This window comes from Monodon monoceros, unplaced genomic scaffold (assembly GCF_005190385.1).
Source record: "Monodon monoceros isolate NGI ecotype Baffin Bay Population unplaced genomic scaffold, NGI_Narwhal_1 Super_Scaffold_18, whole genome shotgun sequence".
Taxonomy (NCBI): domain Eukaryota; kingdom Metazoa; phylum Chordata; class Mammalia; order Artiodactyla; family Monodontidae; genus Monodon; species Monodon monoceros.
Window position 1 is genome coordinate 154,993,453 of NW_021703774.1, and position 68,211 is coordinate 155,061,663.

The window sequence follows — 68,211 nt, forward strand, 5'->3', positions numbered from 1 at the left end:
CGTGGGTTCGTGCCCCGGTCCGGGAAGATCCCACATGCCGCGGAGCGGCTGGGCCCGTGAGCCATGGCTGCTGGGCCTGCGCGTCCGGAGCCTGTGCTCCGCAATGGGAGAGGCCACAACAGTGAGAGGTCTGTGTACCACAAAAAAAAAAAAAAGATTGCTCATGTACAGACATTTTAAAATGTTAGGTATAGTCGATTCATGCCAATAGTTAAGATTATTAAACCAAGTTGTCATGAGGTTGAGAAACCAACTATTTTTTCATTGATGTATAATTGACATAAAACATTATATTACTTTCAGGTGTACAACATAATGATTCAAAGTTTGTATATATTGCAAAATGATCACCATAATAAATGTAGTTAACATTCGTTGCCATAAAAAAAAAAAAAATTACACAATTGTGAGTCAAGTCTCATCTGCAGGCTCCGCCTCATGTACTTCCCAGGTCAGAGGTGAACTCATGAAGGCACTATGTGACCCTGAGCGGGTCCCTCTCCCTTCCTCGACCTCTGTTTCTCCATCTCTATAGAGAGGGGCTAGGGATCTAGTTAACTGACTGCCAAGTTAACGATGTTAATGATCGATGAACGATGTTAATGATCCAGGATTAGAGAATCCAGGATTCTCTAAGTCTAATGTTGGCCCCAGGGCTTGGCCTGCTCAGCACCTAACAAGGCCATTAGCTCTGGGTCTTTCTCTCTGGGGTGGCAGCAGGCAGCAGGAACAAAAAACAGAGATAAGGTCTCTTTTTTGTGTGTTTTTTTCTTTTTTTTTAAAGTGCAAAGAAAGGATGAATAGTTGGACCTCGAGTCTCTCCTTTGTTCATCTCAGCTACTGGTGTGCAGGAGTTAAACTACAACAGGCTCCTATAGAAACAGTGAAGTTAAACAGCCTCCCGTTAGCTCAGCTTTGAAAGGGAGAGGGGGAGAGGGCCCAACGTGGGGTGGGGGAAAAGAGAGAGAGAGAGAGAAGGAGAAGAAGATGGAGAGAGGAAATAAGGTCTCTTGACAGCACAGTCTCAGCTCAGGGACTCTAGGGATGGGCCTTCCCTCCTGCCAGAGAGGACATCCTGGGAGGCTGACTGCTCACACCTGGGCAGAATTCCTGGCTTCTTCCCCTCCTGCCTGAGTCTTGCCCTGTTCACTAGCCTCAAATGCTCCACCAGAATGTCCATCGCAAAGGACCATGTCACAGACTTAAATGCAGGTAGCCAGGAGTGGTGAGGTCGGGGGAGGGGTGGTGTGCTGGCCAAGGTGCTGAATTGTCATTGGCCACCAGGGCATGATGATTTCTCCTTACTCTGGGACACCTACAATTCTAGCCAGTGTCTCTGGGGAACAAGGGGTGATGGGAAGCAGAGCAGAAATCAGAAGTAGAGGGAGTGAGAGGGGGGAGGGGGAGGGGAGGGGGATGGAGAGGGAGGGGGGAGGGAGAGGGAAGGAGAGAGAAGTAGAGATGCATTCAGGAAGCACAGCCTCCAAAAAATAGCGGGGGGGCGGATACTTTTATTCTGAAATATGCTCATTTTCCTTTGTTTTTCTTTTCTGTCTGGATTAAATTATGTGGATTTTTGTTTACCCTAGATAGAGAAAAGAAGTCTTCCATCTTCTTTCAAAATTTTGACAGTTCTATCATATTTCTATTACAAAATGCCCCCCATTCACCCTAGGAATTCAGTGAACTAGGGGAAGAGTGGACACTTTGGACCAGAGGACCAGAGGCTTCCTACTCTGATGTCATGACAAGGGAGGGCCTTTCAAGAGGCTGGAGCCAGGGGAACAAAACCCAGGCCCTGGTGAGCTCCCCAAAACTGTGGGCCATGATGTGATCAAGTCTGAGTGCTGGAGGATTTGGGGCTCCTCCAGCCCAATCCAGAGGCCCAGAGAGAGTTGGTTTCTAGCTCAAGGTCATATAGCACATGGCAGAGCCAAGGCCAGAAGCCAGGTGTCCTGGCTCCCAGGCACTGAGGAGGGAGAATGGCCAGCTGAGAGGGCCTCCCACCCAGGAAAGAGAAAGGAGCACAGAGGGCCAGCTGGGAGGGGGCAGGGGCAGGGCTGAGGTGGGTGGTGCTCGGAGGAGAAAGGTCCCCATAACTAAAAGGTCAGCGGGGTGTACGGGTGCCCTCAGAGTGGTGGCTCTAGCTCCTCGGCGAGGAAGAGGAGCAAAGCAGAGTCAGGAAGCCCTCTCTGGGGTGGAGTTAGCCCAGCTGAGCGTGCTAGCCAGCATCACAGATTCCACGATGGCCGTCATTTCACAGGTAAGAAAACTGAGGCCCAAAAGGAAAGTCACCAGCCCGTGAGGAAGAGCCAGGCCCAGACCCAGGTCTGCAGACTCACAGCCAGCGGCTCTTTCCACACAACCTTTAATCTCCCCGTTGTGGATGCTGATGCCTCCTCCCACCCCCTGGGAACCTGGCATCAGAGCAGAAGGAGAAGGGGAGTGGCTTGTGTCCCTGCAGCTCCAGGCACCAACAGTGGGTACCTTTCTCCATCTTCCTCCCCGAAGAGAATGGAGAATTGGCCTGGGCCTCCATAGCCCCTCCTCCAGGGCAGAGTCAGTCGGTGCCTACCCACACCTGGTACCTCCCTTTCTGGCAGCAGAGCCAGAGCCAGAACTAGCCACAGCAGGGACAAAGCCACCTGGGCAGCTACTGGAGCCACGGGGAGTCGCAGGTAAGTGAGGACACTGACCCGAGGGCATCCCCTGATTCCATGGCACTACTGTCAGCCCTGCTACCCCAGGGGATCGGGGATTTGGAATTTTTTTTCCCCGGAAAAGGGGCTTTCCCTCACTCCCTGTAGGCTGAGCCCCTGGGCCTGCTTCCTCTGCCCACTGCACACCCCAGGCAAAGCCCCTCCATGACTAAGCTACCAGATCGACAAGCAAGGAATGGGGCCCTGGGGCCCAGAAGCGCTCCTCTGCCGCTGGGAAAAGCAGATAAGGGCCCCAGGAGGTCCCAGAAAAAGCAGAGACCAGCTGGAGGTGTGTGCGTCCCACAGATGCAGACTGAGGGTTGAGATCTGGGCAAACCTGCTAAATTGGGAGGGGGCCCTGACTTGGTGCCTGACTCACCAGTGACCCTGGACAGCTCCTGGCACTGCCACCTTATGGGTGCCCACTCCTCGTTGGTTCAACAAGAGAGATGGGTGGCCATGGGCTACGGGGCAGCCCCCGGTTCTAAGGTTCTAACTTGAGGCAGCCTCATGGAGTTTGTCCAGCAGTGCCCACCCCCTTCACCACCACCCCTTCTTCTTTAAGGGCCTCCCTCTGTCACACTTCTGGAATGCATTCCTCCATCCCTTTCGTTCCTCCAACAAAACTTACCCTCCTGTGTTCCTCGGGGTAACTGACTTATGGTTTGCAATGCCTCCCTCCCTGACCCATGCACATTTATAAGAGAAACCTCTTTTTTAAATATAAATAAATAAATTTATTTATTTATTTATGGCTGCATTGGGTCTGTTGCTGTGTGCGGGCTTTCTCTAGTTGCAGTGAGTGGGGGCTGCTCTTCGTTGCGGCACACGGGCTTTTCATTGTGGTCTTCTCTTGTTGTGGAGCATGGGCTGTAGGCGCGGGCTTCAGTAGTTGTGACACACAGGCTCAGTAGTTGTGGCTCACGGGCTTATTTGCTCCGCGGCATGTGGGATCTTCCTGGACCAGGGCTCCAGCCCGTGTCCCCTGCATTGGCAGGTGGATTCTTAACCACTGCGCCTCCAGGGAAGTCCCAGAAACCTCTCTTAAAGAGTAGCTAGTGGTGGGATTTCAGGCACCACACCAAGCAGGTGGGAGAAAGATAATAGTAGGGATAGGAAGGCAGAGGAGAACTCTTACGACTCCACGTGGGCAGCACCACAGCAGCTGTTAATGTGTGGGCACAGACCCAGCAAGAAATGACCGTGGCTCCCATGCACCGAACTGATCCAAGTCCTACTCTTGGCCAAGCTTTCAGCCCTCATTCCCCCTCACCAATACCCAGCAGGCTAATGGTGACATAACAACTGCCTTTCTGTTTTGGGGGTCTCACGGTGGAGGAGAAAAAAATGGTGCATATAATGTTAGAATCAGAGCACTCAGAATGTTAGGATCCCAAATGGAAAATGTTAAGCAGATTCTGGTCCTTAACACCTCCGCTTTAGTAATACCCATCCGCCTCCTAGAATGCCCTTGCCCTCCTTTCCCTTCCTGTTGAAATCTTACTCATCCTTCACGTCCCATTCAAGGTGAAGCTGCCCTGATTGTTCAGATCCGGCAGAACTCAATGCTCTGGACCCTTGTAGCACTTTGGGTCTTCCACTACCACTAGACCATGAGCATCCCGAAGCAGGGATCATGTTCCCCGGGGACATGGGTGCAGAGAGTGTCACAGAAAATATTTGCTGGCTGGAACTTGTTAGGGCCCAAGCTGGAATCATCACTCCATCTCCAAGTTGGGAGAGAGCTTAGAGACTAGGGATGGCTCCTCCCTAAAGATGCCCAGGGTGAGCACACTGACCACCCCCAGCCAGATTGTGAACAGAAAGAACCAGGAAGAGCCGGCAAAGACTAGGGACACTGTTTGATTGTTTGTCTTTTTCTTTTTTCACTTATAAAATAACTTCTGCTTATTGCAAAAAATTCAAATAGATGTAAGACCATAAAACAGAAAATCCCCTCATCCCACTCCCAGGAGTCAACAGCTGTTTACGGTTTGGTGCAGGTCCTTCCAGGCATTCTTCCTCATGCATAAACAAAAATAGAATTTTCTTTTACAAAAATATGTTCACTCTTTATTTCCTATGAGTTCTGTAAATTCCTACAAATAGAATTTGTTGGTCAAATGGCTTGCTCATTTGAAACGTGTTGCTTTCCTAAGTAACTTTTTTTCTTATAACGTTCATTGTAGAAAATTTGGAAAATACAGTCAAGACACACAGAGTAAATATTACCCATCAACCACTGTTCAGAGATAAGCACTCTGAACAGCTAGCGTTTGGGTGATAAGGTCTGCAGTTTTTATTTTCCATGTGAGTATTATTTACCAAAATCAAGCACACTCTCCTATTGTTCCATAGCCTATTTTTTTCTCCACTTATTTTTTTTCCATGCTGTTAAATAGTCTTCTACAGCATCAGTTTAATACAGTCAGGTTGTTTGACCTTGAGGGCCCACCTAGAAGCCTGCTCTTTCTAAGCCCCATTCTGAGTAGGGAGCCTGCTACAACAGTGGGCCAGAACCTGTTGCTCCAGGGTGTAACCTTGGCCTGCCCCTACTTTCAGGAAGGGAAGGCCCAGGAAGGCCTTGAGCACCTGCTGCTTCCACCCCTCCTGAGCGAAGGCCCCAACACCTCACTGATGGGCTCAGAGCCCCCCTGTAACTTCTCCACTGCTGCCCACCGGTGCAGTAAGTAGATACCTGCCTTGCCCTTTCCTCGGCTGCTTTCCTGGACCCTTGGATCCTCCAATCCTGGGGGGTAGGGGACTTGGGTGATCCTGACCTTGAGGTGGAGAAGGGCCTCTGGAATCAAGTGGGGGGTGAGGGGAGGAGTGCCACTTGCCGTTGCACTTCAGCCAGCTCTTCAGCCAGCTTTCCCGCATACTGACCAGATTGGGGGAGGAACAGGGGCAGATGGAGGTGGGGGGAGGATGGGGGAAGGAGCTGAGCCACTTGAAAGTTTTCCAAAGCAAATACCCAATTTCCCAACCCAAGCCCATGCTCTGCCCCAGGAATTTACCAGCCAAATAGTGTGGAATTAAGTGTGATCTTGGACAAGACTCCTCCACCCTGGGCTAAGTTTAGGGGTGGGTCTCAGTCTCCTCACCAACATACCACAAGGTTCCTAAGGCACATTCCCAGCTCTAAAATTCTGTAACCCAATTCGAACCCACGTTTCCAAATGCTCTCTTTTCTCTTCAAGCCCCTGAACACCCTTATGATTTGTTAAATCTAATTGTACGCCAGGCCTTGAAGGCTCATTAACAGAATGCATATTATTAGCTGTCATCTCGTTTAATCCTTACAACAAGCCTGAGAGGAGGTACCATTTTATTCCCATTTTACAGATGAGAACACTAAGTCCAGAGAGTTAAGATGATTTTCCAATTAAGTGGTAAAGCTCAGATTTGAACCCAGGGCTGTGTGACTCCCAAACCCATACTCGTTATTATCCTCCCATACCCATACCACTGTGATGTGTGCAGGGATCATTCTTCCCTAGCTACAGTTGAGGAAACTGAGGCCAGAGAGGGGAGGTGAATTCCTCAAGGTCACACAGCATGTTCATGGCAGAGCTAGGTGAATCCAGGCTTTGTGCCTCCCAGCCCACCCTCACCTCCTACATAGCACTGACCAGTTTTCACAGAGGAAAGCTGGTGAACCAGAAACAGTCCTTGGACTGGAGCCAAATGCCCAGAACTGATTGGGGGTGGGGCAGTCAGGTGGGGAAGGCCGTGTTTGTTCAGCCCAGCCTGGGTCCACCCTCCCCCAGCTCCTTCCAGGGAAGTGTTGACTTTGGGCATGTCCCCAAGGAGAAAAGGTAGCATTACCTGTGGGTGGGGGAGGGCTGGGCCAGAGGAGCCCCATCCCCGCTCTCCTCCTAGAGAGTCCCACTGTCCTCTCCACTCCCTCACTCTCCCATTCAATTACTTACCTAACAAATCCCTACTGAGTGCCTACGGTGTGCTAGCACTGAGATGAGCAAGGACAGGTGCATCTCAGGTCTCCAGCAAAGAGCCAACAGTGACCAGACAGTCACAGCACAGGTGCGGAGGGCTGGGCTAGAACAATAGGGGAGGTGCAGGAACTCAGAGAAGAGGGACCTGCTGCAGGAGGTTCCACAGAAGCTGAAACCTGCAGCATGAGTAACAGCTGGGGAAAGTGTTCCAGGAAGAGGGAACAGCATGTGCTAGGGATAGGAGTCCGGAAATGAGGTCATGTGGTTAAGGGTTGAATATGAAGCAAAGGGGCAGCCCCTGCATCTCACCTTCTCCATCTGGTAAATGGGAATAGCATCTTGCCAACCTGTATAAGTCAAGGTATATGAAGCACCTGGTGTTATTAGCATCACTTCTCTCCCTTTTAGTCCACAAACACGTACCAAGCAACAAGTGCCAAACACTGGGGAAAAGTATTTTTGGCTACTTGTCTAAGGTCACTCAATCTTTGCCTCCAAGCCTGTTCTTGCTCTGTACCATGCCTCCTCCAGACCTGGGAGCCCAGTATTGTGTGGGTCACAGCTACTGAGGGCAGGGGCACAGCCTGCCCCTGGGGAGCAGTCTACTACCGCTGCCCTGATGCCTCCATCCCTTCCGCCAGACGTGGGTGGCTTGCAGGCTGCAGTGATCATCATCCCAACCCTGCTCTCCTCGTCCACTCTGCTGGTCATAAGCTGCATCTTATGGAAGACCTGCCGTCGGTGGTCTCGACAGCACCACCCCAGCCTGCCATCCACATGAGGGGCCCAGGTAAGTCACTCAAGGACCATAAGGACAGAGAGGTTCTATTTCAGCTTTATTCTTTGTCTTCCTTAAGAAGAGAAACTCTCCTTACTCTCTTGAGGCAACAAGGGATGATGTGCTGAGCTTGATGAAGCCTCACAGAGGCCACAACCACGTGTGGGGCCTCATAGTCTCCTGTACCCTTGTCCAGGTTCTGCTGGAAATTACTCATCAACCTCTCAGGTCAAGGAACTGTGGCCTTCATTAACTATGAGACCAAGGCTACCCTTGGCCACACACTGCCCTCCTAGTTCCCTGCGATGCCCCCTGCCTCGTGGGGCCTCCACAGGGAACCTGACCAAGGAGCAGGAAGTCCTCCTCCAGGGACTGGATGAGAGCACTCCTGGTTTCACCCAGTTGGGGTGTGGCTTATCATATCATCCGAGGCTTGCAGTCCTTAGAACTTTCCACTTCTCATATTTTTAAACACTCCCATCACCAGTGCTTTCCTGAGGTCATGGTGTTTCAGCTTATTACATGGTTCTTAGGGGGAACACAGCCCTAAGGCCCCTGACAGGCAAGGCTTGGATGGCATGGAAATTGCCTGATCCCTGGACCCCTGCCCGGCCTGGAGCCTCCTCTCTCCCTGTCTACCGCCTGAGCCCTGGGATTCAGAGGAGCAACAAAGTGAGGAAATGGGTTTCATGCAGCTAATACAAAAGCCCAGAATTCTCACCACTGCCCTAAGATCTCAGGATATCTGCTCTGTCTGCCAGCCACAGGTTCACGGCTTCTTCCATTCATCCAGTGACACTCAGGTGTGTACCATGTGCCGGGCATGCCAGGTGCTGGGTTTATAACAACAAATGAGACCCAGACTAATAATCTAGTGGCCGTAACAGAACAATGACAACAGAGTATGAGAAGCGCTTGGATGGGGTACAGGAGTCTGGGGGAGCATAAAGAAGAGACCACTAACTAGCCAGGGGAGGAGGGTTAAGGAAAGTTTCCAAGAAGTGGCATCTAAACTGACAACTGAAGGATGACTAGGTGCTTGCTGGAAGGAAGGTGGGAAAGGACAGTACCGGCAGAGGGAACAGGAAGTACAAGGTAAGGTGCTGGCAAACTATGGACCACTTTCTAGCTTTATAAATAAAGTTTTATTGAGATATAGTCATATCTATTCACTTACGTATTGTCTCTGACTGCTTTCGCTCTACACAGCAGAGTGGAATAGTTGTCAAAGAGACGCTATGGCTCACAAAGCATAAAGCATTTACTATCTGGCCCTTGACAGAAAAAGCTTGCTGACTCCTACAGGCTAGAGTGCTTATACCGCCTTTTAGGAACATAGTAGCTGGAGGGTTGAGGGTGGGAACTGTGCAGTAGTCAGCTCACAATGAGTCCTTCTTTCCTCAGCCACAGTGTATTGATCCAGGAGTAGACACACCGATTTAAACTGATCTAATCAGATTCTCTCTTCCTAGGAATTTGAAATGTGGAATGTGAGACCCAGAAATGGAGCTGAGTTACATCAAGGTCTGTGAACCTCTGCTGCTGAGGCCCTTAGAGCTGCCCTGCTCCTTTCCAGACCCATTCATCAACAATCCCTTTGATTCTGAAGCCCCTTGCAATCAATTCCCCAAACTTTTAATTTTCATTCCTTTCAAAGTCAGTTTCTGTTCAGTTTAATGAAAAAGCTTTAACTAAAATTAACATAGTGCAGAGAGATGAAACTGGTGGGGTATACAGTCAGCATGGTCCACTATATGTAAAATATGAGCCACGTATGTACTTTTACATTTTCTAGTAGCTACATTTTGAAAAGTAAAAAGAAATTAGTGAAATTAATTTTAATAATATTTTATTTCACCCAATATAGGCAAATATTATCATTTCAGTATATAGTCAATATTTTTAAATTGCTAATGAGATGTTTTACATTCTTCTCTTTGAACTATGTCTTTGAAATCTGGGGTGTATTTTACATTTATGGCACATCTCAAATCAGACTAGCCACATTCTGAGTACTCCATAGCCACATGAGGCTGGTGGCTAACATAATGGACAGCACAGATTAGAACCTTCAAGGCAGCAAAGGACCTGCTAAGAAGTCCTGGCTTCATTCTGAAAGCAGTGGGCATCCCCTGAAGAGATTCAAGCCAGGAAGTAACATGATAAGATATAGATAGATAGATAGATAGATAGATAGATAGATAGATAGATAGATATAGATAGATAGATATAGATAGATAGATAGATAGATAGATAGATAATTTTAGGAAGATCACTCTAACTTCCACTTAAAGAATGGACTGGACAGGAATTGAGGCTAGAGTTAGGGAGATCGGCTAGGAGGAGTAGAAGAGAGAGGAGAGGTAAAGATTATGATGGTAGACTTTGGCAGCAGCTGCAGGAATATTAAGATACAGTGGAACTCAAGAGAGGCTTAGGAGGCAGGAGCAACATGTCTCATCATCATTGCTGCCCCTGCACACTAAATCTACTTCCCACCTGCACATCTTTGGGTATCTCCTCCCCATCACTCCATCCGACATATCTTCCTCCTTTCCTCTCTGGTGACCAAAGAGGCAAATCCTCCCCAATCTTTAAGGCATAGTCCAGGGTAGTTATGCATACACAGTGGTCCACAGTAGGAGATCAATTCACAAATGTTTCTTTCCTCCCTCAATGAAGTCTTCTCTGAATGCTCCTGCCCACACCTCACCTCCAATCCTGAAGTATGAAAGGCAGGAATATTGGCCCAATCTAGGGTAAGCTGGAGGTCCTGTCCTGAGAAGTTTCTGGCAACTCTAAGAGGAGTTTTCAGCTTCATGGGTGAAGGTGGAAAGTTATATTTAACCAGAGTTGTGGTTTTGCTAAGAGAGTACACATACAACAAATGAAAAAGAGGCAAGGAAGTAGAGGGTGAATGCAAGGGAGTGATGATAAAGATTAACCATGGAATTTCAGCTGGCATGGGAAACTCTAAGTGCTATTCACAAATATTCCAGTTCTCCAACCCCACCGCTTGCTTCTGGACTTTGGGTAGAAATGCACTTTCCGGTCCACTTGAGGCTAGGTATGGCCATGTGACTGGTTCTGGCCAATCAGATTACAGATTCTAGATGGAGCAGTTAATTGCCAACATGACCCTCCAGAGTTCTCTTTTCCTTCTCCCATAGTGACCAACATTATTTGAGATGGTGGCTTTTCCATCACCCTGGGTTTCTGACTATGAAAAGCAGAGCCTTCTATTGACCCACGATGTTCAAGTTGTGTGAGAAAGAAATAAATCTTTCTTCGTTGTATTAAAGCTAAAAATGTAAGCCTTAAATATAAGCCTGAAATATTGGGAGTATTTGTTACTGCAGCAGTACCTAGCCTATCCTGACTGATATAACTGGAGGAGAGGACATTAACAGGGAGAGAGATAATGCAAAATGTAGGATTAATAGATTTCACTTCCTGGCATGGAAGGATTGATGGGGTCAGAACAGGAGGGAGAATAATTGGAAAGACATGGGGTATTGTTTAGAGCATTAGATTCATGATAAGGTCTAGGGTATGACCATGGAGTGAGTGCCTGAGGTACAGAGAGGACAAGATCTCTGAAGTAAGAAACTGAGAGAACAATGTTGGAAGGATCATCTCTGTGTATATTGAAATCGTCAAAGATTAAGACAGAAGCAATGTTGGAGAGAGCAAGAACCAGAAGCCAAAAATCTTGTTTCTCTTCCTGCAATGAAGATAGGAATGCCATGAAGGCAGAGACTTTTGTGCTCACTTTTACATCCCCAGTGCCTGGGATAGTGCCTGGTACAGAGAAGGCACTTAATACATATTTGCTGAATGAATGACCGGATGAAGGGGAGAGTAGTATACCATACACTTTGACAAGAAAACCTAATTCAGGGAAGAGAGTTCCCTCCAGTTCTTACTCCCTTGATTCTAATTTTCTGCAGTACTTTTTCCCCAGACCACAGTGACTGTTCTCTTTGTCCAACCTAGAGTCTGCTTGTTGATCTATCTTGTTGTTGCCAGAAATCTCAAGGAGCTACTTTTTAAACTCATCCCCAGTGGCCTGCATGCTGGCAACTCTAGCTAACACCACCCCCCGTGTTACCAAACACTGGTGTTGCTCTCTCCTCCACCTCCTCCATCATTCCCACATCCAGCTCCATTGCCAAATGTCTTTCCTTTGTTTCCAGACCTATCTCAAATCCGTTCCCTGCTCTTTACCCCCACAGCTGCTGCCCCAATCCAGATTCTCATCATCTCTTCCCTGACCTAGAACAAGTGTCCCCTCCTAATCCCCCCCGATTTCTCTTTGCTTCTAATCCCTCTCTATTAGCTAGTTAACTATTGCTGCATTAAAATTACCTTAAATTTTTGTTAAAAATTAAAACCACAAATATTTATTACCTCAAAGTTTCTGTGGGTCAGGAATCTGGGCATGGCTTAGGGGTGCCTCTGGCTCAGGGTCTCTCACATGGCTGCCACCAAGTGCTGGCCAGGGCTACAGTCATGCCAACGCTCACCTGGAGGAGGATCTACCTCCAAGCTCACTTATGTGGCTATTAGAAGTCCTCAAGTCCTTACTAGTGGACAGAAACATCAGTTCCTGGACACCTAAACCTCTCCATAGGGAAGCTTGCAACACGGCAGATGTCTTCCCTAAGAGCACGTGAGCAAGAAAGAGAAGGTGCCAAAGACAGAAGTTACAGTCTTTTTGTAATCTAATCTCAGAAATGGTAACCCATCACTTCTAACATATTCTATTCATTAGAATGGAATCAATAAGCCCAGTCCATACTCAAGGAGAGAGAATCATATCAGTATGTGAACACTATGGTTTGGGATCACTGGGGACATCTTAGAGCCTGCCTACCACAACCTCATCACTGCCTCCTAGTGAGCCACCTAAAGTGCAAAGCTGATCTCTTCTCTCCCTTTCTCAGAAACTTCTGTTAACTTGCTGATACTAGGACATAACCCTTCATAATATTCCTCAATCACTATTTCATTCTCATCTTCCATCCTGTACTCCAGTTCCTAAGAAAGAGCTCTGAATTATCGCACTTCTATCCCTTTACACCCCACTTCCCTGGTTTGGAATGCTTCCCTCCACCTCCCCAGACTTTTCTACCTGGCCAACTCCTACTCACCCATCAAGGTTTCTGCTTCCATCCATTGCTTCTGCCAAGTCCATCCTAACTTCTAGCAGGCAGTTACGTCTATCCCTAATCAGACTTCCCTTGGCACCCTGTGCTTTCCACTAACACACCACTTAGCACACCAAATTATAATTATCTCCACTTGGATCTCAAAGTCGACATGTTCAGAAGTTCGTTTCTGCTGATTTTTATATCAATGAAATTTAGCAGGAGATGGATCTTGCAGCCTCACCATCTTCAATGGAGATGTATAGAACTAGTTATAGAATCTCACCATCTTAACTGGCATTATTAAATGCCCAGAGAGCAGTCATTTTGTAATAGTGTCCTACTAAATAAATACATGTGCTGCTCTAAAGGCAATTCTGGTCCACACAGGCTTCCATAGGAAGAGGGCTGGGTGAGTATGACTGGGAGGTTCTTCCAGAGTAGGCAGAGATGCTTCCCAACCTGCCTCCACTAGTTACTATCTATTCTAGACAAGTTACATCATATCTAAGCCTCAGTTTCCTAATTTATAAATGGAAATAACCTAAGTGGTTCCTATGGTGACCACAGATCAGCAGCTATTCTGAGCACTTTAAATATGTTAATTTATTTAATCCTTAGAATTAGGATATGCGGTAGGTGTATTACTCCATTTTACAGATGGCAGAAACTGTGGCACAGAAAACACAGGTAATAACTGGCAGAGCCAGGATTCCAACACAGGCACTGAGGAGTCGGAGTCTGTGTCATAATATCCACTTCACAGGTTAGTGCGGATTAAACGAAAAAGTGCGAATCAAGGTCGAGGGCAGGGCATGGCACACAGTGAGTTCTCTTTATTATTTTAAAACGTGAAACACCTTGGCCTGCAAGAATTCTTTCAAAGCCCATGATTTTCTGCGTGAATTCATCGGGTGTCTCCTGTAGGGAATGAAATGGATGAGTGGGGAGGACACCGGGGACGAGCCTCCCAAGATCAATACAGCTCCCTGGCCCCGTTACTCAGGGATGCTCCTACTTTGTAAGGGGAAGCGGAAGTAGCTGGTGGGCAAAAGCCCAGTTCCGGTGTTACTGCGGGCCTTTCTAGCCGGGCAGGGGCCTGGTAGCCCCCTTGCCTGCCTCCTGCGTGCCAACAGGACCCCTTGCTCGTGGGGGCCCGCCCTCGGCGAAGGTTTGATTTTCCACTGGTGGAGGCTGCGGAGGGCGTCTGTGCGTCCTTCAGCCAACGGACTCAGCTGTCTCTTCTCGCTGTTCGGTAAAGTCCTCCTCCGCTCAAGCAGAGGGCGCCAGAAGACGGGCCTCTAAGCCTGGGAGGCTCTCTGACACGGAAGTGACGTCACGCCGCCGGAAATCCGCGTCCGCCGGGACTCCGGGGTGTGACGGGTAGTTGAAGCGGCTGAAAGCTGAGCGTGTAAGGTTACGTTAGGAGGTGTTGAAGGGCATCGTTTCCACGCTGGTTAGGCTCGGAGGCTCAGATGAGAAAAGTGAGCTCCTGGAGACAGAGGCTTGTTCATATTCACCCAGCGAGAACCTCTCCCGAGACCAGCGCGCTTCACACACGACTCCTTTTAGCGGAGGAACGGCCTTGGGGTGGTTTGCTCCGCCTGAGGAGTCCCTGAGGCAAGTGTCACAGGAATACCCGCATTGCACAGATGGGGTAAACGAACCCAGAGAGAGACAGGGACTTACAGGGTAGGGTTGCCGGATTTAGCAGCTAAAATTCAGGACGCCCAGTTAAAGTTGAAGTTCAGGGGAACAACAGTGCTTTAGTATAAGGATACGCCTAATAGTCATGGGTCATACGTTTACTGAAAAAGTAGCCGTCGTTTTCTGAATTCAGATTTAACTGGGCGTCCCATATTTTGTATGGCAGTCCTACCTCACGGTCACCCAGCTGAGTGGAAGAGCAGAAAGAGCTTTTGAGACATCCTGTATGCCTCCCCACTTAAGGCTCACTAGTGTGTGGACCCGCGCCCCTCCTGGGTGCAACCCTGGAAGTCTGCAGCGACCCCAGCTCGTTCCAGTTAGTGGCCTGCCCTTCGCAGGATCTAGGCTGCTGTTCAGGAGCTGAGGAGTAGGGGTCAGATACCCCTGCCTTGAGGTTCAGGGGTAACCCCCCCCCCGCCACCATCCTCCAAGACTAGTTTATTCGAAGACACTAAGCACTTACTCTGTGCTAAGCACAAACCCAGGCTCCAGATGACACTGGCAAGTAGGAGAAATATTCCCTGTCTTTGTGGAATTAACAGATTTGCGGGGAGAGGAGTAGAAAGATTACAATACATTGCGATCAACAGTTCTTTAATATGGGTAAATGCAGCACGCTGTGAAAGCACAGAGGTGCAATATCCAGGCAGAGCGTAAGAGAAAAGGGAGATACGCAAGCTGAGACTTGAAAGGTTCATTCAACTTATTTGTTGCATATTTGTTTGTGGGCAGTGCTTTAGGCACTAGGAACACGGCAGTAAACAAACATATCTCTGCCCTTAAGAGCCTAAGTAAAATGCATGTCAGATGATGAGCTGTGGGGTGCAGGAGTAAAAGGTGAGGCTACGGAGGGGATCATGGGATACTAGGTTGGGAGTATCACAGTTGTAAAGAGCGTGGTCAGGAGGGCCTCACTGAGAAGGTAACGTGAGCAAAGATCTGAAGGTGTGAGGGAGAAAGATCATGGAGCTATTTGGGGTTATAAGGAAATGTGCCTGGTGTGTTAGAGGAACACAAAGAGAGGAATGATGTACTGCCTCCAGTATGATAGCTTTCTCAGGGATTTTCAGTGACAACTTTGACAGTGTGTTTCTTGCCTTAAATACTGCCTTTAGAATCTAATTTCTGTAAAATGTGACTCCACATAATTAGCTGGGGGGCCACTTTAAATAGGGTGTACAGAAAAGGCCTTTCTGAGAAGGTGACATTTAACGTGAGCCCTTTAAGATAGGGATGAGTCAGCCCTGGAGAAGCTGGAAGAAGAGCTATTTAGGCAGAGGGAACAGCAAGGGCAAAGGTCTGGAAGCAGGAAAGAACTCAGTAGACGTGAGGAACTGAAAAGAGGCCAGTAGGCCGGTGCATGGTGAGAAGAGTGGCAGGAGATGAGGTTGGAAAGTGGGCGGAGATCTCAGGCAATTTAACTTTCATTGGCCTCACAGTGGGAATCCACCGGAGGATTTTCAGCAGAGGATTGACAAGATCGGATTCATGTTTCAAAAAGATCCCTCTGTTAGGAGCTTATATCAGATAATTTTGTAGGTTAAGTTTACACGGGCTTAGCTACTCATGCCCTAGGTGCCAGGAAGAGGGTTTAAAATGGAGCAAAGGGTCGACTGGGAACTCACATCCTGTTGCCTTCCGTATGGTCCCTTTACAGCTGGAATGAGTGGGGGTGGGGGCCGGGGGACACCCGGGGACACCCAGAGAGCCACCATCTCCCTCCTGAGCAGGGGTGGACAGAGATGACAACTTGTGTCCCTTGGACCCCCATCAGGCTCCCTGGCTGGACCCGCCTTAAAAAGGCTGGGGGGTGAAGGAGGGTGAAGTGCATGCTACCACCAGCCCACTAGGTCTTCCTCGGCCCCTTTTGAATACGCTTTCAATTATCCTCTCAAAGGCCCTGTCATGCTTCTGTTCCAGAAGCATATAGGGCTGCCTGCTGCCTGCAGAATTAAGTTCAGACTCCTTGCTCTGTTGTTCGATTTGTAGGACTGAGCCCTTAACCTGTGGGATCTGATTCTCTTAGGTAGGTAGTGTCAGAATTGAGTGGAGTTGTAGGACGCCCGGCTGGTGTCTGAGAATTGCTTGGTGGTTTGGGAAAAAAAAACACACACATTGTACTAGGCTTACCCAGTGAGAAGCTCAAGTGAAGATATAAAAACAATCGCAATGAAATGTCTAGACCAGGCAAGTCCACAGAGATGGAAAATAGATTCGTGGGTGCCAGGGCTGGGGGAGGGGAGAATGGGGAGTGACTGCTAGTGGATATGGGGTTTCTTATTGAGGTAATTAACATGTTCTAGAATTAGGTAGTGGTGATGGTTGCACAAACTCTGTGAATATACTAAAAACCACCGAATTCTACACTTTGAAAGGGTGAATTTTAAGGCATGTGAATTATATCTCAATTTTTTTTAATTGCAGAAGAAAAATCTTTAGGGTCACCAGTAGCAGCTGGGGGAACTCTAAGATCTGAACTCGTTTGCTAAGCGGCTCACACACCCCAGTTGCATAGCTTGAGACCCTAGCAATGTGAAGTCCTGAAGAGAACTGCCAGTGTCTGAGGAGACATGAGCATCAGAGCCGTTGGCACTGGATGTGGCAGTAGTCTGTGGCCAACCATGTTCTAACAATTACTGCCTGAATAAGCAAAACCAACCAGCACATATTTGCATTACTCTGATTGCTTTGCTGACCTGCAAGGAGAGGAAGGGTACGGGGTCTCCTCAGAACCTCCCAGGGACCCACCTCTTTGCTCTTTATCTTTGGTATGAATTTCCAAAAGCGGTGTCAAATATTCAGTTTTCCCCACTTTGGGCCGGGACTTAAGCGGGCTGTTGGGTTCACACAGAAGTCCCTCACCAGCCATGAGCTGCAGCCCCGGTGCCGCACAGAGACAGCCGTGACCCCGACCCCAGACCCTGACAGCTCCCCCTTCCTCACGAAGCCAGGCATGGAAGCTTGTGAAGACGAGAGAGATGAGTTAGAGAAGCTGGGTGCCAGTGGGAGGTGCCCACACTGCAGCGGGTCAGGACCGAAGCAGAGGGCATGGGGTTATCATAGTAGGGTGGGGAAGTCTCGGCCCTGGCCTCACCCAGGCTGCTTCGTGGACTGAACCGCTGGGTTCCACTGGCGTATTAAACAACCTAAATATTTATTCGCTTCATATTTACAAAGGTGGGAAGCACACCAGGGGAGACCCCCAAGAACACCCCCATACCTGGCTGACCAGGCCCCTGGCGCTGCAGAGGAGGCAGACACAACTGGGAGGGACAGGATTTATGTTGCATACTTGAACTACAGGGAGCGTAAGACTGGTCCTATTTACAGGGCAGAAACACTGCAGGGGGAGCGTGGGGCCGGCAGAGCGAGCGCCGGAGTCCTGGCCAGAGGGTGCTCCTAATCGCCACCTTCCCCTCCGCTCCCAGAGGCGTCTCTGCGGCCCCGCTGGGGTTCTCCGGGGGCGGGGGGACAGGCCCCGCTCACATGATGCTCGCCGGGGTGAAGACAGGGCCCATGCACAAGGTGTCTGTGATCTCCCAGCCACAGGACAGAGGCCTGCACGTGCCCTCGGCGTCCTCGTCCTGTTCTGCGGGCAGCAGCTGCCCTCGCAGGGCTTCCCTGCAAGTGAGAGGGGGTCCCTGGAGGCAGCCAGCACGGGGCCCGCAGGCCAGGCACTGCTGGCTGCTGCACTGGAAGACCTGGCGCCACTGGGGCCGCAGAACCCAGGGGCAGGGGAAGGCCTGCTGCCCCTTCTTCCTCCGCTGCTCCCTTCTCCCCCATAGTCTACCCCCACAAGGGAGAGGAACCCACGTTCATTGATATGCCCACTATTGGGCCAGGCACTTTGCTTACAGTATCTAGTATCCTCCCAAAACCCTGTAAGGGTGACATTATCGACCCCATTTTACTCTGAGGAAATTGAGACTCAGAAGTTACCTGCCCAAGGTCACATCTTCTACCCTAGAAGGTGGTATAACTAGGACTCAACCCAATGCTCACTTCAGTGCCCACATTCTTCATATCCCAAGCTTAGTACTTTAAAAGAACCATCTGCCTCCCCTCAAAAACTCTACAGGCTGCTTCTCTTACATCCCCACGTTAGTAAACGGCTACTGCGCTGGCCACACGTTGTCTTCTTCCCACACCCAGTAGATCCCTGCTGAGCCTAGTCCCTGAGCATCCTCAAAGGTACCTGCTTCTCTCCATTCCCGCTGAGACCGCCATCTCTAGCCGGGAAAGTGCAGTCTCCCTGATCTGTCTTGCCCCCTCTGGACAATTCTGACCCAGGTTCATCTTCCCAAAACGCAAACCCCTGCTCTTGAGTCGCCAGCAGTTTCCCTCCACTCTCAGGCCCCACAAGATCTGGCCCCTGCCAGCCTCTTCCATCACACACAACAGTGCTGCCTGGTTGCCAGCCACAGCAGCCATCTTTTGGGCTCACGTCTCATCGTAGGCCTGTGCACATCCGGCCTCTGCCTGCATCATCAACTGTTCGCTGAGTCCCACAGCCCAGTGTACTCCTTCATAGCAACAAGGGTTCAATGCCCGCTTCCCTGACATTCCTCCAACTATAGCAGGGCAGGGGATATGGCTGAGTTACTCACTGCCTAGTGGCCCCAAGAGCAGGCTGGTACATGGTAAACACTTGGTGAGGAGGGGTGGACGCTGGGTAGGAGGACAGGGAAAGAGCACTGGGTTCAGTGTCAAGAGGCCTGGGGGTAGGGGCAGCAGGACAGCCTGTCCTTTACTTCTGCCAAGTTCTGCTTCCCCACAAAACCCTTCCTCTTCCACCTACATCTTCCCTTCCCTCCCTTCATACTTCCAGCCTATTCTAGTCCCCCACCTGCAGGAAGGCCTCCCTCTTTGCCGATATGTGCAATTCAGCAGCAAATCAGTAGTCAGTATCTTTGCAGAGTCCAGTCAGGCCGTTCCCTTCCAGGTGGGAGGTCCTCTGGGCCAAGCACTCTCTGTCTGAGCCTCTGTCCTTATCTTTCAAAATGGGTTTTGAAAGATAAGTTTCTTAGAACCCCTCACTGGCTCCCTCCTGCCTTCAAGATCAAGTCCAACCTGGGCCTCCAAAGTCCTTCTTGATCTATTCTTCCCCACAGTCCACTCCACCAGCCAGAGCTACTAAAAATTCTTTGGATGGACTAGACTCTGAAGCCCCTACCCCTCCTGGCCCAGACCACCCTCCTGTCAGCTTGCCTGGCCCTCCTTACCCATCAGGCCTCCTGAGAAGCAGCCCTGACCACCCTCCCCAGCCCGCTGGCCCTCCCTCCCTAGTGACCTTGGCACTCTCTATGCCAGGGTCTGTGTGTGCAGGTCCGCGCCTTGGCTCACCACGTTCTCAGATGCTCTTTTACCCACCAGGACCCAGCACAGAGCCAGACTCTAAAGTAGGACATTTTGATGAGGCCCCTTTAATACGGGGAATTTTTTGACATGGCCATTTCAATACATCAGAATTTTGTGTTCCTAAGTAATGAGTGCATCTGACTCCCTGCAGCCTCATCCAACTGTGTTTGCTGGTGACGGTGCCAGGATGGGATAAGGAAGTCTGTGTGATTATTGTTTTTTTACTTTTGTTTTTTAGGCCTTGTCAAAACAGACCCCTGATGTCAAAATGGTGGCATCAGCCTATCCTGTGCCCCTGCAGGGAGTAGAAACAACAGGTTTGTTGACTGGATAAATGACGTGCAACTTTGATACTGAGCCCCGTCAGGCCTGGCATTTGGTAGCACTGTTCCGGTGGGGGTGGGCGGGGGTGGGGGGTGCAGGGAAGAGGCTCAGGAACCCAGCATGTCCCTGGGGACGCAGGGTGCACTCATTCCTGAGGGGGATTATAAAAGCCCCTCCCAACTGCCCCAGCCCCCAAAGAGGGGGCCTCTTCATCACTGACCAGCTGTGTGACCTCAAGCAAGTGACCTCTGTTTGTGTGGGTAAAAGGAAATCGTCAAAAGGTGCCTAATGTAGGACCTGACAGAAAGTTTCAACGGGTTAGGGTTAGGGTTAGAGTTAGTTTTCTTTCCATCTGGCCTCACTGGATCCCACTGCTGGCCTGCCGTGGGCGAGCTCAGTGAGCAGGCGAGTCTTTGTCTTTCCCGGGTCACAAAGCAGCCACCCAAGTGATCAGCTCTATCTACATCTGCCCTTGTCTTCTCTTAATCCACCCAGTAGTTAGAGCGGTCTTTCAGGCTTCGAACCAGTCCCTGCTTGCTGCTGCTTAAAGCTCTCAACTTCCTTCAAGTCCCTTCCCAGATCCAACCCTGCTCCTTCTCCAGCCCCGACCAACCTCGTGTAGTTTCCTGAAGTTATGCTTGCTCCCTGTTCCTTCTGCCTGGAACCCACTTCCCGCCCCTCCTGCCACCTAACTCCCACTCGTCCACCAGGCTTTGGCTTCATCCTTCCTTCCTCAGGGAGGGAGATCTGGGCCTTGGGTTGGGGGCGGGGCTCTAAGCCTCCAGAGCCTGCCCCCCTCCCTCCAGCACTGCATTATCAGGAGTGTCTGTCTGCTTCTGTGTCTCTCACGGGACTCTGAGCTCCTCAAGGGAAGCTCAGTCTCATTCATGGCCACAGCCAAGCACAGGCCTCACTTGGAATCAGCAGCCAAGAGCTACTTGTCACATTGGGTTACACAGGAGCAGGGACCAAGACCTGGGGTTCCCCTTATTGCTTCTGCCCAGGCTGCTCCCTTCTCCCCCCACTCCATTTCCCAGCAGAGCCCCCTTACCAGGCCACCCGGGACATGGCATAGGTGATGCGGCAGGTCTGGGCACCCCCGAGGAGGGAACCCATGCCCACGGTGTAGGCGCCCATGTTCTCAAAGACCAGCCAGTCCCCTACATGTAGTTGCGGCAGCCACAGGCCCTCAGCTATGCAGTCACAGCCATCGATCACTGGGCCCCATAGGCTGCTGCTGTACAGGGGCTGCTCCGTGGATGGTTTCTGCAGGAGAGAAGGATGACAACGGTCAGCTTTCCTGGGCATACGTGCACAGCCTGAGCACCCCCTCCCTCCGAAGCCTGCATGGCTCCCAGAGCCAATAGAATAAAGACTTGATGGGCCTCTAAGCCTGCAGTTAAGGCCCTCCCACTTCTCTGCATTCATTGCTTCCTACACTCTAAAGCCATAGTGCCTGGTCTTACATCCAGACTCCAATACTTGCTAGTTGTGTGACCTTGGGCAAGATACTTTATCCCTCTGTGCCTCAGTTTGCTCATTTGTAAAATGGGAATAATAACAGTATCTACCTCACAGGGCTACTGAAAGGATAAATGAGTATAGGTAGAGCATGTAGAACAGTGTCTGGCACGTGGCAAGGGCCCAGTAAGTTAGCACTATCTTTATTATTGTTGGTGTTGCTGTCAGTTCCCGGCTTGGGCCTTCACTGGTGTGTCTGCCACTTTCCAGACCCTGGGTGGGTCCCCCCCTCTGCAGCCCTACCCCCTCCCTCAAATCAGAGATTGTCCTCTGGACCCAGCCCTGGGGCTCCTTCTTCTATGCAGGCCTCCACGATCCCCTCCTTCCATGCTAGGCCTGGTAACAGGAGCTAGAAGCACACCAGTGAGTTAGACCCTCCCTCCCTCCCTCCCTCGGGCTCTCAGTCTGGTGAGGAAGACAGGCCTCCCACAGACAGTCACAGGGTGACCTGCCAGAGGTCACAGAGGACCTCACAGGGTAGATAGAATTACGCCCATTTCAGGGAAACTAAGGTTCTGAGAGGTTAAGTGACTTACCCAAAGACACAACTAACAATGACATAAAATTTTTATTTTTTTTTAAGTGACTTCCAAATCCAGGAAAGAAATCTGTAACATAGGCCATTTGCGGACAACCAAGATATCATTGCAGTTTGTCACAGTGTAGGGATCCTGCCAGGCAGGTCCTAGAGGAGGAGTCATGACTGAAAGAGGGACAGGAGCGAATCCTGGCTGAATCGTGCCCTTGAAAGCCCCTCGTTCCAGTTAGTCCAGCTGCTCTGGGCTCCCCAGGTAAACCCTGCTTCCCTTCCCCTAGCCCCAGCCATCCCCATGCTATTCCCTGAGGCTCCAAACCTACCAATTCCTAATCTTCCTTTAGATCTCAGCTTCCTCATGGAAGCTTTCCTAAGGCTCCCCAAGCTTTGTCATCATAGCACGTACTATGATTTATGATTAGATATTTATGAAATGTATCACCTAGGCCTGTCTTCCCTGTCAGACTATAAATTCTATGAGTCCAGAGATCATGACAGTCTTGTTTACCCCCATCTCCTCCAAGCCTAGCAGTCTGGCATACAGTAGGTGCTTTTGTCAATAATATTTCTTAAGTGAATGAATGAATAAATGAATAGGGAATACATGAGTGATGAGAAAGAGGAAGAGCCAAAAAGAAAGAAAAAGAAGGTACGAATGGAAGCCATCAAAGAGCCTAGAAGGAGGCAGCGGAGGAAACCAATGCAGGATGAAGGAAAGGTGTTTCAGTACCTCAGCCAGGAGCAGGAATGAGTCAGACTGAGAAGAGTCATGGGTGCCATAAGCAGAAATAATAGTCATAGTTGACAAAAGGGTAATGCATAAGCCACTGTCTCATTAATAAAGAAAAACACGCACGTTATTAAAATCAAACATGAGAACTATCCTATACTCATTAATTCATTCAATAGGTACTTATTAAGCACCTACTATATGCCAGGCTCTGATCTAGGAGCTGCAGACGCATCAGTGAACACACACACAAAAAAACAAAGTTCCTGTGCTCATGAAGCTCACATTCTAGGAAAGCGAGATAAACCAATACATCCTTGTTCATATAACTTAACAAGCTTGTTCACAAGCTTCTTGTTAATGAGTAAAATTCATCTTAGTTGCTCTGAATTATTTCCCTTAGCTCCAGTTCTTAAAAAACAATAAGCTAGGGACTTCCCTGATGGTGCAGTGGTTAAGAATCCACCTGCCAATGCAGGGGACACGGGTTCGAGCCCTGGTCCGGGAAGATCCCACATGCCGCAGAGCAACTAAGCCCGCAAGCCCAACTACTGAGCCCGCATGCCACAACTACTGAAGCCCGCGCACCTAGAGCCTGTGCTCCGCAACAAGAGAAGCCACCGCAATGAGAAGCCCACGCACCACAACAAAGAGTAGCCCCTGCTCGACCACGCACAGCAACGAAGACCAAACGCAGCCAAATAATAATTTTAAAAAAACTTAAAACAAAAAAACAAAAAAAACAATAAGCTTTAAAGAACTGTGAGAGGAAATGCTATATAATTGTATCCATGAGGATCCTTAAGAAAATAGGTTCCAAAGATTCTTCCACAATAAGATAAAAAGGAACCCTTGAGTTATAATCAGAGTTCTCTCACTTCTTAGTAGTGGTATAAATTAAAAATGGGTGGAAAAGAAAGATTTTAAAACTTCACAGGAAATAATGCAATTATCATTGAAAACCTTTTTAAAAAAAGGAATATGCAAAATAAATGTTCCAAAAGCATGTGGGGACAGGCTTGTAAGTCTCAGCTCTGTTTATGAGTCGGAAAACTGAATGGAAATGGACAGGCACCTGTAAAAATATAAGATGCCCAGTCTGCTACTAGGGCCCCCTCTGAGAGAGAGGGCAGGGGGTTCCTACTTTACAAAGCATGCCCACCACTACTTCACACCTCATCTGGGAGGCAGTTGCAATTACCATGTTACAGATGAGAAAACTCAGAAGAAATGACCTGCTTCAGGTTCTGGAGGGGGTTAGCAGCAGAACTTCAGGTGGTCCCAGACAAGGTGCCTCCTAGCTGCACCTGAATGGCTGCTTTCCTCAAAGAGACCCAGTAGGTGAGCAGATCCACAGATGAAACAAGGTGAAACATTTAGAATGGCACATGGCTTTGATGGAATCCCTAAATAGTTCCCCAACTTTTAAACAATAAATCAATTAACTCCTATACTGCATAAAGTATACAGAAATATTTTCAAAGGGAAAAAATGGCATGAGCAAGGGCTGCACACAAAAAGGAAAAAGAGGAAACAGAATAAAAGCCTATGATCAAAATCTCACTCGTGAACATATAGGCAAAATCCAAAATGAATCCCTAGCTAATCAAATCCACACTCATATTCAAAGAATCACTTTCAATGATCAGATAATTTGTCTCTAAATGGAAGGCAGGGATGATATGAGCAAGGCAATCACTGGCTTCATCATAATATGGAAAATATAGACCTACAATTCAAATTAAATTTTCCCAATACATGTCAACATGGCATTCAATAGCCTATAGCATCTCTTCTTGATTAAAACTACAGACAAAACTAAACCCCACAACAAAGAGAAACTATTTAAAATAAGGAGCCAACTCTAACTTAATGGAGATACACTAGAATGGCTTCATTTCAGAACTAGAAGCAACCTTAGTAATTAAAGTTAAGCCCCCTCATTTTCCAGATGAAGAAACGAGAGAAACAGGGCCCAGAGAGGTTAAGTAATTTGCCTAATGTTACTCAGCTACTATATGGCAGAGCCAGGACTCAGACCCACATCTTCTGACTCCAAGTCTGAAGCTTTCTGTCATGAGAAATGCTGGCAATAGCTAGCAGGGAAAAAATAAACAATATAGAGAAAGTGAAGAAATAAAATATCACATTGCAGATAACACTTGCCCACCTGGCAAACAAAGGGGAGAGAGGTAGTTACTAGAAGAGCTCAGTGAGTTTCAGCATGCAAGCCAGTGTCTCAGCTCAAACACACAGGGGACCATCTTCACTCACGACAGTAAAGAAAGCATTACTAAACTCAGGGATGTACTTGGGCCACAATAATACTTATTCAAAGAAAATAATAAAACCTTAAAGGGAGAAATAAAATACAAGAGCTCTACCCTCTCCTAGCTAGAAAAGCTGAGTAAAGCAAAAAAGAATTCTCTCCAGTTTAATAGATTAAATATGCTATGACTAATTAAAACTCCCAGGATATCTTTCTAAACATTAGAAACAATATGACAAAAAATAAACATGAGCCTATCACAGAATATTAATAAGTAGCAGTGACAGACTCAATTTTTTGTTAAATGTTTAATTCATACAAAAGGACATTTGTATCATGTGTAAAATAAAAAGAATAATGATAAAATGAATATCTGTGTACCCACTGCCCAGCTAAAGAAATAGAACATTTCCGCTATCTTTGAAATCCCCATCCCAATGACATGTCCCTTCCCAAACTCCAGAGGTAACCATTATCCAGAATTTTGTTTTCATTATTCTTTTGCTTTACTTTTTTCCATGAGTATACCTAACCCTAAACAATTTAGAATTTGATTTTGCACTTTTTAAAATGTATATGATTGGAAATATAGGGTATGTAATCTCTGCAACTTGCTTTTTTATTTATTTGAAACTTACATTCCCAAGATTCATCCAACTGATGCATGTAGATATAATTCACAATAAGCTGCATAGAATTCATTGTATGGAATACACTGTAATTTATTTGATTACTACCCAGCATCAAGACAACATTAAGGTTGTTTCCAATGTTTTGTATTATAGAAATTGCCCCTGTGAACATTCTGACATCTCTTCAAATACACATGCCCAGAGTTTCTATGCAATATATACCTAGGAACTTGCTGGGAGAGTGTACACATGTCTAACTTTACCTAAATAATGCCAACTTGTTTCCCAAAGTAGAAATACCAACTCCACCCAGCAGTATCTAAGAGATCCAACTCTCTATATGCCACCAACACTTGATATTGTCATGCTTTAAATTTTTTTCTAATCTAGTTGGTAGAAGATGTATCTTGTTTTCCTTTTACTTTGCATTTTCTTGATTACCAATGAGGTTGAGCACCTTTGCATTTTCTATTTGGCTTTCCTCTTCTGTGAACTGCCTGTTAAAGTCTTTTGCCCCTATTTCTATTGCTTTCTGCTTCACTTTTTTCCCCTTATTTTCGTAAGATTCTTATTTGTCTGTTTCCTTTTTAAGAATCCTTCATATATTCTCTCTACTAATCCCTTATCAATTATATATGTGTTTCAGTATTTTTCTCCCACTTTATGATTGCCTCCTTCCTTTCACTAACAGATGAGCAGAAGCTCTTCATTTTAATGTAGACAAACATCAGTCTTCCTTTTTGGTTTTAAAGATATTCTTCACTATTTTTTCCTATTTCAAGGCCAAACAGATACTCTCCTATATTGGTCTCTGGAATTTATATATATGTATGGTGTAAGATAGGGATCCAGTTTCATTTTTTGCATATGGACAATCAGGTGGTCTAGCATCATATGTTAAACAATTCCCAACGATATGCTTTGCAAGTGCTGTCAAATCAAGTTTCCAGATATATGTGGATATTTTTTGTGCTCTCAACTATGTTTTGCTGGTCTATGTTTTTATGCCACTCTCCAAACCAAACTATTTTAATAAACTTCTATTATTTTAGTGGTTACTCTAGACATTTACATTTTAACATGCATACCTAACATAAAGTCTAAAATTAATCGATATCTTTACCTTCTGCTCAAACAATTCAAAATCTTAGAAGACCAGCTTGGTCACTCTACCTCCCAACTTACATTCTATTGCTATCCAGTGCTTTAGTCTATCTTGTTTGTGACAGAGACTGCTAGTTGCCTACCCCCAGCAATTCCAATCTTCAATGTTTGCTGGGCACATGTCCACCTAGAATAAAGACTATATTTCTCAACTTCCCTTGCAGGTAGTTATGGCCATAAGATAAAAGCATAAGTACTTTCAGGAAATTTCCTTGAAAGACAACTGGCAGAGGGACTTCTCTTATTTCCTATAATGGCTGGAGCTTCAAATTGCACCTACCAAGATGGGGGCAACACCTAGAAACTGGTACAACTGAAAGCCATATGGTTCCATGTGAATATGAAACCACTATACCAGCTCTGAATTGCCTGCATCCAGACAGTTGCATAAGAGTAAAATAAACTTCAGTGTCTTGTTCTAGTCACATAATTGTTGGTGGTGGTGACGCTGGTGCCAGTCAGTGATCCTTTAAATATACCCACATATTTACCTACCTTTGCTCATCATTCCTTCCTGCAACTCAGACCATCCATCTGGATAATTTTCCTTATGTCTGAAATATATCCTTTAGAATCTCCTTTAGTGAAGATCTATCTCTCAGTATTTGCTTGTCAGAAAATGCCTTTGTTTCATACGCATTCTTGAAAAACAATTTTGCTGGATATAAAATTCTAGGTTGATAGATTGAAGCTGCTATTCCACTACCTTCTGCCTTCCATTGTCACAGGAGAAAAATAAGCTGTAAGTCTAATTAACATTCTTCTACAGGTATTCTTCTATCTGTCTCATTCCTCTCACTAGTTTTATGATCTTCTCCTTGTCTTTGGTATTCAGTTTCACTAATATGTTGTCTAGGTATGGATTTATTTTTAGGTAACATACTTGGAATTTGTTGGATTTCCCAAATCTAAGAATAAGTGTTCCTCTCTTACATTTTATTAACTCTCTGCCAGCTATTAGTTTTTTTAATTTTAATTTATTTTGCCTCTCAGCTCCAAATCCACCGTTCTTTGCCCTGGTTTGTGATGCTGGAGTAAGACATTTCTTCTTACTATCCATCTCTATGTTAGGCTTTGTCAATAGAAGTTGCTGGAAAGACACTGCAAGAACAGATCAGGAAGAAGGGACTTTCCTCCTTTTAGCCTGATGTTTTCTGTGTGGCCACCTCTGGTTCAGGGTATGAGGGTCTGGTTGCATTCACTTCAGTGGCCCCCACAGTTCAACTTTGGCCTGCACAGTCCAACAAGCTTCCCTCCACTCCGCAGCAGGCTGCTTCTGTGATGCAGTTGTGTTGGGAACCCTCTGAAAATTTCTTTGCCACTGGTAGGCTGCACATCCTTGTAATAGCCACAGTCTCTCTTTAAAGGTTTCAATCTCAGCCTTGGAGGGAGAAGCCCTCCTCTAAGTTTCTTCCTTTTTCACTCTACCTTACCAGGGGTAGTAACTGCTTTTATCCTTTTTAGTAATTAACCATCTTTAAAGTTAGCAATTCTTTATATTAAAATTCCCCTGTTCAAATTACTTGTCTTGTTTCTGTATCCTGATACAACCTCTTCCTGAAACTATGCTTAGACATTATGCCTTCTCATTCTATCTACCACTTCCTTTGCCTTTCTTATTTTCTTTCCTATCTCTGTCTCTTTGTGCTACATTTGCATAGTTTCTTCAGCTCTATCTTCCCATTCCCTAATTCTCTCTTCAACTGTCTCTAATATCTTTCTTACCCTGTGCATAAGTTCAATTTTCATATATTTCATTTCTAGAAGTTCTATTTAGTCCTTTTAAAAATCTGCTAGTTCATGTTTTTATATTTGCTTACTTTTGGGTCATATTTTCAATTTTTATTTCTTTAAACATTGTAAATATTTTTATTTCTAGCATCTGATAATTCCAGTACGTGTAGTAATTGCAGGTTTGAATCTGCTGTCTATTGCTTCTGCTGGTTCCCCCTCATGGTGACTTGTTTCTTTGTGTTTTGTGATTTTTTATTGTGATCTCATGTACCTTGGAACTTTATCTGTGAGAATTTTTAAAAGCCTAGGTTGAGAAGTCCTCTTCCAGAGAGAATTTGTGTTTGCTTCTGCAAGATAAAATGAATTCTAGGCTTGAGGTTTTTCAGACCACACAGTTAATATGAATTTGGGCAACAAACCCAAGAAAAGGCCAGCTTGTGGTTTCAAATTCTCATTTTTTTGCTCTCTTCCAACTACTAATAAGATCAAAACAGACAAGTTTTCTTGCTGTCCTCCTCTGTGGGAGTTTTTCCTAATATTCTCTTACACTAATGATTATGTACTTTTTCAGGGTTCCCAGCTTTATGTGAGGGATCCTATCATATTCTCTATCTTGACTAGTCCCTAGGAACACACACAACTATGAAAACTGAAGATCAGTGCTAAAAGGATTCGGTATACACCTCCCAGAGAGAAAGCCAGTTTCAGAGTTAGGTTTTCTCTCTGGATTAATTAATTCACTTAACACATATTTGAATAGTCACTGTTGTATGTGCTTGGGACACACTAGTGAATAAAATAGACAAAGATCCTTGTCCTCATGGAGTTTATAGTCTAGCAGGAGGGAGGAAAACAAAATAAAGAAGTTATATACTGTGTTACAAAGTAATTAAAAAACAACAGACCAGGTGGGGGGTACAGGTGTAATATTAAATAAGGTGTAAGGTGTCAGGGTAGGCCTCCTTTAGGGCAAGGACCTAAAGGAGGTGAGGAGTGAACCAGTGTGGTACCTAGAAAAGTGATCCAGGCAGAGGGGAAAGCTGGTGCAAAGATGCTGAGGCAGGAACATGCTGGGTGAGTTCAAGGAACTGCAAGGAGGCTGATATGATTAGAGTGGGGTGAGCAAGGCGAAGAGGGTGGGGGAGGTGGTCAGAGAGGAAACAGGGTCAGATCACAAAGGGCTGCGGGAGCTACTGTAAGGGCTCTGGCTTTAATATGGAGTGAGACAGGAGCCAAAGAAGGGTTTTAGGTAGAAAAGAGACATGATTTGACTTACATTTAAAAAGGATCCCTCAGGCTGGTGAGCTGACTGGCATTTACTCTAAGTGAAATGGAGATTCCTACTTTCACTTATTTTTTGACCTCTGAAGATTCCCTGCTATCTCTTAAGTCAGGACACAGTTCTCTTTGTTGTCAGTGGGGAGGCTGTTTGGGGTATCTAGTCTACCACATTGCTGGAAATAGAAGGCACCCTACCAGTTTTCTAAACATAGCACAAAGCTGTTGTCAAAAGAATGGGATAAAAACTAGAGATCATTGAAAAAATATGAAATTAATGTACAGTATGGCAAAGCAGAAATAAAAAAAGGGTTAGAAATCATTACTTAAGAATTGTTAAGGCAAGAACTAACCAGATCCAGACCTGACAAGTACTACTGCAATATATTCCATACGGATTCACACTTTTTAAACCATAAATAATTAGAATAAAATACAATGACAAGTAAGAAAGCCCAGTCTTTTCAAGGGGGGGTGTCTCTGTACGGAGTGGGGCAACTAGAGCTTGTACCCTGAATTTTGCTTCCCAAGATTCTCGTAAAACTCCCACGGTAGTTGCCCCCTCTGGGTACCTCCCCACGCCTAACTATACCTTGCATTTATGAAGTGCTAATACCCATTTACTGAATTGCATCTTTATACCCTAAATATATGTCACTTTAGACCACTCAGTGAACATTTAAAATGTTTATAAATAAAGAGTCCACCTAACATATCAGTAAAGAAAACCATGTCTCATAGTATATAATTTTTTTAAGTTAAAAACAATGTGCACTATGACACTTAAAAAAAAAAACAGGAATGAAAGTAAATTTTAACAATAGTTGTCTCTGAATGGTGGGATTAGTGGGTTATTTTATTTTACTGTTTGTGCTAAATTTTTCTCCAATAAATGTTCTATTTGTTATATATATACACCATATATATGGTAATCTATAAACTGCAGAGCAGTTAGAGACAAATTTCCTTACTATTAATTGCAGCACACTTAGTTAAGATATATGATAGTGTGTTGAAACTTCTATGAAAGAATAACAAAGAATCACAAGACTAAAATAATAAACCATCAGATTAAGAAAAAATATATGTATCAAATATTATATTAAATACATACACACATGCATATGCAGGCTCATCTTCATTTGCAAGAAAAAAAAAACTTTAAGACCTCCCAAATTAGGTGAACAGAGGATATAAAAATATATTGACGGGACTTCCCTGGTGGTGCAGTGGTTAAGAATCCGCCTGCCAATGCAGGGGACACGGGTTCAATCCCTGGTCTGGGAAGCTCCCACATGCCGCGGAGCAACTAAGTCCGTGTGCCACAACTACTGAGCCTGCGCTCTAGAGCCTGCAAGCCACAACTACTGAGCCCGTGTGCCACAACTACTGAAGCCTGTGCGCCTAGAGCCCACGCTCTGCAACAAGAGAAACCAACACAATGAGAAGCTTACACGCTGCAACCAAGAGTACTCCCCACTCGCCGCAACTAGAGAAAGCCCACGCAGCAAGGAAGACCCAACACAGCCAAAAGTAAATAGATATATAAACTTATTTATTTTTTAAAAAAAGGATCACTTAAAAAAAAAAAAGACATTGACATCAAAGGAAATAAAATAAACCAAAAAAAAAAAAAAGCTTTATCCTTGTCAAAGAAACAAGAATAAAAGAAATATTGAGGTATACCAGTTCAGATAAATTAGCCAACAAGAAAAAGGTCATGGACTTCCCTGGTGGCACAGTGCTTAAGAATCCGCCTGCCAATGCAGGGGACTCGGGTTCGATCCCTGGTCTGGGAAGATCTCACATGCCATGAAGCAACCAAGTCCGTGCACAACAACTACTGAGCCTGTGCTCTAGAGCCCACAAGCCACAGCTACCGAGCCCACGCGCCACAACTACTGAAGCCTGCGTGCCCTAGAGCCCACACGCTGCAACTACTGAGCCCAAGTGCTGCAACTACTGAAGCCTGCGCGCCTAGAGCCCGTGCTCCGCAACAAGAGAAGCTGCTGCAATGAGAAGCCCGGGCACCGCAACGAAGAGCAGCCTCCGCTCGCCGCAACTAGAGAAAGCCCGCACAGCAACAAAGACCCAACACAGCCAAAAAATTTTTTAATTTTTTAAATAAAAAGAAAAAATAGAAAAAAGAAAATGGTCACAGCACATAATGCTGGTGAGCTTATTGTGAAATGGTACAAATGGTAACAATAAATATTGGTCCAAGCTTTGAGGAAAACAATCTGACAATATGTATCAAGAGGCATAAAAATGCTCAAATCATTTTACCTGGTAGTCCTATTCCAGAGACGGGGGTGGGGGAGGGGGAAGCTGGGGCAAAGTGAGAGAAGCATGGACATATATACACTACCAAATGTTAAATGGATGGCTAGGGGGAAGCAGCCGCATAGCACAGGAAGATCAGCTCAGTGCTTTGCAACAATCTAGGGGGGGGGGAAGGGGGGGGGGGGGGGGGAAGCTCAAGGGTGAGGGGATATGGGGGATGTATGTATGCATATGGCTGATTCACTTTATTGTACAACAGAAACTAACACAGCATTGTGAAGCAATTATACTCCAATAAAGATGTATAAAAAAAGAAAAGAGTTTTTAAAAGGGAATATACTTTAAGCATGTGCATTGAGCCAGCATACAAAGAGACTAACAAAGAGCATTCTAGGCAGAGGGAGTACTCATAGAAACATGAATAAGAATAAACAAAAATTAGCAATGCCCAAATGCCCAACAATGGCGAGATTTTACAAGGAGGCGGTGATTTTATAGAGAGGCCATCATTTTATAGGAAAGTATCAATAGTTAAGAGCTTGTTCTTTGGCAGCACACAGGTAATCAAAGATGAATAAGACATGAACTCTGCCCCCAAGGGTCTACAGTTTATTCCTTTATCAACTGTGTGAGTTTTGAGTCAGTTGCTTCACCACCCTATGCCTCAGTTTTCTCACCTGTAAAATCAACTATATAAACCATTTATGAGAGGAGATCTGAATGCTAACTAGACGACAGGGGATACTATGGAACTGCTCATTTTTTAGTTTGGTGATGTTACTGTGTTCTTTTTTTAAGTCCTTATCTTTTAGTGACAACGACTAAAATATTTTTGAAAAAAGTTCAATAACATTTGTTCTGTAGTTTTTGTACTTTTCTCATGACACTGTTGTAGTTTGCTTACTACTTTCTCTCTCTCTCTCTCTCTCTCTCTCTCTCTCTCACACACACACACACACACACACACACGTGTTTCTACCCAGCAGGATTGTATTTCAAAGACACAGGCAATTATTCCTCACCTACTGTCTTCTGCAGGCCTCGGCACAATGCCTTGCCTGTGGAGGGTACTCAAATATTTGTTGAATTTTTAAAAAAGAAAAGAAAAGGAGCCATGCATATTCCAATGATGAGAAGAAAACCCTGAACCAAGGATTATGTTTAATATGAGTTTTTCTCCCTGAGGTCCAAAAACAAAGTGCTGGGCATGAAGAGCAGGGTATAAAGCTGCCATCCTGGCTAGTGAGGGGCACCTTCCTTGGGGAAGAAGTGCACATACCCCTGGCCAGGCTGGGTCCCTCTGACACACTCCCAGCACAACTGTAGCTAACTGACTGTGTGTGCTGTCACCTACACGGTGCCTGTCTCCACGGCCACACCGCGGGCCCCACCCTGGGTATGGTCACGTGGCAGGACTCCTAAGCGGTTGGCAGCCTGAAGAAGAAGCCTCAGCACCCACCAGAGGAGGAGCAGCACAGACTGCCGAGAGGGTCAGTGCCATCCTGGTGCCCAAGTCAGGAACACCAACTAGAGACTGGTCAGCCAGAGCTCCTGGAGCAGGCATGGGGCTGGGCTGGGACTACAGCCCTGCTCGCTCGTCTGAGGAGCTGATGAAGGGAATGGGGGAGTGGGCCAGGGACCGCCTGCAACAGAAAGAAGGGAGCGGAACCGGGACTGGGAGGGCGACTGGAAGGGAGAGTAACTGGGAAGCAGGTGCTGCCTGCTGTGTAGCCTGGGGCTTGGCTGGCCTAGGCCTGGTGCTTCCTCTGTGTGGTAGGATGTGGGAGACCACAGGAATGCAGGGAATGCTCGTGCATCACCGTAGAAAACTGAATTCCTGAGCACGTCGTCGGGAAGGCTTACTCAGACAAGGCAGCTATGGAATGAATATCCATCAAGTCTCGGGTCGGGTAGGGGCGCCTGGAGGAGAGAGGGGCTCCCTCTGCCAGCAGTAGAGGAGGGGCAGGAAGAGGTACAAAGAGGAGCTAACATCTGATTGCCTCTGGAAAAACTAGTCAGCATGGAAACGGAAAGAAAAACAAAAACACACATTGAAAGCTCACGATGGTCTAGGTACTAGTTAGGCACTTAAGTTTCCTTCCCAAAGCAAGACCACACAAAGGCCTGGAGATATGAAAATCTTACAAGTGTGTCTGATTTCCTTTCCCCTCTTAACAACACCCGCTAAAGCTGCCAGAGGCCCTGGGCTGGATTCTGCAGAGGCTAGAAGGAATGTTCTGTCTATTCCTACTCCCTTGTTAACATGGAAAACTCATTAAAGATGAATTTTTACTTCTAGGAATTTATCCCAGAGCAGTGATCAGAGATGGATGTCAAGATAGACCCACAAAGCTCAAAATCAGGAAACCAAATGGACAATCACTAGAGTTAGATTGGCTAAAATATTATGTAGTCATCAAGAGGCGTGTTGTCAAAGATTGGTTAATGGCATGCAAAGAGCTACACCCCATATTAAGTGGGAAAAAAATCAGGTTACAAATTGATATGATCCCAACTTTATGGGAAAAAAGTATAATACATTTTTTAAAAGATTGAAAAGAAATCTAATGTTCAAAGAGTCTCTGTGGTGGAATTATGGGTGATAACGTTCTTTCTTCTTATTGTCTGTTTTCCACAATGAATGTTTTAGTTTTTTAAAATTAAATAACAATACACACACACAGATGTTATTTAAATGCACCCACCCAACTGAAAACAGGCCCAGTGGGGTAGGCTCACCTTCTGCAGGATGGGGGTAGGGCAGGTGTTGTCAAACAGGACTGAGTTGAAGATTCCATACTCGCCCTCACCGAGTCGGTACAGGATGGTCTTGGGGGCAGAACCGTTTTCCTCTGCAGGGAGGGGAGGGGGCGGGGCAGCACAAGCAGCACATGAGGGGTTGGAACTGTGGCGGGCTCAGCAAGGGGACAAGCTACTGAAGCAAGAGGGCTGCCCCTTCCTCAGCTATGAGGTGGCCAGCCTCCTCCTGTGAAAGGACGTTCACTACTGTGTTGGAAACACCCTGCAGCTGAGCAACCCTGCCCAGGACACACTCCCTGACTGCATCTGAGCCCCTCAATGCCCCAGCAAAGGCAGAAGAGCAGCCCACCCAAACTCAAGACCCCAAGAGGTTAAGCCACCTGCTCAGAGGCACACGATGGGGCAGCGCATGAGCTGGAATGAGAAGCCAGGTCTCCCGGCTGGACTAGAAAGTATAATCCCCCAGATGTGTAAAGGAGGCCAGAATTCCATCCCTACACACACACACACAGAAGACCTTCCACCTGGAGCCCACCACCCCTCTCCAAGGAAGAGCACACTGACCTCAGGCTCTCGTGCCTGGGGGTCCCAAAGCAGAGAAAAAAGCCCCAAGATCAGAGTCAGACCTCTCACTCAAGAGGCTGCTGGGACGACTGATCTATCTGGAAGGTCAGGGAAGAGCGCTGATGTTGGCAGTGTGGACAGAGGAGCCTTGAGTCAGCCCAGCCTGGACTTGAATCCTGGCACTGCCCCTTATCAGCTGTGTGACCTTGGGTTAGTGACTCAACCTCTCCATGCCTACATTCTGTCGTCTATAAAGTGGGCTTAGACAAATATAAGTTGTCATTAATTACTTTCAATATGTTGTGAGAAGCAGTAGGGTGAGTAAGAGCCTGTACTTTGGAGGGAAGACAAACAAGGGGTGAAATGCAGGCTTTACCACTTACTAGCAATTAAGCAATTCACTTGTATTCTCTCTGGCTCTCAATTTCTTCATTTGTACAATAGGGTTAATAAAGCATCTATTCTCCCTAAGGTTGCTTTGATCTCAATCTTCATAAAATATAAACATGCATAGGAAAAAAAAAGATGCTAAAGAGTGTCTTGGGGTGAGAATACTTGATTGTAAACGTCCCTAAAGCAAGGACCCATTTTCCAGATTCCCCCACCCCTTAAAATCAGACCCAGCTCAGCCAGCCACTGTCCCTGGCTTTAGGGAAGAATGGGGCTCCGCTGCCCACCTGGCACCTACCCTCCCTGCCAGGCTGTTCCAGAAGAACCTCCTTCTTGGCGATGATGCTGACTGCCAAGGTGAAGGCCGAGGTCACATAGTAGCGCCCCAGCTTGGCAAGGATGTCCACACCACAGCCCTCCGGGAAGTACAGGTCCAAGGCTGAGCTGATCACGGAAGAAATCTGAGAGGATGGAGGACAATTACATGTTTGAAATGTGGGGTTTATGCTGAAGACTTGCTGCAGCTCCAAGTCTATTTCTTGAAAGCTTCTTTGATTTCAGGTTACCCCAGCTGGTAACCACGGACAGCTGGACAAGAAGGTAGGCAGAGACAGAGCTGGGTCAAGACCCTCACACTTGTGTAAATCACCCTTCAATGACCCTACAATGGGAAAAGACACTCTTAATCTAAGACTTGGTACTCAGATTCCAGAAGCCCTGACGTGGATTTTTCTTTCCTAAATAACCAGTATGCTAAATAACACATTTTTTTAATAGAAACTACAGAGAAGGAAAAAGAAGGTCAAAGTCACCTCTAATTCTATTACCCAGATTAACCTAATCAGTGTTAACTTTTTGGAGGAGCTCCTTTAATTCCTTTTTATACAAACCTAAAAACCCGATTTTTTAATTATAAACATGACAGGGCTATAAGTATATATGTTTTTATAAACTGTTTCACTCAATAAACTGAATGACCTCCCCATGTGTGTAAATGTTTTCACCATAAGAATATACCATAATTTAACCAATCCCTGAGTGCTATAGGCACCAAGGAAATCCACTGGACTTCTGTTATGAAGAATGCTGCAATGCTCATCTTTGAAGCTAATTCTTAGTGTCCATCACGTATTATTTTCTTAAATTCAGTTCCAAGATGTGAATATTCCAGGACCAGGCACTTACTAAGAAAAAGCGACCCCTAGTGGTTCAAGTTGGGATTGCAGGGACACGTTTTTCCTGATTTCACCCTCCAGATGGGAAGGAGACAGACGGACTAGGAGTGGACAGAAGGTTGGCTTTTCCTTCCCCTGCCCACTTGACTTCTCATCAGTCCGCCGGAGGGTGAATAGGGCACACCCAGACCCTCAGAAAGCCTTATGACTTATGCAAATATGGCCTGGTTAAGCCTCAAATAGGTGCATGGACGGAGTCAGGAAGAGCTGGGTGCGCAGCCAGCTCTTCCATGGACTCAGGAAGTGAAGTTAACGTCTGCGAGCCTCAGTTTGCTCAGCTGTAACACAGGGTTAATAATAAAATAATCCAGGTAAAGCACTAAGCACAGCACGTAGCACATGGGACCCACTCACAGTGAGCTTCCTGGGATCATTATAACCCTCCCTGCCCCCATCCCCCCCCCCACCAAGCCCAGTGTGACACTTGCAATCCCAGGGTTACCTCTTCGAATCTCACTTTGACCCCCTCCACTCCAGGGAAGCCGCCGCCAAGGTCCAGGATGTGCATCCTGTGGCCCAGCTCAGCACCCATTTCAAACACAAGCCGGGCGTCTGCGATGGACTGAGCGTAGGCCTGAGGGTCAGGACAGCCACTGCCAATGTGAAAACTGGGAAGGGAGGAAGAGCCTCGGCTTACACCCAGCCAGGAGCAACCTTGGCCGAGCACACTGGATGCTGTGCCCATTTTCCAGATGTAGTGACTGTGGGCATAAAAGGTTAAATGGGCTGCCAAGGGCCATGTGGCAAGTGAGGAGTGGACAGGAGACTAGATCCAAGGTCCCTTGGCACTTGGCGCCCCCCCACCATCCCTCCATGCTGCCCCTGGGGCTGAGCCTTCTGGGGTGAGGGCTAGGGCCCCAGATTCAGCCAGATCTGATGTACATCTCACTCAGCAGTCTGACATGCCGTGCTTCAGTTTCCCCACCTATAAAGAGGGGATAAGATCCCACAGTTATGGGATAGTGTCCATGAAGCATTTAGCAGAGTGCCTGGCCATCCTAAGTCAAAAAAAAAGGAAAGCTATATTGTTAGGTCATAGTTCTTGCTTCTTCCATATCCCCTACCAGAAAAGAGGCACAGCCAAGGTGTGCCAGGATGACCTTTGGCCTCAGGCTGGGAAAACTCCTGCAAAGCCAGGTCCCTCCTGGAACCTCCTGGGACAGGACCTTCTGCAGACTGTGGGGTTGGGGCAGTGGGACACTCCAAAACTTCTTTCCAAAGGGAGGAAGCTCTCAAATGGCAGAATTCTAGGCCCAGGGACAGGCCTTCCTTGGAGACCCTGAGGGAGGTCTCACACAGAGTTGATTAAGTCCTGGGAAAAGAGGCAGTGGGCAGTGGGCGTGGGTGGTGATGGCGGGGCTTCTGGGCACTCACCTCACACCCACCACCTCTACGTGGTTCCTCTTGGCATCTTCAAGCAGTTGTCTGCAGGATTTCAGCGACACTCCGAACTTGAGGCTCAGGCGGCTCCGGGAGTGGGAGTCATCGGTGGCAATGCACAGAATCATCCTGAGGAGAAACGCAGCACCTCTGCAGGGGGCGCCATGCCTCACCCCCCCACCCCGCCCCCGACCAAGCCTTCTCTAAGTCAAGAGGCATGAACCCTCATGGCTCAGAGCTACCCAACCCCACAAGCCCCTGGACCCCTTCCTCTCCCTGCACAGCCAGTCAGCCTCTGAGTCCTGTCCAATCCATTCCCTAAATGTCCCTGGGCCCTCCCCTGGGGCCCCCGCCCTGGTCCCAACCTCACCAGTTCTCCTCTGGGCAGCCCCACTTCTCCGAATCAGCCTTAACACCAGCCAGGCTTTTCCAACTTCTCTTGTATCGGGGGGACCATTTTTTAAACACAGTCTTATTGAGAACCCCGATATCCCCAATATGTAAAACAGACAAAATGGAAGCTGCTTTGGGTGAACTAGAGTGGCCCGCCACCTGGCTCCCCAGGGTGTCCAGTGACCAGGTGAGAGGCACAGCCTGAGCAAGATGTCCAGCCCTGACCCCTCCCAAAGCCCACGTGCATTGGGTTCCCTGCCCTGTGACAAGCATCATTCACTTCTCCTTCCCCCCTTGCACATGGTATGTTCCAGCCACACCAAATTTCTGCTTATCCCTCAAATGCCCCATGCTGCTTCTGGCCTCCATGCATTTGCTCACGCAGTTCACTCTGACACACTGTTTATGCCCTCCCCAGATGCTGGTCACCCCTCAAGGCCCTCCTTAAATGCCACCTCCTCTGTGAAACTTTAAATGCCACCTCCTCTGTGAAACCACCACCCCCTCTTGCTTCCTCTGCCATGACTTTGACCTCCGTAGTACCGTGGGCTTTGCTCTGCCTGGCCTGTAATCCATCATTTCTACCTCTGTCCTACTCAGGCTCTGCATCCTGGGTCCAGTCCAGGAGTACCTGCCCCAACCTCCTGTGACTCTGGCCGGGTCCAAGGCAGGGTCATCAGCCCCGGCCCCATTCCTCCCACTCCCTCTGCCCTCACACGCAGCCCAGCCTCCCGCATGAGTGCTTCTCAGCTTACTTGGCACTGGGGTGGCTTTTTACCACCTTTGCCAGCTCCATCTCGTTGTCAAAGCTCAGCAGCCGGACCCCATGCTTGGCAGCATACTTGATGTGTGCAATTTGCTTACAGGGGTTGCCGTAGATGATCTTACTGGCAGGGACACCAATATGCTGGACCAACTCCATCTCTGCCTGTGGGATCCCAAAGGTGGTGGTGAGGAAGCACCAGAGCCTGCTGGGCCCACGGAGGCCAAGGAAGCACAGATGAGGGGCAAAGTCATAGCTGTGCCTGGGGAGGTCCATAAAAAGTGGGCCTCACTTTTAGACAACAGGTATACAAAAATCAGTACGCACGCTGGTTCACCACTGACAGGGAGGGCTGCCATGTACAGGTGTGTGGGTGGTTTACTGCACAATCCTAGGGAGGGAGGGGTCCCGTTCAGAGAATACATGGTAGATTTCTATGTTTATTATGACTTCCTAACAGTAAAGCATCTTGCTCTAACAAAATCAGTATATTTATTTACAACAATTAAGTGTCTTAAGGAAGGGATACATTTTCTAATTCACACAAAGGCACTCTACAGATTCATGGTAGCCCTGAAGACAGGTTTCTGACACATTTTCCTGGCAGATTTAAATGTTTAGAGGCTATCACTTGATGTGTTAGAAAGTTCACCAGACCAATAATCTTTGTGACACAGGACATCCAACATCCAGACACCTGCTCTGTGCATGGCATGGTGCTGGGCGGCTCCAGCAAGGCCCTCTCCCCACAGGGCCTCCTCTTCCTCACCTCTTCAGAACGGTGCTCCACCTGATTGCTGCATTAATGATCCAGACAATGATGATGACGATGGTGAAAGCAACCGTGCTCACAGAGCACCTACCACAAGCAGGCACTGAATGAGCGGCTTTACATCAGGTGTTGGCAAACTTTTTCCATGAAGGGCCAGAGAGTAAATATTTTAGGCTTTGTGGGCCGTATAGTTTCTGTACAACTACTCAAATGTCTTTGTAGCACCAAAGCAGCCACAGGTAATGCATAAGTGAATGAGCATGGCTGTGGTCCAATAAAACTCTACAAGTCCCACCATCCATTGTTTGCCAACCCTTGCTTTACTTATTTATGTATGTATGTATGTATTTTTATTTATTTGGCCTCGCCGCGCACCTTGCGGGATCTTAGCTCCCTGACCAGGGATCAAACCTGTACCCCCTGCAGTGGAAGCACAGGGTCCTAGCCACTGGACCGCCAGGGAAGTCTCCAACCCTTGCTTTAGACTCGCTCTTTTATTTACTCCTTACAATACGCCACCAGATGGTATTAGCTCCATTCTATAGAGAAGGGAACATGCTCAGAGAGGCTATGGAGCAAGTAGGAGGCAGAACCAACTTTCAAATTCAAGCCTGACCCTCCATGATTAAGAAGGTGGCAGTTTGGAAGCACGGTAGGAGACACAGGGCCATCTTCAGCCATCCCAAGTTTGTAATAAGACTGTAATTTTAATGTAGCAACTTTTCAGCACGAGGTATTTATGTGCATTACCTCATGCCATGCCTATAACTATCCTATGAAATATTTATCGGCCACATTTTACAGAGGACAAATTGAGTTCAAAGAAACCCACTTGCCTTGGTGACACAGCCAGTGAGTAGCAGAGGGAGACACAAAGGTCCACCTCCAGAGCTGGAACTGCTGTCATCACAGCTTGCTTCCAAAGACCCCACGTCTGAGCAGTTATGAAAATGTGGTTTCGCTCCCTGCTTCACCCAAGAGGTGAGAGGAAGCAGCAATGGTAACACTTTGGGGACCTGTGGTTTAGCTTTGATTAAAATTATTTAAATAATAACCATTGTCATTCATTAAAGGATTACTGTATGCCAGCCATTGCATTAAATATTTTATAGACATTCTCATTTCATCGCCATATTAATCTTATGAGGCAGGAAAACAGAGGCTCAGAGAGGCCTTAAGTGACTTGTCCAAAGTCACACGGCTTACAAGTGGCACTGCTATAATTCTAAACCCAGGACCGTCCGACTTTAGCACACCAGCTCTTAACCACAGCACTTCAGTGGAGAAGACACCTTGATGTTGAATTGGCAAGTGTATCTCGAGCATCTACTGAGTTGCCAGGCTTTGAGACAGGTGCTAATGAAAACAAGTGGTGAGTAAAGCAGACAGGGTCTCTGACCCTGTGGAGGTTTCAGGCAGATGGGAAAGAAGGGGAGGAATGAATGAACACTGAATAATAATAGGATTACAGATGGATAAGAGCCATGGAGAAAAAGTACGGGATACTAGAGAATGTGGGATGGGGAAACCTGGATGTGAGGGGGTGACGGACAGTTTTCTGAAGGTCAGAAATTTAAGCTGAGGAGGAGGTGTGGAGAAAACGGAACCCTCCTACACTGTTGGTGGGAATGTAAATTGGTGCAGCCACTACGGAAAACAGTATGGAGGTTCCTTAACAAACTGGAAATAGAGTCACCATATGATCTAGCAATCTCACTCCTGGGCATATATCTGGAAAGGACAAAAGATCTAATTTGAAAAGATACATGTACCCCAATGTTCATAGCAGCACCATTACAATAGCCAAGACATGGAAGCAACCTAAGTGTCTATCAACAGATGAATGGATAAAGAAGATGTGGTGTATATATATATATATATATACAAACACACATACACACACACAATGGAATATTACTCAGCCATAAAAAATGAAATTCTTTCATTTGCAGCAATATGGATGGACGTAGAGATTATCATACTAAGTGAAATAAGTCAGAGAAAGACAAATACCATATGATATCACTTATATGTAGAATCTAAAATATGATACAAATGAGTTTATTTACAAAACAGAAACAGACTCACAGAAATAGAAAACAAACTTATGGCTTCCAAAGGGGAAGGAAGGGAGGGAGGAATAAACTGGGAGTATGGGATTGACAGATGCATACTTCTGCATATAAAACAGGTAAACAACAAGGATTTACTGTATAGCACAGGGAACTATATTCAGTATCTTTTAATAAACTATAATAGAAAAGAATTGAAAAAAGAATATATACATATATATGTATAACTGAACCACTTTGCTGTACACCTGAAACTAACACAGTACTGTAAATCAACTATACTTCAATTTAAAAAAAAAAAAAAAGAAATTTAAGCTGAGCCCCATAGGAGGCCTGGGCCAGGCTGAAAGGGAAGGAAAGAATGTTTCTGGTGGGAGAAGTGGCCTGTGCAGAGGTTCTGAGGCAAGAATGTACTCAGCCTGAGGGAGGAACAGAGAACGCTGGGGTGGCCTGGGCAGGGTGACCACGGTGGGGGACGATGAGCTTGCAGGGATGCAGGCAGAGCCAACAGGGAGACCAAGAAGGCTGATGTGATTTATATCTGACCCTGCCAGTGGTGGGAAACAGTTTGAGGGGTCTCAAGAGGGAAAAGGACATGATTAGATGGGCATTTTGAATGCAAGGTCTAAATGCATGTCACTCTGGCTACCGTGTGAAAATGGACCAAGGAAGGGCCTAGGAGAATTCTGGGAGACAGTCACAACCTCCCTGGGAAACAGGACAGGCTGCAGAGAAAGGGGGGTGGTGACATCTGTAGGCATGGCTGGCAAGCTTGGTGAGGGACTGCACGTGGGGATGTGGGGTTAGATGTCTGGGGGGGACTCCTCGCCCAGCAGACCCAGGGGCCCCTCTCGAGGGGAAGATCATGATTGCATTTGAACACACTGGGTTCCAGGCATCCTGTGGCAACAAGTCAGCAACTGGATACATAGGGTCTGGGCTGGAGATCAAAACAGGGGAGGTGGTGGCATATTAGGGGTATTTGAAGCCATGGGAGGAGATGAAATCCCCTACGAAGACAGAGAGTTTATAAGAGAAGGGAGCCTGAGCCAGAATCCAGAGGAACTCTCCCAGCTAGAGAGCAGGAAGAGCCGGTACAGGACCGAGAGGAGGAGAGAGCGTCCCCAGAAGAGGCAGAACAACGCAGAGGTTCTTATGCCATTCCTGTCAAAGCAAACCCTGTCTTGCAATTCACATCTGTGCAGAAGGAGACCTCTCCACTGTCAGAGGCACCCCAGGAGGGTGGAGCAGGCTCCCAGCAGCGTCCACTTTCACTGGATATGTTTCTCAAGGCTTTAAAACAAAGAGCACGTGTCGTTGAGCACAAGCGTAGCCCATTTTATTTCGCCTCACTCTCTTGTGCTTTGCAGATACTGCGATGTTTACAAATTGAAGGTTTGTGACAACCCTGCATCAAGTAAGTCTATTGGCACCATTTTTCCAGCAGTGTTTGCTCACTTCATGTCTCTGTGTCACATTTTGGTAATTCTTGTGATATTTCAGATGTTTTCAGTGTTACTGTATTTGTTTTGGTGATCTGTGATCAGTGATCTTTGATGTTACTATTGTCGTTGTTTTGGGGTGCCACGAACCACGCCCATATGCCCATACCGTGAACTTAATGGATAAATGTGTGTTCTGACTGCTCCACCCCTCAGCCATTCCCCATCTCCCTCCCGCTCTTTGGGCCTCCCTATTCCCTGACATACAACAACCCAACCATATCGAAATTAGGCCACTTAATAACCCTACAATGACCTCTAGGTATTCAAGTGAAAGGAAGAGTCTTCTCCTAAGAAACTGCCACCCCACACTTTAGCAACCACCGCCCTGAGCAGTCGGCAGCCATCAACATGGAGGCAAGACCCTCCACCAGCAAAATGATCACGACTCGCCGATGGCTCAGATGATGGTCAGCATTTTTTAGCAAGAAAATATTTTTTACTTAAGGTATGTACATTTTACTTCAAGTATTTTTTTAGACATAATGCTATTGCACACTTAATAGACTACAGTATAGTGTAAGCATAACTTTTATATGCGCCGGGAAACCAAAAAAATTGTGTGACTCACTTTATTGTGATCTTCACTTTACTGTAGTGGTCTGGAACCCAACCCACAATATCCTAGGCTAGGCCTGTGTTTTTAAAAAGAATGTGTTTCAGGGCTTCCCTGGTGGTGCAGTGGTTGAGAGTCCACCTGCCGATGCACGGGACATGGGTTCGTGCCCCGGTCCGGGAAGATCCCACATGCCACGGAGCGGCTGGGCCTGTGAGCCATGGCCACTGAGCCTGCACGTCCAGAGCCTGTGCTCCACCACGGGAGAGGCCACAACAGTGAGAGGCCCGCGTACCAAAAAAAAAAAAAAAAAAAAAGAATGTGTTTCAATGGATGCAACTAGAGATTATCATACCAAGTGAAGTAAGTCAGAAAGAGAAAGACAAATGCCATATGATAATCACTTACATGTGGAATCTAAAATATGACACAAATGAACCTATCTATGAAACAGAAATAGAATCAGGGACATAGAGAATAGACTGGTGGTTGCCAACGGGGAGGGGGGTGGGAGAGGGATGGATTGGGAGTTTGGGATTAGCAGATGGAAACTGGTATATATAGAATGGATAAACAAGGTCCTGCCGTATAGCACAGGAACTCTATTCAGTATCCTGTGATAAACCATAATGGAAAAGACTATGAGAAAGAATATATATATGTATAACTGAGCCACTTTGCTGTTCAACAGTAATTAACACAAAATTGTAATTCAACTATACTTCAATAAAAAATAAATTTAAAAAATAAATTTAGGGCTTCCCTGGTGGCGCAGTGGTTAAGAATCCGCCTGCCAATGCAGGGGACACGGGTTCAATCCCTGGTCTGGGAAGATCCCACATGCTGCAGAGCAACTAAGCCTGTGCACCACAACTACTGAGCCTGAGTGCCTAGAGCCCGTGCTCCACAACAAGAGAAGCCACCGCAATGAGAAGCCCGCACACCGCAAAGAAGAGTAGCCCCCGCTCTCCACAACTGGAGAAAGCCCGTACACAGCAACAAAGATCCAACGCAGCCAAAAATAAAATAAAGAAAAATTAAGAAAAAAAATTTTTTTAAATACTAAAAAATAAAGAATGTTTCAAATGGGGAGTCCCTACTCAATGGGTATAAAGTGTCAGTTCTGCAAGAGGAATCAGTTCTAGAGATCTGCTGTACAACATGTTGCCTACACTTAATAATTCCTTATTAAATACTTAAAAATTTGTGAGGGTAGATCTCACTTTAAGTGTTCCCACCACACACACACACACACACACACACACACACACACACTTTTTCATGGTGAGATCAAAAGCTAGGAGGACCAAGGAGTGTCCCCTACAAGGTCTAAAAGCATCAACATGGACAGATCTCCAAAATCTGCTGAGCTTAAAGCTACTGTAAGGGACTTCCCTGGTGGCGCAGTGGTTAAGAATCCACCTGCCAATACAAGGCACACGGGTTCGAGCCGTGGTCTGGGAAGATCCCACATGCTGTGGAGCAACTAAGCCCATGCAGTGCACCACAACTACTGAGCGTGTGCTCTAAAGCCCACGCGCCACAACTACTGAAGCCTGTGCTCCTAGAGCTCGTGCTCCGCAACAAGAGAAGCCACCCCAAGGAGAAGCCTGCGCACTGCAACAAAGAGTAGCCCCACTCGCCACAACTAGAGAAAGCCCGCGTGCAGCAATGAATACCAAACGCAGCCAATAAATAAATAAATAAATTTATTTATTTAAAAAAATAAAAATAAAGCTATGTGGCACAATACCTACCACATGAACATCTTATATTTTGTTACAAAATCACAAGATATTTTGTATGTTTCCTATGGATCATATTTGTAAGTATTTTTCAAATACCATGTAGCCACCAAACTCAAACTCAGAATGTTGATTATCTCTGGAGACATAAAGCTGACGTTCTACTTTTTTTTTGCAGATGAATCAACGTATTATTTCAATAATTCAAAATGAATGTTTAGAATAAAGTGCTCACTGGATCCTGGAGATTGCTGGGGACATTGGCAAGAGGAGATTCCTTGGAATGATGAGTGGAGGTGGGAAGCAGTGGCTTAAGGACTGGGTGCTAAGGGAAAGAGACAAGTGACTGCAGACAGGCAAGTGTAGACAACTCAGTTTGGCCACGAAGAGGGAGCGAGGGATTGGGCTGGGGGACGATGTGGTGTCCAGAGAAAGCATTTTAAGATGGGAGGATGCTGAGGGAGACAGCCAGAGAGGGCAAGGGATGGGGTAGGAGAGATGACATAAGGTCGTTGGGAAGGTGGGTGGGTGGACCAGAGCCCCGTGTAAGGCGTGGCTGGTGCTCTTGACCCTGGAGCCTGTCTGATGCATATCTGTACACTGAGCCCCAGCTCATGCCTGACCCTAGGTCAGTGGCCGCCAAAGCATGGTGCTGTACAGCGTGGCCACCAGCTCCAACCAACCAGAAGAGGGCAGCCTTGGCCTTCCAAGAAAAGCTGTACCAGCTCTCAGGAAATGCACCCAAGGGCCACATGATCCCACCTACCGGGTGGGGTCTCAGCTCTGCCATCCCCTCCCCAGGGATCTTGGCAAAGACAGAAGTGATAAAGTCAGAGACCCCTTGCCATACTCAAGCGGCCCCTTCCCAGGGCATCCCTCAAACCTCTGTGCCTCCTTTCCTTATACACTAACTGCTTCCTCATGGGGCTGTTGTCAAAATCACGGTGATAATAATTACCTCACAGGGTTGTTTCAAGAGTCAAATGAGTTCATGTACAGAAAACGCTTGGCAAAGCACATGACACAACAGGAGCCCTCAGCAAACGTCCGCCCCCCCCAACTTCAAGCCCTACACCCCACAACTCTGCCCTTTGGAGGCCAGTCCTGAGGCTTGAGGGCCAGCACAGGGCCCCACCTCTGGGTTTCCGGAAGCAGAGGACTCTAGTCAGTGAGGTTGGGTCCTATTCTTCACCCCTAGACCAAGAGTTATGGAAAAGGGTCCCCTTCCTCCTCGGTCAGAGCAGAGACCCGGCATGCTGCAGGGGGCAAGTCTTGGCTCTGCTACCAGCAAGCTGTGTGAAGCTGACCCCCAGTTCCTCAACTGCAAAATGGCAATCTCTTCTCCTAGGCACTCCATGGGGCTTTATGTGGGGCATGCATGAAACCAGGCGTGCAAAACAAGAGCTGATGCAAAGGGGCTTCACGGGTGACATGAGGGAGACTCACCTACCAATAAGGACACTAACATGCATCTCTGATAAAGGTGAACCTGCTCGTTCCAACCATCCACCATGGTGTGCACCTCTCTCCCACCTGGAATCCCTCCAGCCTCCTACCCAGATAAGCTCTCCTCCTGTCTCCTCCAGATCCCTTTCTAGAATCCTCCGCACAACACCCAGCTATATTGCTGACCAGGGTTTAAAAGGGATTCCCCCTCAAAACAATCATTACTAAACATTTTAAAATAACTGTAATAACAATATCACAAACCAATGCCCACAGGCTTGCTCCCACCTTTGCACTTGCTGGTCCCTCTGCCTGGAATGCTCTTCCCCTGGTTATCCACCTGGCTTGGATCCTTTGCTTCCTTCAGATCTGTGTTCAAATTTCAGTGACGCTTTCCCTGGCCAAACCATCTAAAAGTACAATCCTCTTTCTCGACATCCATGTCTCTTCCCTACTTCCCTTTCCCTCTTTAATTTTCTCCACGGCATTTACCATCTAAAATACCATAGACTTTCATTGTTTCACTTGTTTGTTCTTTAGAAAGCAAGCTCCACGAAGGGACTTTTTTTGTTTTGTTCACTTGCTAAATCCCCACCTAGAAAAGTACTTGACCCCCCAGTAGGTGCTCAATAAATGTTGCTGAATGAATAACTATGTCCAAAGCTGTACTCTGAGGAAACTTTATAGCTAAAAGACTTATCAAGTAAGAACAGAATGGAAATAGATAAGCCGTGCATTCAACTCAAGGACAACAGAGTCTGTTTTACTCAACACTGTATTGCCAGCCCTACCTAGAACAGTGTCTAGCACACTGCAAGAGTTCAATGAATAGAGAATGACAGTAATAAACAAATCTAAAGAGAGCAGGAGGGAATTAAGACAACAGCATTAATCAAATCAGAAAGGCAGCAGAACTGGCAACAACAAAATTCTATAAGGATTAGTTAAGAAAATGTACAGTCACACGTTATTAAAATTATAAAAGAAAAAAATAAAACCAATGATAAAACGGTGTTTTTGTTTTGTTTTAATTAGAAGAATATCACATATAGCTCTATGCCAAGAAGTTTGAAAATCTCCATTAAAAAGGTGACTCACCTACCCAGGGTCACACGTGGTTCCAATGTGGAACTTCAAGGCTGGCAAATTCCACCCTCATCCCTTACACCCCTTGCATGTGGTGGCCCTTCCCAGAGGGCAGGGGCCAATTACAGGTCACTCCTGCTTCCCCAGGCCCACCCACAGCAGCTGCAGCTGGGCCATGTGGGTGTTCAGTGGGCAGTGAGGGTCATTGTGCAGGAGGGGGGCAGGGGCTCACCTTGCTGGCACAGCTGAAGCCCAGTCCTAGCTCAGCCAGGACCTTCAGCACACCCGGGCTGTTGTTGCACTTGACAGCGTAAAAGGGTCGGACTCGCGGCAGGCACTTCAGAAAGCAGAAGTGCTTTCGCACTACAGCACCCAGGTCGGCCACAAAGAAGGCAGCGACCTCTTCCTGCACAACAAGAAGGGTGAATATGAGACCACACCCAGCTTCCTCCTAGTGCGTGCCATCCACGGTCCTCCCAAGTACCCTGCTCTAAAATTCTCTGGGGATCCCCAAGCCTACAGGACATTCGAGGCTCTGGGATCCAGCTCCAGTCCCTTCCCTCACTTCAGCTCAAACTCCAGCTCTATCCTAGATCATTTTCCACCTCCCAGCCTTTATTCCCACCATGTCCTCCATACAGAATATCCTTCCCCCACATGTATCTGGCAAGTTCCTAATCCACCTTCAAGTTCCAGCTGAAATGCCACCTTCCCCCAAACCAATAAGGCAACTCCGCCTTTAATGCTCCCACTGCATTTTGCACATGCTTCCAAAGTATCAAAACTCTGTGTATACAGACAACTGTTTTCTCCAGAAAAAAAGATAAATTCCTTGAAGACCCACAGCCACTGCCTTTCACATTTAGGTGTTCAATGAAGACTTGAAGTAGTCCCACTGCTACTGCAACCCATGCCTGAGGACAGCTGTTTACTGAAGGTTGAACACATATGAGGCCATTAATTAAACCTTTTCTGGGACTCAGTTTCCCTTTTATGCAACACTTTTTTACTGATGCCCACCTGGTGTCTGACCAAGCATACCTATGCAAGTATGCTAAGTATGCTTGGGCCTGCAAAAGAACCCCTTAAGCAATTACAAGCCCATTCAATCAATGCTAAGCAGGAGTTTCTACAAAATGCAGAGGGGGCCATGGAGAAGGAAAGTACAAAATCTGCCTGGGGCAATCAGGAAAAGGTGACACGGATGAGTAATAAGTAATGAGCAGAAATAGGTAAGAGGCAAGAGAGGCTGGGAGAAGGGAAGAGGGAACAGCCTGGGCAAAGGAGTGATAATGGAGCACATGGAATCCTCGGGAAATATGAGCAGAGTAGTTCAGCTCTGATGGAGCATAATACATACCGTGGGAAAAGCCAGGAATGGGGCTATGAAGGCAGAGGGGTTCTGACCTGGACCCTGTAGGGAGTGGGAAACTGCCAAAGAATTCTGATTTTGAGCAGGGCTGTGATAGAGTTGGAAGGGGTGGGATGAGGCAGGGAAAAGGTTAGGCGAGTTTTAGAGAGATGAGGCCTAAACTACACAGTGAGGTCCCAGAAGAACGTACTGAAGGGTAATTCAAGGAGGCTGCATTCACAGAGTTTGGGGGTGCCCAGGTGTGGGAGGGGCAGTGAGGACTCCCAGGTTTCTGACCTAGAGGCCTGCGTAGATGATGGTAGTGTTGTTCATGAAGGCAGGGAGCACAGGAGGGGCAGGTTTGGGGGCAAGGACCAGGAATTTGGAGAAAAAATGAGACGTCTCTCACAAACAGAAAGGAATGAATACCAAATAAGTGAAAGAATCAGATGTGGGCCCTAGGAGGCAGCTGAGCCTGCTGGGAGAACAGAAGACCCATCCCCACTCCCAGGCCCTCACCGTGGTGGCCTGTGAGGCCCCCAGAGTGAGCTGCTCCAGCAGGTCTCGGGTGCTGAAGCCCTCCTCCACCATCACGAAGTCCGCTTCACTGAGGCAGCCAGCCATGCCGAGGAGGAGCCGATGGGCTGGATGGAGCTGCCGCTGCCTCCGGCGCCTTAGAAAGTATGCAACACACTTCTGGAGGAGAGTGAGGGGGCCGCTGAGGGGCTGGCGTCAGCTGCACCCCTCACCTCCCCAGGCCAGGGAGGTGCCCCCAGCACAAGCCTGGGGAGCTTAGGTTCACTGGGAGGAGTGAAGGAGGAGGACGATCAGGAATCCTGGACTGAGACAAGGCATTATCTGCCTAGATGTCACTGCCTCTCCGAGCCTCAGTTTCCCCATCTGTAAAATGGATGCATTGTTTTGGAGATCCTTTCCAGTTCTGAAATTAGGGTTTGGGTTTAAAGGGAAAGAATGAGAGAGAAAGAGCAGGAAAGCCGAGTGGGGAAGTTTCCAGGTGACCCCCCCATCCTGACCACGCCCACCTAAAGTGGCTGCAGGTGGTCCCACCAAGGAGTCTCAGCCTGAGAGCTGAGGTTCGAGTCCGCTCTCTGCTGCGTGACCCTGGGCAGGCCCCGTCCCCTCTCGGAGCCTCAGTTTAACCGTTTGTAAAGAGGGGCCGGGATGGTCCTGACGTGCTAGGACGGTAAGCGTGCGTGGGGGCTCCACGTGGTGGGTGATGGCCGAGGGCTCCCGGGCAAGAACTGAAGGCTGAGGTTCTGTCCGGGTGAGCCCTCCTGAGTGCAGGGCCGAGGTCCCGCCCCCCCCAAACCCCCTTACCAAGCCCCGTGCTCCTTCGCGGGGCCAGAGTCAGGCACGCTGCTAGGGGGGGTCGCCGGTGACCTCGAAACTTGTGCAGCACCCCGAGGAGGAGTGGCAGCTGCGGACCCGAGGCCCCTGCTGAGAGGAGACAAGAGGGTCCAGGGAGCAGGTCAGCACTGGAGCCAAGAACGCCCGCTCCCGAGGCTCCCCAAGCCTCTCCCCCGCACTCGCCTTAAAACGCATTTACACGGCTTCGACCCATAGGTCCCCCCAGCGAGTGAAACGGCACCTCCGCGCCTCTGCTCGCCAGCTTCCCCCGGCTTCGGCCCGGCAGCCTACGGCCCTCCCGCCCGGTAGTCACCGACGCCACGCCACGCCTTTTGCCCGGCGCTCACTTATATAAGCCCCTCCAGACCCCGCCCCTGGCGCTCAGGCCCCTCCTCCGCTCGGCCCCCCTCCGTAGCCCTGGCAACTGGGTGCCACCATCCCATTGGTCGATTCCGACACAAAGCATTCAACCCTGCTAGCCGGCTCCGCAAACGTGATCCTCAGTCCTACCGAGACCCCTCCGCCGCTACCCTACGCTGGGAAATCTCAACTGCAGGCCTGCTAGCTCAGAACCCCGAGCGTCTACGCGGTGGGACGCTTAGCTCCTGGCTATTAGATCTTGGAGAGTGGGCAGGAAGCCAGGAGGTTTTTTATTTGCTCTGGGAAGGCTTTTCTGTGACTACCTCAGCTCGACGGTGCCTCTCCTCTCTGATCTGGTGAATTGCCCACTCATCCCGGGAAGCCCAGGTCAAATGTCATCTCCTTGTTTTACTTTTCTAATAAAATCATTTTTATTTAATTGCCTCTTCCAGCATCCTCCAACTCAAAACCCAGATGAAATGTCTTCAAAGATCCTTCTTGTGACTTTCCCAGCTCAGGGCAATCCCTCCCTTCATCCCATCTTCTGGATCAGGCAAACTCTTACCTCTCAAATAAAATGTCTCCCTCTCCAAGAAGCGTTCTCTGACTTCCTCAACTCAAAGCGTTTCTTCTCTTTTATACCTATTGAACTCCTGCTCCTGCACATTCATCAAAGTCCAGTATGTCATCTCCCCTGTTGAGCTTCCCATGACTTCCCTAGCCAGAGGAACAATGGAACTCACAGCACTTACATCTGTGTGGACTCCTCACTCTTTTGGCTTTTGTTACCCGTAGCGTGAGATTCCTGTTGTTGCTTTACACTTCTTGTTTGGTTACACTTCCCAGCTAGTCTGTGAGCTCCCAAGGGCAGCAACTGAGTGCCTGGCTCCTCAGAACACCCAGGGCCTGGCAAAAACAAGAGTGCTGGGACTTCTCTGGTGGCGCAGTGGTTAAGAATCCGCCTGCCAATGCAGGGGACACGGGTTTGAGCCCTGGTCCCGGAAGATCCCATACCGCTGAGCAACTAAGCCCGCATGCCACAACTACTCAGTCTGCATGCCACAACTACTGAAGGCCACGTGCCTAGAGCCCATCCTCTGCAACAAGAGAAGCCACCCAATGAGAAGCCCGTGCACCACAACGAAGAGTAGCCCCTGCTCGCCGCAACTAGAGAAAGACCTCACGCAGCAACGAAGACCCAACGCAGCCAAAAATAAATAAATAAATAAATAAATTTATTTTTTTTAAAAAAGAGTGCTGAGGAAGATTCAATATCTATGCTACTCAAAAGCTAATACAAAAGTTCATCTGAAACAGTAATTGTACAAGAACAGCCAAGACATTCTTGAAAAAGAAGAGGACGTCTTCTACAATTCATCAAGATATTTTATAAAGCTATGGTCTTTAAAACAGCATGGTGCTGGTGCAGGAAAAGACAGTGCTAGAACAGAACAGAGTTTAGAACAGTCTTGTGCATATTGGAGAATTTGGTCACAATGAAGGCAGCATTTCAAATCAGTGGGGCCAAAGAGCTTTTGGCCTTACATATGTGCTCATGTCCCCTGTCAGGCTGTAGGCTTCTTGAAAGCCAGAGGCACTTCTTGTTCTGCATCAGTATCTCCCTAGGGCACCCTGCACAACCTAATCAAAGCATCTTCGGCACACAGATGGTATAGAGCAGTGACCATGGAGTCTGCAAGAGCCATTTTCTGCTCCCCACCCAGCCTGGCCACATAACTGCTGGAAGTCCTTGGTTGGATCATCCTGCTGAGAACAGGGTCACATCTGCCTGGCCTGATTTCCACCTCTGAACTGAGAGGGCTCAGACTGAATGATTTCTCTGGGCTCTTCTGCCTTGAACACTCTTGCTTTCTATGCTAGGAACAGACTTTCAGTAGGCAGTCGCCTTCACAGGAGGGGTCATTTGAGATCCATTCTTTGAGAGATCTGTAGTCATTTGCACCATAGTGTGAATTAATGACTGAAGTCCTCCTAAGAATAAGCATCTACTGAATGGGAGGGGGTAGATAAGGATGGCCATGGCAGAAACCTCAAAGGGAGCCCTCAAGAAAAGATGACAGTAAGAGGATGGGAGAGGCACCCAAACAAACTGGCTATACTTTTCTTTAAGTCATTCTTTGAGCTGCCTTTATTTGGATGCCATGGTCTAAGTCTGCCTCACTAGCTCTTTTCATTACCTGGTACATAGTAGGCACATAATAGGCACATTCAGTATGCTAACTGAATGAATCGTTAAAGGTAAAAAGAAACAAACCATAATCCAATCTGTCCATTTGTAATTTGTCAAGGGTTGGTAGTCAGAGCAGAAAAACCTGTCTCCTGGACTGGATACAAATAAGCTGTGGATTTATCTTTTTCCCTACTGGGTATGTGATGTCACTGAAACTCCATGACAACCCTATGTCATAGGGCTATAATTATCCCCATTTTACAGATAAGGAATCTGAGATTCAGAGAAGTTCAGTACCTTACCCAGGGTCACACAGCAAGTAAGGGTGGAGCTCAGATTTAAACTCATCTGGCCTGACCCTTAACCTTCATGCTTAACTGCCAACCAGTAGCTGAGCATTCAGGCCCCAGCTCAAAAAAAGTCATCCTGTTGGCATCCAGCCCAAAGTCTGGTGGCCCCTCTCCTGCTGGTCTCTCATGCCACCGTTATCAATGGATGCCATGCAGAGCCCTCAAAAACATGTTGCTGAAGCAGGACAAAGAGCCTTTTATCTTTGACCAGGATCATATCTGTCAATTTCAACCTATTCTTTTTTTTTTTTGCGTTACGCGGGCCTCTCACTGTTGTGGCCTCTCCCGTTGCGGAGCACAGGCTCCGGACACACAGACTCAGTGGCCATGGCTCATGGGCCCAGCCGCTCCACGGCATGTGGGATCTTCCCGGACCGGGGCACGAACCGTGTCCCCTGCATGGGCAGGCAGACTCTCAACCACTGTGCCACCAGGGAAGCCCCAACCTATTCTTAAATTAATCATAAGTGTAGTCACAAACACTGCAATAACAAAAATGCCTTACGTGTGCATAGAACTGGAGAGTTTGTAAAATACTTTCCTGTTCATCATTTATTTGGGCTTCACAGTACTTTGTAAGATTGGATATCTGTTAAATTTAGGTTTGGCTGAGGAAAACAGAAAAGTCAAAAGTAATAGAGCCATAAACAAACAGGTTTACTCTGCTATGTATGTAGTATAACACTGGAGGGAGGCTGTCCAAATCTGGTATGGCAGCTCCACAAGGTCATCAGGAACCAGGGTGCCTCCTCTCTTTCAACTCTGCCATCCTCACTGACTGGCTTCTAGCCTCATAGTCCAAAATGGCTGCAAGAGCTCCAGCCACATTCCTAGGGCTAATATTTAACCAGTACACACAAGTGTGACCAGAAAAATTGTTCACGGCCAGTGTCCTTTCTGATTGATCAGTGCCCATCTTCATACTGATTGCTAAATATTTTAAACACCAACCCTGCACATTCCAGGGAAGAGAAAGCAGCCACCCCCAAATTCCACACGTGTTAATTTCCCAGGGCTGCCATAACAAAGTACCAAACACTGGGTGGCTTAAAATAATATATTGTCTCACAGTGCTGGAGGCTAGAATTCCAAAATCAAGGTGTTGGCAGTGCCATGCTCTCTCTGATAATTCTAGGGGAGAATCCTTCCTTGCCCCTTCTAGCTTCTGGTGTCCACTGGCAATCCTTGACATTCCTTGGCTTGTAGATGTATCATTCCGGTCACATGGCCATCTTCTTCTCCCTGTGTCTTCACATCACCTTCTATGTATACATGTCGGTCTCTGTGACCAAATTACCCCTTTTAATAAGGACTTCAGTCGTATTGGATTAGGGCCCACCCGAATGACCTCATTCTAACTAGATTACTTGCATAAAGACCTTCTTTCCAAATAGAGTCATATTCTGTGATACTGGGGGTTAGAACTTCAACTCATCTTTTGGGGGGACACAAGTCACACCATACCAGCACCCAATACTTCCTTTCATATCATTGGCCAAAACATAGATACATGGCGCCACCTAGCTGCAAAGGAGACAGGAAGATGTCTTTAGTCTGGTACATTGTTGCTTCCTCCCACCCCCAATAAAGTCAAAATGGTAAAGAAGAAAGTAAAGAAACCAGTTCAGAAGGATTATGGGATTTACTCCATAGGGAGAGGTGACAGAGAAGTAAACAAACATTTTTTGACCACCCACTGTATGACAGGCATCATGCTGAATGCATGATTGCAATTAATCTTTAGACAACCCTGCAAGATAGGCATTATTAGTCCCATTTTACAGATGAGAAAATTGTGATTAAATCCTTTGTCTGGTGAGTAACAGAGCTGGGACTTAACTTAACTAACGTCTGACTGACATTATGCTTGTGAGATGGGTCCCAGGAAGAGGGCATGACTCCAGAACAAAGAATGCTGAGATTGATCTCAGAGAGGCAGCAGTGAGTGGTGGCATGAAGCAAGATCTTAATTCCCTGCCCAGGAATTGAACCTGGGTAGCCTGGATGAAAACCAGGAATCCTAGCCACCACACCTCATGGCTCTTGCACCCAGTGAAAAATGCATTTCTCACGGAGGCAAAAACTGTAAAAACAGGTATAAAGTTTATCATTAGACACATAGCGCAACAACAAGTGGGAGAGCACAGTTTGTTTAGTTAGGACAGAAGCAAGGCAGAGATGCACACGCAGAGAGCAAGGGTGTGGGCGTCCTCCCTAATGAGGAGGAGTGCAGTAAAGAGGCGGTGAAGTCTTTTATATAGGGCAGATCTTCCGGGTCTTTGTTTACCTTTGGCCAATTATCTGGTTTCGTTTTCCACACCTGACCTGCCTTAGGACCCTCTCCAACAAGTGTGCGCAGCTTTTTTCCAAGATGGATTACAGCCCAGAGGCCTATGGGATGGCCTTAGCGTCACATGTTATGGGGTGGTGCCCCCTCCTTTTTGACCCCCAAGGAGCCTTTCTGCGTATGTGCAATGTTTCCCTTGGCCCAAGGGTGGGAAATGTATGACCTGTTGATCTTTTAACAGGGTTTAGTCCCACTCTGTCCCTGCCATAAAAATGTCCAACGTCTGGTTATTTACCCTATTTCTGTGGCTGGTTTTTATATCGAGGTGCAGATCTTGAAGTATAGACACGAGTCCGGTCATAAATATGTAGTCCTGGAGCCCGTTTGTCTCTTGCTTCAGGAAATGTAAACAGGGGGCTGGTAATGAATGTCTAGCCTGGAGCCCATCTTCTTCTCATCCCACGTAGTGTGAACAGGAGGCCAGTTGTAAACGTCTAGCCTGGAGCCCATCTACCTCCTTCCTCAAGATCAAGCCAAGTGCAAACAGCAGGAAGACCTGAGAGAGGCTGGAATTCAGAGTCAGACACAAGATGGATTGGCAGAAAAGGCACCAACCCCAAGTCAGCACTGCAAACTCCCTGAAGGCATCAGTGAGATGGAGACCCTGAAGTAACCAGAAACCAGAAGCTGAAAACAGCATTAGGCACTGTTAGGTCAGACCTGTCTTCACATTAAGATGGAAACTAAGCACTAACAGCAGCCACCATTTACTGAGCATCTACTGTGCTCCAGGCACTGTATTGTGTGCTTAATAATAACAATAGCAGCTAACATTGCCAGAGTATTTACTATTCTGCAGCCTTGATTTATATAACCTTTAACCTCACAACAACCCTATGAGGTTCGTGCTATTGGTATTACAGAGCAGGAAGCAAGGTAGAGAGAATAACAAACCTGCTCAAGGTTACACAGCTAGTGAGTGGCACCATTACGCTACATACATTTCCTCCATCCTCACAGCAAGCCTGCAAGGTGGGAATTATTACTCTCGTCTCACAGTGGAAGAACCTGAGGCCCAGGGAGGCTGAGTGATTTGCCCAAGGTCACACAGCTGGTAGGTGGTAGAGCCTAGACCCAAACTCAGGGCTTTGCGTGGGTGAGGAACTTGAAATGCTGCAATCCAGAGTCGTGTTGGAGCAGACCCTGAACCACAGCCCTTGGAACCCCCCAATTCTAGTTATTAGTGAGGTGTCTGTGTCCCCTGACACAAAAGCAGGCAGGACAGAGGCCCTGTCTGTGCCTCAGAGCCCAGCCTGGGACCGGGCACCAAGGAGGCAAAGCTTGAGTGTGCCGACTGAGTGTGGAATTATAGTTGCAACCCTTCCCTAGACAGACAGGATGCTAAGATACTGAATTTGGTACTTTGGATTTCTTTATGTTTATTTTCACTCTCTTTTAGGCTGAGCACATATGTGAAAAAATAATAAGGTGTGACAATTAAGGAATTCACACACTATCTCTCGCCAACCCTGAGTCATCTCTGACAAATGTGTTGAGAAAACAACAACAACAACAACTGAATAAAAAAATAAAAAATACTCGAATGAAAATTCTCACTTTGGCCAGCTGCTGTCGCCAGAGCCACCTGGGAGTAGAATGGAAAAGTGTGTTGATCTTCTGCATTCTCCAATGATTCTCAAATGAGTGTGCATCAGAAGCTTTTTTTTCCTCTTTAAATAATATAAATCTTTTAAAAAAATATTTTATTTTGGAATTTCATACAGAAAATTTCTAAAAATTGTATATCCTCTTCACCCAGATTCCCCAAATGTTAACATTTTAACACTGCTTTATCATTCTTTTTCTCTAAATACAACTATATTTACATATGTAAATACACACATACATATTATATATCTATTTCTATCTATCCATATAATTTATTTTCTTGGAACTGTCTTAAGTTGCAGACATGATTCCCCTTCACCCCAAATACATCAGGGTGTATTTCGCCTGGAATGTGTTTCCTCCCGATATCCAGATGGTTCACTCTGGGTATGGCACACCCTCACCCCCTTCAAGTTTTTCTCAAGGAGGCCTCCCTGATCACCCTTTTAAAGATTTCACCCCACCCCCTCCACACACACCGTGGTCTCTCTTGGTCCTCTTACCCCTCCTTACTTTTTCTTCTTTTACACACCTTTCACTTTCTAGAATATACTTTAGAGTTTATATGTTAAACCTGTGTACTTTAAGCTTCATAAGGGCAAGGACCTTGTGTTCACTGAAATATCCCAAAAGCTCCTAAAGCAGAACCTAGCCCAAGGCAGGTAGTCGGTAAGTATTTATTGAATGAATGAATGAGGCGACTCAGGGTCACAGCAAACGACGGCGCAGTGCTTTGCATCAGGTGCTGCCACGGGCCAGGCCCTGTTCTTGGAGCTTTTCTGTGATGTCCTCACGGGCTGCCTAGGCTTTCAATGAGTCCATCTGTGATGCTGGTTAATGTAGACCCTAGCCACGGTGGGGATGACCCAAGACAAAATTATGACATCTCCATTTTGTTGTTGTTACCTTGGCTTCCCTTTTTCTCTCCTTCCCCCACCCCAAAGCTACCCTTTACCCCAATGTGCTTCCCCCATGTGGCAACCATTCCCCTCCTGTGTGGCAGGGACAGGGCAGTTTGGTGCAAAGAGCACCGGGCAGCAGGTTTCCCTGGTGGTGCAGTGGTTAAGAATCTGCCTGCCAATGCAGGGGACACAGGTTCAAGCCCTGGTCTGGGAAGATCCCACATGCCGCAGAGCGACTAAGCCTGTGCACCACAACTACTGAGCCTGTGCTCTAGGGCCTGTGTGCCACAACTACTGAGCCCACGTGCCACAACTACTGAAGCCCACGCGCCTAGAGCCCGTGCTCCACAACAAGAGAAGCCACCTCAGTGAGAAGCCCGGGCACTGCAACGAAGACTAGCTCCCGCTCGCCACAACTAGAGAAAGCCTGAGGGCAGCAACAAAGACCCATCGCAGCCAAAATAAATAAATAAAATAAATTTATTTTTTTAAAAAAAAGAGCACTGGGCAGGAGCCCTTGGAAAAGTCACTTTCCTCTCTGGGTCTCCATTCCCTCCTCTGTGACTCCCACGACCTCTGAGACTCTTGGTGACTCAGATATCCTCCGCAGTCTCTTGACATCATTGCCCTGGGGAATCTGGGTTGAGATTGTGCCCTTTTGTCTGATGGAAGAATGTGTGGCTTGTTCTTACAGGCAATAGATGAGAAAAGTATTTTCAGGTCGGGGGCTGCTGCTTTCCCGCCTCCCAGTTTGGGAACTAGACAAATCTGGACTTAAATCTAGAGCTGCCACACCCTAGTAGCTCTATGACCCTGGCAATTTGCTTGAGTGTTCTGAACCTCCATTTTCTCCACTGTAAAATAGGTTTAGTAATATCTTCTTCAGATGGTTGTTGGGAAGAGTAAGTTAAAAGATGCACACAAAATGCTTTGCATATCACCTGACACATAGGAAGTGTTCTAAAAATTGTAGTTGTTATTAGCTTCTGAGCCCCGAGTGGATTCCTGCAGGTAGGTGCACATCGGTGGGGTGAGGGGAGCATTTCTGGAGTCCTCTCTGCTCTGCATGTGTGGGCCTGGGCGCTGTGTGCAGCTGGCTCCTGCTGTGGGCATGGGTGGAGGCTGTGGCTATTTTGGAGACGCCAGTTCCTGACGTCTAGACAGAGCTCAGCCCTCTCATTTCCCCATCGTGGAGATGGAGCCCAGAAGTCTGAGTCACAGAAACACTTGAAGGTCTCTGGGAAAGCCATCTGGGTCAGGCGCCCTTAGAAGATGTTTTCCCCACGCTTAGTTTATCAAAATATTGTATTTGTCATTTACAGCTGCAAAACAAAAAACTCCCAAAACATAATGGTTTCAAACAATAAGCATTTATTATTTCACACAGTTTCTGAGGGTCAGGAATCAGGAGGCAGCCTAACTAGGTGGCCTGGCTCAGGGTCTTTCATGAGTTTGTGGTCAGCCAAGGCTGCAGATATCTGAAGGCTTTAACCAAGGCTGAAAGATCCACTCACAGAGCCAGGAAGCTTTGGTTCCTTGCCTTGTGCATTTCTCCACAGGGATGCTCAACACTTGGCAGATTAAGTGATTTGAGGGACAGAGCCCCAAACAGAATCTTAGCAGCTTTTGTAATCTAATCTCAAAAGTGGCACGCCATCATTTCTGCCATATTCTATTCGCCACACAGACCAACCTGCTACAATGTGGCAGGTTGTGTGCATACCCAAGGTGGGGGTCACTGGGAGCTATTTTGAAGGCTGCTCATCACAGGTATAATTTCCATATAATGAAACTCACAGGCCTTAGGTTTGATCCGTTTTAATAATCGAATATTCTCATGAAACTCACACTCCTATCAAGGTGTAAAACATTTCCATCACCGCACATTGCCCCTCATCCTCATTCCTCGTCCTCAGAACATTCCTCAGAACAGCCATCACCCCGTGCCTCGTCCCAGTCGATCCCCCCTCCTCGCAAGCAACTACTGATCTTATTTCTATCAACACATAACCCACAGTTGTGCCTGGTCTAGAACTTCATGACATGGAATCGGACAGTCTGTACTCTGTGTCTGGCTTCTTGTGTTCCACACGATGACTGTGCGATGCATCCCCGTTGTGTGTATCAATATTTCGTTCCTTTTTATTGCTTTATTAAGACTCACCTCGGTATGAGTCTTACCCTTCTTCAGTGTGTCCTGTAAACTGTGTGGACAAAGACTGTCACCTGCCATTTCAATAAACAAAGGATGTTGTGGCCGTCAAGCCATCGGCCACTACAACTGCCCCAACCACGTACCCTGAGGGGATTCAGGATGGAGAAAAACAGGATCCTGGCCCTGGATAGCTAAGATGCATATCCAGAGAATGATGCCAATAAGCCCAGACTCTTGCCTCTTCCCATGCAGAGAAAAGTGTTAAATTCATTAACTTGAGATGTCTGGTTTTTCTTTAATTAACAGTAATCTTGGGACTTCCCTGGTGGTCCAGGGGCTAAGACTCCATGCTCCCAATGCAGCGTGCCGGGATTCGATCCCCGGTCAGGTAACTAGATCCCGTATGCTGCAACTAAGACCCGGCACAGCCAAATAAATGAATAAATATTAAAAAAAAAAAAAAAAAAAAGAACAGTAATCTTTTGACGTTCTGACTACCTGGTTTTTTTTTTTTTCAAAACTCCTATAGATCTTGTCTCCTCCCTTACCTCTTCAAAACAGTCCCTCAGGGCTGTCTGAGAGGCTGTCTCCTGGGCTTTAGTCCTCAGTATGTCCACTGAATAAAACATAATTCTCAATTTTTAGGTTGTGCTTTGTTTTTCAGCTGACACTTGACATCTGCCAGTTAACTCTGCATGTTTCTCCTTCTACTGGACTCTGACCTGCCCAAGGACAGAAGCTGTATCTCATTTATCTTTGGGTCCCCAACATGAGCTCAGTGCCTGGCAGGCAGTAAGTGCGGGGAACTGTCACATCCGGGGACTTGGAAGTGGGGCATAATGGGAAGTAGGGGTCGGCAGGGAGCAAAGTGGCAGGGTAGGGCAGGTTGGACACTGGCGGGAGACCTGTTCACTGAGGCCAGAAATCACTCCAAGACCCAGAATCCACAGGCCCCATGAGCTCAGAAGGATCCCCACCCAGAGGTTCCAGGACAGAGAGGGGCTTCTTGTCCAACAAACACAGAGGGGTCTTAGGCCAGGGCTGTCACCTCTGGCCACTAAAAAGCTCACTGGCTGAGGACAGGCCCAAGAAGAAAGTAAAAGCCGATTCTCCTTCTCTCTTTTCCTCCCTTTTCATCCAAACAGTGCACCTGACAACTAGCCCCCACCCTCAGGCAGGGGTTTGAAGCCAAGTCTCTCTGAACACCTCCCGGCAACCCTTCCGTCTCACACTGCGCACACCTGCCTCATCCTTGGCAGGGCCCTGAGGAGACCAGGGCTAAGGCTCCAACACCCAGTAAGCTTTTTGAAATCCCAGGGTCCCTAGAGCAGGGACTTAGGGATCAAGGTGCTGAGTCCCTGCTCTACCACCCTCCGGCTACATGACCTTGGCCAGATGAATCCCTCCTCTGTAAAATGCGGTCATAGCTAGTAGGATGAGTGTGGGGTAGACTGAGGCAAAATGCTAAGTGCAAGGACTTCCCTGGTGGTCCAGTGGCTAAGACTCCATGCTCCCAATGCAGCGGGCCAGGGTTCAATCCCTGGTCAAGGAACTAGATCCCACATGACTCAAGTAAAAAAAAAAAAAGATCCTGCATGCCGCAACTAAGACCCTGTGCAGCCAAATAAACAAATAAATGAATATTTTTTTAAAAAATGCTAATTGCAGTGGCTGGCAAAGAAAGGGTAGTGCAACTTGGTGGGACAAGGTGCCAGGTGGGACCTTCTCTGTTTATCCAGAAAGATAGAATTAACACCAGAATCCAGAGATGAGAACAAAAGGCTGGAAGTACTCCACCTTCCAAGCTCAGAGGATTGCTGGCTCCCTTCAGGGCTCGGTAGGAAGCGCCTTTTAAGCAGAGCCAGCACTACTCACAGGACACAGGCTGTGTCTCTCTCTCCCTGAGGGTCAGAGCAGGGATCGATGGATTGTTTCGTCTCGGGCTGCTATGTCCAGATATGGCCACCATAGTATCCGTTGTCCCACTTGGTCTTCTGCAGTGTAATCTGATCACTCCTCCATCAGGAGGACCAGTCACATCCCCTCCCCTTGAATGTGGGCTGGTCTTGGTGACTCACTTGTAACAACAGAATGCAGCAGAAGGTGACCCATGTGACTTCTGAGACAAGGCCAAAAGGAACCTTGCAACTTCTTCCATAGTTTCTTAGAAAGCTCACTCTGTAGACTCTCCCTCTTGAGACATTCCCTCTCGGAGCCCAGCTACTTTGCTGTGAGAAGCCAAGCCATGTGGACAGACCACATGTCGGCCCTCCAGGTGACAGTGCCAGCTGAGCCTTCAAGTCATCCCAGCTCAGGCACCAGCCCGTGAATGAAGCAGCCTTCACGTGATTCCAGCCCACAGCTATTTGAGTCTTCCCAGCTAAGGGCCCAGACATCATGGAGCAATGTATTAGTTATCTATCACTGTATAACAAATTACCCCCAAAGTGTAACAGCTTAAAACAACAAACATTTATCATCTCACACAGTTTCTGACAGTTAGGAATCCGAGAGCAGCCCCTCTGGGCGGCTCTGACTCAGGGTCTCTCATGAAGTTGCAGTCAAGCGGTCTGCCTAGGACTGCAGTCATCTAAGTCTTCCTCTGGGGCTAGCTGGAGGCCTCAGTTCCTCTCCAGATGGGCCTCTCCATATATGAGTGTCGTCACAACGTGGCAGCTGGCTTCCCCCAGAGTGAGTGATCCAAAAGAGAGGCCGAGCCTCAGAGTGTTTTCAACACTATTACCAGGTTTCCCCAGGGAGAAAAGTGTGCCAAGTTCAAAGTAATTTCTGTTGGCCTTATTGGGATGTGCTGGGAAATGCTCTGTATTATAATTCATTGGGGGAAATAGTATGATTTTTACTTGAGATTTTTAAATCTGGGAAAAGGTCAATCAAAATTTTTTAAAAAGAGAGAGAGAGAGAGAGGGAGCGAGGGAGTGGAGGAGGGAGGGAGAGAGAGGGGGGGGGGAGAGAGGGAGAGGGAGAGGGAGAGAGAGCGAGAGAGGGAGCGAGGGAGAGAGAGAGAGAGAGAGAGAGAGAGGGAGAGATGCGGGGGACACGGGTTCAAGCCCTGGTCCGGGAAGATCCCACATGCCGCGGAGCAACTAAGCCCATGTGGCACAACCATTGAGCCTGAGCTCTAGAGCCGGCAAGCCACAGCTACTGAAGCCTGTGCACCTGGAGCCTGTGCTCTGCAACAAGAGAAGCCACCGCAATGAGAAGCCCGCGCACCGCAACGAAGAGCAGCCCCCGCTCGACGCAACTAGAGAAAGTCGGCGCACAGCAACGAAGACCCAACACGGCTAAAGATAAAAAATAAATTTAATTAATTAATTTAAAAGAGAGAGAGAGAGGCAGAAACCACATTATCTTTTATAACCTAGATTCCAAAGTGACATACTATCACTTCTGCCATATGCTATTGGGCACACAGACCAACCTCATGCAAAGTGGGAGGGGACTACACAAGGGTTTGCAGACCCAGAGGCAGGGGTCATTGGGAATCATCTTGGAGGCTGCCTATAGCAAGCAGAGCCCAAGCATTTCCCCCCCGCACCCCAGGTGCCCTGTTAAATTCCTGACCCACAGTATCCATGAGCATGATCAAGTGCTGATTGCTTATGCCGTGAAGTTTGGGGTGCTTTATTACACAGTGGTAGATAATGAGAACAGAGCCAAGGGAATTATTCATCCGTTTCGGAGTGCCACCAGAGGGCGCCTCACCGCTCATTCCCCGTGGTTGTCAGCTCAGCCCCGTACCTGCCGACCCGCCCTGGTGCTACCGAGATAGGGGAAAGGGCACTGGAGAGACAAGGCCAAGGAGGTGACCGGGTGGCAACTGGGCAAGAAGAGGAAGAAAGACTGATTCTGCGCATGTCCACGGGCCCCGGAATTGGGGCTGCAGAGGGTAGAAGCTCCGCTGGCAGCAGGCCGGCGGGGGCTACGAGGTGAGCCGTGAGGCGGGAGCCCGAGGCTGCCGGCAGGGAAAGCTGTTTGACACAGAGCCCTTTAGCAGCATGGCTTGGCCTTAAGCAGCCACAGAGGGGTCAGCCAGGGCCAGCTGGGGGCACCAAAGGAAACAAGTCTTTTCTTCCTTCTTGTTCCTCCACCGGAGGGCAGGGAGGAAGAGAGAACACAGCACGCCCATCTCCTCTCTCGCCACCAGTCCTGCCTGCTGCGACTTTGAATCCAACAGAGATTGACCTTTGAAAAAGGAAAAACCAAGTTAATGCCCCCAAACAAGAGACTGCACTAAAAACTAGGAAATTCCCTGGCGCTCCAGTGGTTAGGACTCCACGCTTCCACTGCAGGGGGCGCGGGTTCGATCCCTGGTTGGAGGACTGGGATCCCGCATGCCGTGAGGGGCGGCCAAAAAAAAGAGGGAAAAAAAAGAGAGAGAGAAAAACTGCACTAAAAACTAAAAATGACTGAAAGTTTTGGAACCAGCTGGAGACATCACGGTGGGGGGGAGGAGTGCCCATCAGGAAAGGGGGAGTGACAGATTCCAACTGGTATGTTATTTTTTAAACTGTTTGATATTTACCTTTAAGTATTGATATTCCTCAAACTAGATCCTGAAGCCATTATTATTACTGTTGTTCTTGACTTCTCCTATTTCACCTCATTCATTCACTCACTCATTCACTCCCCTTTCACCTCATATATTCATTCACTCATAAGCACTTACTGTGTGCCAGGCACTGTGCTAGGCACAGTGCTATCTTAAGTACAGTAAATTAAAAGTATAGTCAACTGGTCACCAGATCCTGTCCATTCAACTTCCAAATATCTCCTAGGCCTTTTTTGTCCACCTGCCACACCCCAGATGTCTGCCTTGGTTCAAGCCTCAGTAGCTACCATTTGGATTATACACTTGGCTCTGACCTCTTACCATCTAGTCCATTCTCCACCCATGAGACACCTTTCCAAATGGCAAATAGGATTAACACTCCCTGTTGAAGACAGCTAGTTGTTCCCCAGCATCCATCCTTCCTTTAGTAACAGAGCCTCTACATTTTAGATAAGCACATGTCTGTCCAGAATGAAAACCATGTTTCCCAGCACCCTGGCTGCCAGTGGTGGCCACGGGACTACATTCTGGATGGAGCAATGTGAATGACAGTGATGTGTGAAAGTTCTAGGTTATGCCTTTCAAGGGAAGGGGTGTGTCTTCCACAGCCCCTTTACTCTTCCCTGCTGGCTGAAATGAAGACGTGATGGTAGGAGCTGGAGCCGCCCTCTTGGACCACTAGAAGCAAGCTGTATATTAAAGGATGCCCGGGCAATGAGCGGGAAGGAGCCAGGGTCCCTGAGGATTGTGGAGCCACCATGCCCACTCTGGCTTACCTACCCGGGTTTTTACATAAGTGACAAGCAAACTTCTATCTTGTTTAAGCCACTGTTATTTTGGAGTCTTTGTTATAGTAGCTGAGCCTGCTTCCTAACTAATAAACACTCCAACTTAAACTCTTCCAGTGTCTCCTACTATTTCAGGCTAAGTCCAAGCAAGTGAACCCAGAACTCAGGACCCTTTGAGATTAAGTAGTGCTTGTCAGACTAGCTTCTCACCTTATCTCTTGCCTCTCTTTAGTTTAAACTCTGTGTTTTAGTCGTACCAAACTACTTGCACTTACCAAATGCACTAAGCTGATTCATGCTTCGAGGCCTTTGCTTAAACAGTTCCCTCTGCCTGGAACACCCTTCCTGCTTCTTCTTTGCTGCCTCCTTCCTGCTCATCCTTCAGGACTCAGTTCTGGAGTCATGTCCTTTGTAAAGTTATCCCAGAATCCCCATCCCCATCCCAGATTAGTTTATTCACCTCTACTAAATGCTTCCTTAGTACATTGTGTATATCTCTCATGTCTGGTAGACTATAAACTTCAGCAGGGCAGTGAGAATCCCTGTCTGGTTTACACTAAATGCCCAGTCCTTAGCATATCAGGAGAGCGCAATAAATACGCATCAGATGAATGAATGAGTAAATTAGCCAACCCATCTCATTTATCACACTGTAGTATCATCCTGTACTCTCTTGTCTGTGTCCACCATCACCTGAGGTCCCTGACACAGGGACCACAGAGTTCTGACCGCCAGAAATAATAGGTGCTCAATAATTGTTGTTCTAGGAGCACGTCTAACCCAGTGCCCTCTGCTCTGTGTCATCATTTTCCAATAGAACTTCTGGCTCATTCCACAAGGGTTTCCTCACAGGCAGTGTCCAATGTGCAGCATTCCCCCCAAAGCATGTATTTGTTGCTGTTAACAACATAAGCCTTTTCTTGGGAGGTTTGCGGCATTTACGGAAATTAGCATTTGGCCACAGTGACCTCAAAACACTGTGAGCTGAAAGGGTTTGCTTGTTTAGGTCTCTTGGGCTTAGCCAGTTCTTTAGACAACCACATCTCAGCATTGTGGTTTGGGTGGCAAAGGGACAGCAAGCATGCTGCAGAGATTGGGAAGTGGTGCCAGGTCAGGAGAGGTTATGGAGCCCCAGAAGGGCACAGAAGAAGGGGTGCACTCTGGCAGGTGGGAGATGTGTGTTTTGTACCAGTTGCTTATACCAGGTAGGCACATAACCAGCTCCTGCCTGAGCAATCAGGAGGAGCCAGGAGGGAACCAGACTCCTGAGAATGGGAGATGGGAGCTTCTCACACCTAGAAGAACCCTCTTTCTGTGCAGCAACAGCAGCTTACATCTTAATGTGGAACTTTGGGAGTCCTGAGCTACCCATACCTCTATCTGGGAACATGCACGTCGTCTCCTGCTTAGTGGACTCCAAACAGATATTTCCAGGGACC

At 47.5% G+C, this 68,211-nt stretch overlaps 1 protein-coding gene across 2 annotated transcripts; it reads right to left on the bottom strand.

Moving 5' to 3' along the window:
• Positions 1–17,296: 17,296 nt before the first annotated feature.
• Positions 17,297–51,585, bottom strand: AZIN2 (antizyme inhibitor 2). 2 transcript variants are annotated; one of them, XM_029230424.1, is made up of 10 exons: positions 51,472–51,585; positions 50,653–50,806; positions 49,015–49,188; positions 39,596–39,768; positions 38,442–38,576; positions 37,510–37,675; positions 36,131–36,293; positions 34,858–34,970; positions 21,024–21,238; positions 17,297–17,911 (listed from the first exon to the last, which is right to left on the bottom strand). In XM_029230424.1, exons 2-10 carry the CDS (start codon positions 50,755–50,757, stop codon positions 17,773–17,775), a joined length of 1,383 nt encoding a protein of 460 aa, XP_029086257.1. In that variant the 5' UTR covers positions 50,758–50,806; positions 51,472–51,585; the 3' UTR covers positions 17,297–17,772. The 2 variants fall into 2 exon arrangements, with proteins under 2 accessions (XP_029086257.1, XP_029086256.1); XM_029230423.1 differs by having other exon boundaries at positions 50,653–51,033; positions 51,472–51,576.
• Positions 51,586–68,211: the final 16,626 nt, after the last annotated feature.

Bases quoted from the DNA above. Each gene is read 5' to 3' on its own strand.
- AZIN2 (XM_029230424.1), bottom strand. From the start codon at position 50,757: ATGGCTGGCTGCCTCAGTGAAGCGGACTTCGTGATGGTGGAGGAGGGC. The intron at 36,294-37,509 runs GTAACCCTGGGA...CCATCCTCTCAG, and splicing joins TCAAAGTGAGATTCGAAGAG to ATTTCTTCCGTGATCAGCTC. The intron at 17,912-21,023 runs GTAAGGGGGCTC...TCTCACTTGCAG, and splicing joins GCCATGTCCCGGGTGGCCTG to GGAAGCCCTGCGAGGGCAGC.